At 43.6% G+C, this 72,089-nt stretch overlaps 1 protein-coding gene across 1 annotated transcript; it reads right to left on the reverse strand.

The window, feature by feature from the left end:
- Nucleotides 1-14,623: 14,623 nt before the first annotated feature.
- On the reverse strand, nucleotides 14,624-51,155 carry TESPA1 (thymocyte expressed, positive selection associated 1). Its single transcript, XM_055337224.1, has 11 exons — nucleotides 51,037-51,155; nucleotides 40,992-41,206; nucleotides 39,731-39,773; nucleotides 32,908-32,957; nucleotides 32,282-32,335; nucleotides 30,230-30,266; nucleotides 29,878-29,976; nucleotides 27,744-27,952; nucleotides 25,351-26,135; nucleotides 24,138-24,229; nucleotides 14,624-15,100 (listed from the first exon to the last, which is right to left on the reverse strand). Exons 2-10 carry the CDS (start codon nucleotides 41,152-41,154, stop codon nucleotides 24,152-24,154), a joined length of 1,518 nt encoding a protein of 505 aa, XP_055193199.1. The 5' UTR covers nucleotides 41,155-41,206; nucleotides 51,037-51,155; the 3' UTR covers nucleotides 14,624-15,100; nucleotides 24,138-24,151.
- Between the last annotated feature and the right edge of the window lie 20,934 nt (nucleotides 51,156-72,089).

Below are 72,089 nucleotides of genomic sequence, written 5' to 3' on the forward strand. Positions count from 1 at the left end.
CATCACACTTGCTGGATGTTGACTTTGCACATTGGCAACTATTTGTTGAAAAACCTGTTCAAGTTTCTTGGACACACTGTGCTAATTTTTATCTGGCATTACTGTCCATCTGTTCAGCACCACTGTCCAAAATTCAACACAGAGACTTACAGCCTTTGATGAGAAGAGCAGATTCTGGGGTGATATTAATTTACACTAAAACGCCCAGAACACATATTTCAACAGGAAATCTATACCGCATCAATCCCTGACTCTAGCACAGTTTCATTGTAAGTATAGACAACAGATAGACTTTAGAAATCCACATGAATTGGCTTCATATGCTTCATCATTTACCTTTCCTGGGACATAATATCCCCTTTGTAGTACTCTGGAGGGGAATGCATAACCCGAATCTACTTTGTGAAAATTTTTAAAAATTCAAAGTATGAGATTTTTTTTCAAAAACGGCACTGGGTGTTATTCTGTATGTTGGCAAATTGAACACCAATAAAAAATAAATTTATTATTTAAAAAAACAGTTAAAGGAAATGTATTCTTCAAATGATCAACGTCATGAATCATTTTTTAAAATTTGAATGCTATTTGCCAACATATGATATAACACCAGTGCTCATCCAGTCCAGTGCCGGCCTCAGTGCCCATCACACAGTTGCCCCAACCCCCGCCACCTCCCTTTCCACCACCGCTTGTTCATTTCCCAGAGTTAAGAGTCTCTCATGTTCTGTCATCTACACTATTTTTTCCACTCATTTTCTCTCCTTTCCCCTTTAATCCCTTTCACTATTTCTTATATTCCTCATATGAGTGAAGCCATATGATGATTGTCCTTCTCTGATTGACTTACTTCACTCAGCGTAATACCCTACAGTTCCCTCCATATCGAAGCGAATGGTGGGTATTTGTCTCTTCTGATGGCTGAGTAATACTCCATTGTATACATAGACCACATCTTCTCTATCCATTCATCTGTCGATGGACACCAAGGCTTCTTCCACAGCTTGGCTATTGTGGACGTTGCTGCTGTGAACATTGGGGTACTATCTTAAAATTTTTCATCAAAGGAGTGAGAGGAATGAATTTGGCATAAAGATTTCGAGAGCTGGGCTGTCATTACACAACTGACCACTCGAGAGAGATGCTTGATAACATTGGTGGTCAAACAGTGGCCCACAAGGGTGGATTCATTCATAATTACAGAATCCTCTGCTTTTGTCTTCCTCCACCACAGTTGAAGAGTAACCACAGCTCATTGCTAGTTACCTGTTATCAGTTGTGGGGGTTATTTTTTTTAACAAAATTTTCCTGGTCTCAGAAATCAAACCCTGATCCTCACTGATAGTATTTTTAGCTGACTTAATTCTTTCCACTTACGCCCTGACTCTTCAACCACCTACCAGTTTGTGGTTGTGGAAGGCCAGGTAAGGCACAGCTTGTCGGCAATCATCATGAACACTTTGGATTTTGCTGAAAGATTTTTAAGCCATAGAGGATTGAGATAGGAGGAGCGACATGACACGATTAACATTCTCACATGATTGTTATGGCTAGTTTTGTGTGGACGGAATATGAAGAGACAGTATGTGTGCAAAGAAGAGCACAGAGAGCTATTTCAGGCCACCTAGGGTGATGACCGGGTCCAGGAGAACATGGAAGTGATGAGAAGTCGTCTGTGTCTGAATGTATTTTCAGGATGGAGCTTAAGGGTACCTGACAGGTTGGATATGGGTTGTGAAAGAAAAGAAGAGTCAGGCGTAATCTAGAGGTTTGTATGGGAGCGACTGGAACAACAATGGATACATTAATGAAGGTTGGCTGTCTTCACAGAGCCATATGTAGATACACATACTCTAGGTGGAAGGTGAGGTAGGCAGTAGAATGGCCTCCAGGACGGCCTCAGGTCCCAATCCCCAGGACTGTAAATATGATAACACCCTGACGAATATGCTGTTCTATGGCAAAAGGGAGATTCCAGTAAGGAGGGTTAGTATGTTGACCTTCATTGGGAGAGTCTCCCGGATTATCAGACTGAGCCCAATGGGATCACGTGAGCCCCTGAAAGCAAAAGAGGAAGGCAAGGTGGATGACAGAAATAGGTGAGGCACATAAAAGGTTCCAGTGGCCTTTGCAGCTTTGACAGTGAAGGGGAATCACCTGAGCAGGAAGTGAATTCTTCCAGCCCCTGAAGGAGGTTGCAGGTAGATTGTTCCCAGAGTCTCCAGAAAGGAGCATAATTGCTCCTGCCTCGGTGTCTGCCTTGTTAGGCCCTAGTCAGAGAATCCACTGAGCCAAGCTGTGTCCCACATTTGCATGCAGGGAAATTGTGAGATGCGTATTGTTTTCAAATGTTAACTTTGTGGGGGTTTGTGACAGCAGCCGTAGGAAAGGATCACGGGAGGAACAAGCGAGTCTTCCAAACAAGCCTTAGCAATGAGTCCTTTTGGCCTCTGTGGTTTTCCCCAGGCCGTTTTATTGCCTCTTTCGGGCTCTGTTTGCTTCCCACTTCCCACTTACTGCCTACACACCTGGGGAACCTGACCTATTCACAAGGAAGATTATTCTGTTCTGACCGCAGGTAAGTCGTTTGAAGTTGGTCCAGTCAACCTGTTGGCAGCGTGTCCATCAGCCCCTTGCCCTGAGCTGACTGCTTCACTGTGCCTTCCTCGTGCTACTCAGGGTCTCCCTTCAGGGCAGGTGACGGTCACGCTCCTGCGTAGTGCTTGATCCTCAGTGTGGTCCGTTTCAGCCTTCCTGTAGGAATCTGTTGGTCCCTTTGGAACATTATTTCTGCCAACCCCTACGATTCAGTCTTTCACCTTAATGCCTGCTCAGTACCAGCGTGTGGGGTTAGACACTGACACACTTCCTTGATCCCTGCAGTGACGCCCCTTGGCCATGTCTTCTCTCGTTGAAGTCCTGCCTTCATGGTTTCAGGCATAGTCACTGACAAAGATGAAAAAGATCTCTTGGACTCAGTTCTTCGGCTGATGGAATTCTTCTATAGAGTTTTGAGATGGAGCTATCCAGGCTTTGCCTGAAAATCTCCAGCGTGGCATGACAGCGAAGACGTACTTCACCTTAGGAGGCTTCCTAGTGCGGTGCACACTTTCTAACATGAGCCCCAGTGACCCATACTCTTGTGTAATCCCGTCCCTTTGAGTGGACGGCACGTGGGACCTGACTGTAACTAACAGAGCATGGGAGGGATCATGTGATGTTACTGCCTCGATTGTGCTTTGCTCTTGGATTGAAGGGAGAGATTCTCCTGCTGGCTCCGAGGAAGCAAACACTGATGTTACTTGGTGCTGACGGAGAGAACGATGAGGCATGGAACTGCAGTTGACCCCTAGGACCTGGTGTGGCCTCCGCCAACCGTCATACAAGCTGCGCTCTCAGTCATACAAACTCAAGGAAGTGAATTCCGTCAACAAACATGTGACGTTGGAATAAGATCCAGAACCTCAGATTAAACAAACCTTGCCTGCCACCTTCTTGGCCACCTTGTGAGACCCTGCGGAGAAGACCCATTTTGTTAGTGCCGGAACCCCTCAGTCTGGAACCTGTGAGACAATGAGTGTGTATTGTTTTAAGCCACACGACATTTGTGGTATCTGTTATGCAGCAATGGAGAACTAATAAGACTGATTTTAGACTCCTAGTGTGTTCAGACATAAGGTCACTTGAGTACCTGTGACTAGAGCTTTGCTAGCTTTGGAATAATATTGCCTTTTTCATCTGAGTATGATGAATGTTGCCCACTATCACATTTTTTATTGAATATTGTGCTGAACATCCAAGCCAGTTCAATAAAGCAGGAAAAGAGGAAGAAGGAGCAGCAGGTTTGGAAAGGAAGAATAAAGTTAGTATCATTTATTAAAGAACATATGGTATATAGAGAAAATTGGAGATTATTAGTTGGGATTACTAACAAAATGTAGTAAGATAACTGAGTATGAAGTCGGTGTACTAAAGCATTTTTCTTTGTTGTGTTTTTGCTTTACCAGAAGTAAAGCAATAAAAATTAATTTAAAAAAAAGATATTGTTACAAATTCAAATGGATGAAATAGCTCGGAACATATCTAATCAAACTTTTGCAAAACTCGCCCCTAAGAAACAGTGAATATTATTGACATAAGTTAAAGAAAAACTTAAATCAGAGGAACATATCATGCCTGTGGACTCATAAATTTGAAGAAGTCAATTATTTTCAAATTGATATATGTTTTGAGAACAACTTAATAAGAAATCCCATTAGGTATTTTTTATAGAAATTGACAAGTTCATCTTAAAATTTACATGTGTAGACAAAGAAAACCTGGAGGAATAAGAAAGTCGCAAAATTTACAAGATTTATGACCAGATATGAAGACCTATTGTCAAGTTTATCAAAAGACAAGACGTAACGCTAACTGATTATGTGAAAAATATGGGAACCCTCTTATAGCATAAGCAAATGAAAATTGATCAGCCACCATCTAAAACTGTATAGAGTTTTCTCAAATTATTAAAAATATTACTACCTTAATATCCAGCGAATTCACTTCTGGGTATTTATTAGAGGGGAAAAAAATCACTCTCTTGAAAAGAGTTTTGTACTGCCACATTCACTAGAGCGAATAGGTGAGAAATGGAAGCAACCTAAGTGTCCATTGAGAAATAAATGGATTTTCAAAAATATTTTTAAAAAGATTTTATTTATTCATGAGACACAGAGAGAGGCAGAGACCCAGGCAGAGGGAGAAGCAGGCTCCATGCAGGGAGCCCAATGTGGGACTCAGTCCCGGGAACCTGGGGTCATTACCTGAGCCAAAGGCAGATCCTCAATCACTGAGCCACCCAAGTGTCCCAACAAATAAATGGGTTAAGAAAATGTAATAAATATACAAATATTATTCGGTCATAAAAGAGAAGCAAATCCTGCTATTTTTTGACAACACGTATGGACCTTGACAGAATTGTGCTAAACGACATAATTCAGACAGAGAAAGATGAATACTGAATGATCTCACTTACATGTGTTACCAAAAAAATTGAAATACTGAACCCACAGATACAGAGAGTAGATTCGTGTATACATTATTGGTGTATAGGAATGCAAGAGACCTCTGTGTGTCGTTTTGTATCCTGTGATTTTGCTGAATTCCTGTATCAATTCTAGCAACTTTTGGGAGGAGTCTTAGAGGTTTTCTAGATAGAGTTAAGTATCGTGTCTTCTGTGAAGAGTGGAAGCTTCACTTCTTCTTTGCTTGTTTGGATACTTTCTATTTTTGTTGCCTGATTGCTGAGGCTAGGACTTCTACTATTGTGTTGGACAGCCATGGTGGCAGTGGACATCCCTGTCGTGTTCCTGACCTTAGGGGTAAAGCTCTCAGATTTCTCCCCTGAGGATGACATGAGCTGTATAGGTCATTTGTATATGACCTTCATGATGCTGAGGTATGTTCCCTCTATCCTTACTTTGTTGAGTGTTTTTATCAAGAAGAGAAGTTGCCTTTTGTCAAATGCTTTTCCTGCATCTATTGAGAGTGTCATATGGTTCTTATCATTTCTTTTATTAACGTGGTGTATCACTTTAATTGATTGGAAAATATTGCACCACACTTGCAGCCCAGGAGAAAAATCCCACTTAGTCATGGTGAATAATCCTTTTAATGGACTGTTGAATCCAATTAGCCAGTGTCTTATTGAGAATTTTTGCATCCGTGTTCATCAGGCATATTGGTCTGTAATTTTCCTCTTCAGTGGTGTCTTAGTCTGGTTTGGGGATCAAAATGATGCTGATATCATAGAATGAGTTTGGAAGGTTTCCTTCTATTTCTATTATTCAGAAAAGTTTTAGGTAAACAGGTATTAGTTGTTCAAGTGTTTGGTAAAATTCCTCCGGTAAGCCATCTAGCTCTGGACTCTTTTTTGTTGTTGTTGTTGGAGGAGTTTTGATGACTGATTTAATTTCCTTGCTGGTTATGGGTCTGTTCACATTTTCTATTTCTTCCTGTTTCAGTTTTGGTAGTTCATATGTTTCAAGGAATTTGTCCATATCTTCAAGATTGCCTAATTTGTTGCCATTTCATTGATCATAATATTCCCTTTTTTAAAAAAAATTTTATTTGATTTATTAAGTTTTTATTTAAATTCCAGTTAAGATACAGTGCAATATTAGTTTCAGGTGTAGAATTTATTTTATTAAGCTTTCAATTTTATTTTATTTTTTTATAAATTTATTTTTTATTGGAGTTCAATTTGCCAACATGTAGCATAACACCCAGTGCTCATCCCATCCAGTGCCCACCTCAGTGCCCATCACCCAGTCACCCCCACCCCCTGCCCATCTCCCCTTCCACGACCCTTAGTTCGTTTCCCAGAGTTAGGAGTCTGTCATGGTTTCTCTCCCTTTCTGATATTTCCCACTCATTTTTTCTCCTTTCCCCTTTATTCCCTTTCACCCTTTTTTATATTCCCCAAATGAATGAAACCATATGTTTGTCCTTCTCCGATTGACTTACTTCTCTCAGCATAATACCTTCCAGTTCCATCCACGTTGAAGCAAATGGTGGGTATTTGTCGTTTCTAATGGCTGAGGAATATTCCATTGTATACATAAACCACATCTTCTTTATCCATTCATCTTTCGATGGACACCGAGGCTCCTTCCACAGTTTGGCTATTGTGGACATTGCTGCTAGAAACATCGGGGTGCAGGTGTCCTGTCGTTTCACTGCATCTGTACCTTTGGGGTAAATCCCCAGTACTGCAATTGCTGGGTCATAGGGCAGATCTATTTTTAACTCTTTGAGGAACCTCCACACAGTTTTCCAGAGCAGCTGCACCAGTTCACATTCCCCACCAACAGCAGCAAAGGAAAAAGTGGTGCAATTATGCGATCCATTTAACTCATAAACATAGAACCCTAAGTAACTAGGGCCAGCCGTTCATCGGATCCTTGATTGGGTAGTCCTGGAATCAGACATGTTCCTGTAGAAAGAATTTTAAGTGATGCTGTCTATGCACCTATCAAGAATAAAGAAAAGCGATTGTATCCAACAACGGCAGGGAAAATCCTTCGGCAATTCTAATCCACTTTGGCTTTTCAGCGATATATACATCTAAAGCAATAGCAGACTAGAACTGAACTCTTGTCTATACTGTAAAATAACAATTGTGCAATTACAGGAATTCTGGTGATGATATTAAAAGTGAAATAACCAAAACACACATACAGAAGGCCCCGTTTTATCAACTGGTGTGAGAAGAAATTTTAATAAGAGAGAACCTATAACTTCTTTCTGGAAATGTTTCCCCACCAAATAAGGGCTTTCCCCCTATTATTTAAGGAGCCAGATGAATTAGAAGCCGTAGAAAGAGGCAGCTGTAGAATTTGATCTTCCAAGTACCCCATTTACCTTTATAGAACTTAATCATAATACTGTCAAATTGCCATGATCTCACTAAAGGATTTCTATTGCTGTCAGTTACAACCCCAAATGCATTTTTATTCTTTCTACTGGGTGCATTGTCTGTTTTCTTTATAAATGCAGTACAATAAACAAATTATTTAATAACCTAAAAAAAAAAAGGAGTTCCCCTTTCTCCACATCCTCTCCAACATTTGTGGTTTCCTGCCCTGTTAATTTTCCCCATTCTCCCTGGTGTGAGGTGGGATCTCATTGTGGTTTGGGTTTGTATTTCCCTGATGGCAAGTGATGCAGAGCGTTTTCTCATGTGCATGTTGGCCATGTCTATGTCTTCCTCTGTGAGATTTCTGTTCACGTCTTTTACCATTTCATGATTGGAGTGCTTGTTTCTTTGCTGTAAAAAAAAGACAACCTACAGAATGGGAGAAGATATTTGCAAATGACGTATCAGATAAAGGGCTAGTTTCCATGATCATAATATTCCCTTATACTTGTTTGTATTTCTTTGGTGTTTGTAATCTCTCCTCTTTCGCTCATGATTTTATTAATTTGGGCCCTTTCTCTTTTCTTTTTGATAAGGCTAGTCAGGGGCTTAACAACCATGTTAATTCTTTCAAAGAACCAGTTCCTAAATTTGTTGATCTGTTCATTTTTTTAAAAAAAATTTATGGGATCCCTGGGTGGCGCAGCGGTTTGGCGCCTGCCTTTGGCCCAGGGCGCGATCCTGGAGACCCGGGATCGGATCCCACGTCAGGCTCCCGGTGCATGGAGCTTGCTTCTCCCTCTGCCTGTGTCTCTGCCTCTCTCTCTCTCTCTGTATGACTATCGTAAATAAATAAATAAAAAAATTATATTATTACTTTCTGTTCTAATCTTTTTATTTTCCTTTTCCTGCTGAATTTAGGCTTTGTTTGCATTTTTTCCCAGTCTCTTTAGGTATAAAGTTGAGACTTTTCTACATACCAAAGTTTTAAACTGTTGTGATTTCATTTTCATTTGCTTCCATGCATTTTTAAATTCTTCTTTAATTTCTGGTTGACCTATTCATTTTTTAGTAGGATGATATTTAACTTCCACATATTTGTGGTCCTTCCAAATTTTTCCTCATGGTTGACTTCAAGTTTCATAGCATTATGGTCTGAAAATATGCCTGGTATAATCTCAGTGTTTTTGTATCAGTTGAGACCTGATTTGTGACCCAGTATGTGATCTGTTCTGAAGAAGGTTCCCTGAGCATTTGGAAAGAAGGAATATTATGCTGCTTGAGGATGAAATGCTCTACATGTATCTGTGAAGTCCAGCTGGTCCAGGGTGCCATTCAAAGTCCTTATTTCCTTGTTGATCTCCTGCTTAGATTATCTGTCCATTGCTGTGAGTGGGATATTAAAGTCTCCTGTTATTATTGTATTTTTTATCAATGAGTTTCTTTAACTTTTTAATTAATTGACTTACATAATTGGCTACTCCCAAGTTAGGAGCATAAATATTTACAATTGTTAGATCTTGTTGGATAGACCCTGTTATTGTGATATAGTGTTCTTCTTCATCTCTTATTACAGTCTTTGGTTTAAAAATCTAATTTGTCTGATATAAGGATGACTACTCCAGCTTTCCTTCCCATTAGCATAATAAATGGCTCTCCACCCCTCACTTTCAATCTGGAGGTGTCTTTGGGTCTAAAATGAGTCTCTTGTAAGCAAGAGACATATTGATGGGTATTTTTTTTATAAATCTATTCTGATACCCTATGTCTTTTGATTGGGGCATTTAGTCCATTTACATTCAGAATAATTATTGACAGATGTGAATTTAGTGCCTTTGTATTACCTGTACAGTTGCTGTTCCTGTAGATTATCTGTTCCTTTCTAGTGTTTGTTATTTTTGGTTCCTTTTTCCACAAAAAGGGTCCCCTTTAATATTTCATGCAAGGCTGGTTTAGTGCTTATGAAGGCCTTTAGTTAGTTGTTTTTTTGGTGTTTTGTTTTGTTTTGTTTTGTCTTGGAAACTCTATCTCTCCTTCTATTTTGAATGAGAGCCTTGCTGAATAAAGTGTTGGTTGCATATTTTTCCCATTTAGCGTGTTGAATATATCATGCCCATTCTTTCTGGGCTGCCAGGTCTATGTGAACAGGTTGGTTGATGTGTCTACCTTTATAGTTTAAGGACATTTTCTCTGGAGTTGCTTTCAGAATTCTCTATCTTTGTAGTTTGCAACTTTCACTATGATATGCCATGGTATTGACCTGTTCTTTTGATTTGGGGTAGGGGGGCAGTTCTCTGTGTCTTTTGGATTTGAATGCCTGGTTTCCCCCCCAGATTAGGGAAGTTTTCAGCTATAATTTTCTCAAATAGATGTTACACTTTTCTGTTTTTATTCTTCAGGAACTTCTGATACACATATTATTTTGCTTTATGGAATCGTTGAGTTCCCTAAGTCTACCTTCATGGTCTAATAGTTTTCTTTCCTTCTTTTTTTCAGCTTTATTATTATCCATAATTTTATCTTCCATATCACCTATGCTCTCTTCTGTTTCTTCAATTCCTCTAGTGATTATATCCAGTCTGTTTGCATCTCTGGTTTAGTATTTTTTATTTCAGCCTGACTAGCTTCTAGGTCTTTAACTCTTCAGCAACGGTTTCTCTGGTGCCTTCTATGCTTTTTTCAAGTCCAGTTAGTAATCTTATACAGTTGATCTAAATTTTTGTTCAGGTTTATTTCTTATATCTGCTTTGAGCAAGTGCCTGGCTATAATATCTTCCTGACCTTTCTTCAGGGGAGCATTCCTCCATCTTGCGATTTTGGCTGAGTTTCTATCTTTTGTGTGTTATGGAAGCCTATTATGTTTCCTGCACCTCAGAGTAATTCTATATTAAAAAGAGGTCATACACTGTCCAGGGCCTGGCACTTCTTGAAGAACTTGAAGAATTTCTGGTGTATTTTCTGTGCACCCCGCTATGACCTTTTGGCTGCTCTTTCCCACTGGCCTGTCTTCAGCAGAGTTCCTCCTTGCTTGCAGTAGGGGGGTGTTTGGACCTTTATCTAGATATGCTTTGATTTGTTTGTTGAAAGTAAGAGAAAGAAAAGAAGGACAAACATTAATTATATGGTCTCATTCATTTGGGGAATATAAAAAATAGTGAAAGGGAATAAAGGAGAAAGGAGAAAAAATAAGTGGGAAATATCAGAAAGGGAGACAGAACATGAAAGACTCCTAACTCTGGGAAATGAACTAGGGGTGGTGGAGGGGGAGGTGGGGGGGTGGGGGTGACTGGGTGGCGGACACTGAGGGGGGCACTTGACGGGATGAGCACTGGGTGTTATTGTGTATGTTTGGAAATTGAACACTAATAAAAAATAAATTTATTAAAAAAAGAAAGAAAGAAGAGAGAGAGAGAAAGAAAAGAAAAAAAAAGTCTGATCCAAAAATAAGAGAAAAGGAAAGAAAACAAACAGATTAAAAAAAAAGACACACACACACACACACACACAAAGCAAAACTATAAGCCTAAAAAAATTAAGAAAGAAACTATAGGCCAGACTCTAAAGAAAAAGAGAGGGAAAATAATAAACAAAAAGAAACGACAAAAAGAAGACTGCTCCAAAAAAAGAGGAAAGGAAATGGAAAAAAACAAAACAAAAATATATAATTCTGATTCAAAATAAAAGAAGAAAGAAGAAAGAGAAAGAAAGAAAGAAAGAAAGAAAGAAAGAAAGAAAGAAAGAAAGAAGGAAGGAAGGAAGGAAGGAAGGAAGGAAGGAAAAGAAAATATAAAAGGAAAAAACCCACAACCACCTGGTCCTATTTCCACCAGAACTGAAGGGGATGCTATGGGACACACTGAATGGCCAGTAAACTTGGTGAATAAAGAAGCTTGCCTGTGTTGCTCCTCTGGGGGGAGGCCTGCTGTGCTGCCTCGGGATCCCTCCTGCTGCAGTAATTAAAAAAAAAAAAAGAAAGAAAGAAAGAAAGAAGAAAGAAGCATTTACCATGCACAAAGGGCAGGGTGCCGGTGTTGCTCTCTGATGTCCAGCAGTGTTCCTAGCCTGCGTCCAATGAGATCTCACTCCCTGGGCAGGGGAATCTCACACCTCCCTCGGTTCAGGAAGCCCTCTCGGAAGTGAGGCCCTTCAGGGGGTCAGAGCCCGGTCTCCAGTCTCCAGTTATCTCTGGTGAGGCTGGGATTCAAAGCTCCACATCTTAAAGGAGCTGCCACCACTTGGATGCGCTCCCTCCTCAGGATTAGAGGCTCCCTGCACTCTGACTAGTGCTCTTTGTCCCAGAAAACCAGGCCCCTGGCTGGGTAGTGTGCAGATTCTATGCTCTGACAACACAAAAACCAGTGACCTGGTGACCCCTCCTCAGCACACGTCTTAGTCCCCCCCTGATGAAAGGCCTTTTTCTGGCGCCTGCAGGGCCTTTCGTCCTTGGAGAGGATATATACCCTCTTCCAAATGTACTCCGGGAAGGGGACCTCCCAGGGCGACCCCCGAGACCCCTGCACCTCTTTGTGCCCACTCTCCATCCGGAGCCTTCCTTCTCTCCAGGAGCAAACCATAAAGCTCCGCTCTTCCAGCAGCTCAGAGTTTGAGCTACAACGTCTTCAGGAAAAAGAGGAAATAAACAGATTATATAAATAAACCTAGAATGTTAAATAGTATAATTCTGTGGAGAAAAATGATAGCAGGGAAGGGGGCATGGCTCTGGGAGCTTTACTAAGATTACGGTGCCTGTGCCCCCTGCGCCCCCTGCGCCTGCCTAACCGCCAACCCAGTACGCTTCCAATCCATTTTTCCTAAAGTGGGCGCCTGCCCTGCCACCCACTCGGTCCTCACATCCACATGGGAGAGGCGGGAATAGCAGATTGGCCTTGGGACTGTGAGCAATGGTGTTGCTGCGATGGGTCTGGAGCCCTGTCCCGTCACGGGGATGCAGGGATGCAGGATGGGGGGATATGGGGATGTGGGGATGCGGGATGGGGGGATGCGAAGATGCAGGGATGCAGAGATGCAGGGATGCGGGGATGGGGGATGCGGGGTTGCAGTAGATGTGGGGATGCAGTGATGTGGGGATGCGGGGATGCAGGGATGTGGGGATGCAGGGATGCGGGATGGGGGATGCTGGGATGCAGGGATGAGCTGATGAGGTGATGAGGTGATGCGGGATGCAGGATGTGGGATGCAGGGTGAGGGGATGCAGGGATGCGGGGATGTGGGGATGCAGGGATGCGGAGATGCGGGGATGTGGGGATGCAGGGATGCAGGGATGCGGGATGTGGGGATGCGGGATGGGAGGATGCGGGGATGCTGAGATGAGGGGATGTGGGGATGTGGGGATGCTGGGATGCAGGGATGCGGTGATGAGGTGATGCGGGATGCAGGATGTGGGATGCAGGATGAGGGGATGCGGGATGCGGGGATGAGGGGATGAGGGGATGGGGGATGCGGGTATGCGGGCTTGGCGCCTGGTACCTGGGTCGGGAGCAGGAGGACTGCAGCGCGGCAGGTGCTGGAGAGAGCCAGGCCGAGAGAGGAGCAGGGGTGCCTCTGTTCCCCAGACCAGTAATGAGTGTTCCCCAAAGGGTTCTGGTTACTGGCCAAGGTCCTTGGGAACCCGCCCAGGCAGGGGCCAGGAGGCAAATGCATTGTTTTCTTCTCTCCTCAGTGACGGTCTATGTGGATCCAGGAGACATGGACCTGAGGACGTTGTCCTGCCCGTATCCTGCCCCAGGGGGCGAGCGCACCTCCAGCCACACACACTTTGCACAGGTCTTCAGTTCCCCCGTAAGGAACCTGGCAACGCTGAGCGTGGGGGCTGCCCCTTCCTGCCACGCCAACCCAACTCCTCCATGAGACGGGTTCAGATATATTGTTGCTCAGGCTCTTTCACATGAGATAATGTCAGATTCGTGTTCTCTCTCATGGCCGAGATGGCCTCAACGTTCACTTCAGCTGGACCACGGTTTGCACAGGTTCCCCCCAACCCCCAGCGACGCTAGGCCCCGACCTCTGTTTTCTTACAGCTTTTAATTTAAAAAGCACGTACTATAAATCCTTCTTCAGACCCTTTGAGCTACCAATCTTCTCCCAGCCTCATCCCAATTCTACAACCCGGGCAAGCGTTTCTCTAGGAACTGAGAATCATCTCTCCGAAATGTAATCAAAGAAGATAGGCCTTTATCTCCCAAGTTCAGTGGAAGGGAAGGAGCCTACCTTAAGCTGGGCCCTTAGCTCCTAGTCTTACAAAATGGCCAGAAAGTGGGGTTCCTGGGGTAGGGGGTGCTCAGGGGGTGGAGGGTCTGCCTTCAGCCCAGGTCGTGGTCGCGGGGTCCTGGGATCCAGCCCTCCCTGCAGGGCTGCCTCTGCCTGCTGCTCGGCCTACTTGTTTGCTCTCTCTGTCAAACACATAAATTCTTAAAAAAAAAAAAAAAAAAAAGAAAGAAAGAAAGAAAAATATGCCAGGAAGCTTACTTTTCCTCTAGATAAGGCCAGTCAGCAAACACAGGGGGTCTAAGAGCTCCCCAGCCCAGCCCCTAAACTCTCTAGTTCCTTCTTCGTCCCAAGCTGGACAACCAGACTTGGTCAACGCTCCGTGCTTTCTCCCCTCCGGTTGGCGATATTATTGGAATAAAATCAACCTCTGCGTGCTCATCCTATCTGGTAGATGATTTTTTTCTTTGACACTAGTGGTTATGCTTTCCCTCAAATCCCTCTCTTCTGGTCTTTGCTATCTTGCAACTTATTAGGCAGCTGAGTAATACATTACTGGAAGTGTGTGTGCGTGTGAGACCTCTCCTAGTCTACAAAAAACTTAGAACGGGTCTAAGATGCTCTGTACACGTGCTGCCTGGTACAGTATCGTAGGTGCTCAAGGCCTGTTTGCCAACAAAATATTTTCCCTATGACCCAAACCACAACTGCTATTTATTTTAAAACACGCCAACGTTTTTTTTTTGTTTGTTTGTTTTTAAGTTTATTTGTATTTTGTTTTCTGCCAGCAGAAAATACTGATTTCTTTTTGCAACGGCCAAGAGGAGGAACCCTGATCCCCACTCATCTTTTTTTTTCTTCTATGAAGATGCAAAATTTGACATCGAGGGAGAAATTTGGGATAAGGGAGAGGCTTCCAGAAAAACAGGACTCTGGTGTTGTGGGAGACTTTCTGGAATTTAATTCGAGACGCGGAGGATACGTAGAGGCTCCTGGGAGCCCCAGTGCCAGGTACACCAAGGTTTCAGAGCCTGAAGGTGGGATTTCTCCTTCCTCATTTAGCTTAAGTCCAAGAATATTCCAGTAGCAATATTGTTCCTTGTTCTCCGAAGTTGACCATCGTTAAATCCTCTAACTGCCCTACGCAGTATCAGAGCTTGGGAGAAAATTGTGTCTAGTTCACCACGGTCCACCTTGTGTATGCTAATACCCACATGGTAGAGAAACCAATGCACAGAAGAATGAAGGGACGTGCCTCGGGTCTTTCCCTGGGCATGCAGTTTACCGCAGGCTCAGGGCAGAGATTCCAGGTCTGTCCGGCCGGTCTTTCTTCCCATGCACCTGCTGCCTTTCTCCTACCGTGTTCAGGGGTTTGTGGGGCCGGGGAGCAGGAGCTGGGTCTTGGGGGCAATGGGACGTGGGCATTGGGCTCTTCTCTGAAGCCACTGCTCTCAGAGCACGTATGGTGGCGTGGAAAGCCTGTAATGGGAATAAAAAGAAACATATCATCCATTTTCGAGACAACTCTGGGTACTGGGGTTGGTAGAGGCGTCCCTGCCCCACCTGTTGAAATGTCTCTCGCTAGTGCAAGCCACACTCAGGGGGATTAGCAGCAGCTGGAGCAGCTGGAGCAGCAGCAGCAGCAACAGAAACCCTCATGTGACTGTTTCTGTTCTGCCCGCCGTGAAGTGCGGACCCTGCCTGGAAGGGTTCACTTCTTATCCTTTTATCCTTAGAAAGCAATACTTCTATCCTTATTCGTTTATGTGGATCACTGAACACTGCTGGAGAAAATGATTATTTTTAGACAGATTGTATTTATTTCTTCATTTGAGAGGGAGAGGGAGACAGGGAGCAAGCACACGCGTGAGCCAGGGAAGGAGCAGAGGGAGAGGGAGAAGCAGGCTCCACGCTGAGCAGGGCCCGACCCGAGGCCCCGACATCATGACCCGGGCCGAAGGCAGACACTTAACCAACGGAGCCACCCAGGCGCCCCTGGAGAAAATTATTAAATCCTACTAATCCATATTCTGTGCCTTGAGCTGAGCCCTAATATTATACATTTATTCAACTATTAATACGTGTTTCTATAGTAAACATTTCTCATTATTTATTTTTCATAGTAACAACCTCAGACCTTTACTGTTGTCTTCAAATTCCCTGTCTCACACTGTTTAGGGGTGACCCTTTTTTTTTTTTTTTTTTAGGAAAAAGAGAGAGACCGATAGGCAGAAATGTCTTTTTTTTTTTTTTTTTTTTTTTTTTTTTTAGGCAGAAATGTCTTGACTTCTCCGGGTGACCAATGTAACTGTGTTCACGCTTGTCCTTTTTCCTTTCCTCTAATCTCAGATAAAGATTTGTATGTATGCTTCACGGCTAGACCCTCCAAAAGCACTTTATGTATATATATATTTTTTCCTTTTTTTTTCTTTTTATTGTAACAGCCTTATTGAGCTATAATTTACATACCATCAAATTCACCTTTAAAATCCCTTAAAAAGTGTACGATTGTTTTTAGTAGATTCGTGGAATTATGCAGCCATCAACTCCAGAATATTTTTATCACCCCAAAAAGAAACCTCTTACCTATTAGGAGGGCACATGATATAATGAGCCCTGGGTATTATAGAAAACTAATGAATCAGTGACTTTCTGTATATTTTTAAATTAAGTCTTTAAAAGTGATTGGATCTCAACTCATTCCAATTTTCCAATGACCTCACAGCATCATTCTCTCTTCCTTCCTGAACCATGACCTCCCCCACCCTATGGGTTCCTCCCCTTCAGCAAATATATATGCTTAAACCTTTCCCATCCTAGAAAAAACCAGAACACTCTTTAGAGTCTCTTGATTCCTTTATCTACTTTATTTGCGTAACTTCTTAGTTTTCACGTTAATATTTTAAATCCCTGTCATATAAATAGAAATGTTCTTATTGATATTTCTTTCTTTTTTTATGAATTTATTTTTTTATTGGTGTTCAATTTGCCAACATATAGAATAACACTGAGGTGGGAACTTGGCGGGATGAGCACTGGGTGTTATTCTTATTGATATTTCTAATCATTGTGTAGTTGCAAATCCAGTGATATCCGTGCATTCTCCTTCCTGCTGGATATTTTATGACGTTTGTTACTGGAGAATATACCCTCCTTCTTGAACCATATCTCACTTGGCTTCTATTTGAAACTTTCTTTTTCCAACCCCTATAGCTACTCTTTTGTGAACATCTTGTACTTGATTGATTTTTAAATATTGCTCTTTCTAAGGTTTCCTTTTACACTTGAACTTCTGTCTCTGCATACTTTCCCTAAGTGAACTGCTATTTCTCGTGTCTTCACCTGTTATAAGGAAGCCTGGAATTCCAACAAACTCTGTCCTTAAGCTCGTATACCCAGCTGCCTCAGGGACTTCTCTATTCTTAGTATCTCAGAACCGCCTCCAACTCATCATATCTCAATCTCAACTCATCCGATTATTCTAGACTTGAAAATAGACAAACAAGATTACCATATTTTGGTAACTGGGAGCAGTGCGAGAGTTTCTCTTTCCAAGGCTATTTTACTACTTTGTTGGGCAGGGGTCACCTCACAAATTTACGTTGAGTAGAGATGCAAGTACTTTATTTCTGGTGTAAACGATCATCTCAGAGATGAGCGTCGATGGTGTTGCTGCTGGTGACTAGTTTTGTAGCTGACTCAGGTGTCTGTTGATAACTAACTTCTCAAATACGCTTTGGACCAATTCAAATACATTATGGAGTTCTTTTTTTTTTTAAGATTTTATTTATTTATTCACAAAAGACACACAGAGAGAGAGAGAGGCAGAGACACAGGCAGAGGGAGAAGCAGGCTCCATGCAGGGAGCCCGACGTGGGACTCGATCCCGGGTCTCCAGGATCACGCCCTGGGCCGAAGGCAGGCTCTAAACCGCTGCGCCATCCAGGGATCCCCCATTATTGGAATTCTTATTAATTGATGAGTTGAATAAAATCTTTGAATATGTTTGTCTTATATTAACACAAGTCATTATTTTGCCTTTTTGAAAATTATACTTTAAAATATTTGCCTTTAACTTGCTATTTCTACTGTATGTTGTTCTTAATAAAAGGACTCAATATTCACTTAGTCATTCAAGAAGAAACCTGGAAATTTCCCCATTTTTTTTTTTTCTTTTCCTCCCTCCACCCCTCAAACATAAGTCTGATCAATCCTTGATTTAGCCATTGGGCACATTAAATATCTCAGGGTGTCACGCTTCCTCTCCATTCCTAGTATGCTCGTCTTATTTCTGGTGGTCACATTTCTCCTTTGTCTTTTGTGGTAAGCTTTTAGATGATTTTTTCTTTCTGCACTGGTTCCTTATTCCATCCATTTCCCATATTTACACCAGAATGAGCTTTCTAAAAGATAAATCTAATCATATAACTTCTTTTGTACATTTCTAAGTGGCTCTTTACCTTTCTAGACTAAATCAAAACACTTAAAATAACATTGAAGACTTTTGTTTCGTATCTAATTTCTTTTTTTTAAACTTTTACTCCTGTATGCCTTTTTTTATATAAATTTATTTTTTATTGGTGTTCAATTTGCCAACATATAGAATAACACCCAGTGCTCATATCTAATCTCTATTTATCTTTCCTATTCTTAATTTTTATCTCCCACATATCCGCTTTCTCCCAAACGGCACAAGGTGTAGTTTCTGAAGGTTTTATGATATTCCATTTCTCTCTGCCTTTGAACATGCTTATCTCTACTGCCTTTAGTATATCAGTATCTTATTGCTTCTTCTTCTACTTTGCCCCACCATTCTTCCCCTGTTTGACTTTTACTCATGTGTCCAGATTCATCTGGACATGTCATACTCTGGTAAGTCCATTTTTCTATGTCCCTGTGGCATGTTAAGTTCCACTAAGTACCAACAGACAGCTTTGAATTACCTGCTATTTGGGACCGTTTAAGACTAGTTCCCTTCTTTATCCTATGCTCTGCACCAGCCTCCCCACATAATCCTGGCTGTCCTCCCCCTGCACTGCCACCAGCAGAGTTGTCCATAAAATCCAACTCCTACCTCTAGATATGATCACTTTGCAAATAGGATATATGTTAGCCTGTGCCACCTCAGATCTGGCAAAAGAAACAAACAGCATCAAAAAGCGAAGAAACCAACAATCCAATCATGAAATGGGCAGAAGTTCATGAAATGAACAGAAATCTCACAGAGGAAGACATAGACGTGGCCAACACGCACAGGAGAAAATGCTCCACATCACTGGCCATCAGGGAAATACAAATCAAACCCACAATGAGATCCCACCTCACACCAGTGAGAATGGGGAAAATTAACAAGGCAGGAAACCACAAATGTTGGAGAGGATGCGGAGAAAAGGGAACCCTCCTGCACTGTGGGTGTGAATGTGACCTGGTGCAGCCACTCTGGAAAACTGTGTGGAGGTTCCTCAGAGTTAAAAATAGACCTGCCCTACGACCCAGCAATTGCACTGTTAGGGATTTACCCCAAAGATCCAGATGCAGTGAAACGTCGGGACACCTGCACCCCGATGTTTATAGCAACAATGTCCACAATAGCCAAACTGTGGAAGGAGCCTCGGTGTCCATCGAAAGATGAATGGATGAAGAAGCTGTGGTCTATGTATACAATGGAATATCACTCAGCCATTAGAAACGACAAATACCCACCATTTGCTTCAACATGGAGGGAACTGGAGGGTATTATGCTGAGTGAAATGAGTCAATCGGAGAAGGACAAACATTGTATGGTCTCATTCATTTGGGGAATATAAAAAATAGTGAAAGGGAATAAAGGAGAAAGGAGAAAAAATAAGTGGGAAATATCAGAAAGGGAGACAGAACATGGAAGATTCCTAACTCTGGGAAATGAACTAGGGGTGGTGGAAGGGGAGGACGGCGGGGGGTTGGGGTGACTGGGGTGACGGGCACTGAGGGGGGCACTTGACGGGATGAGCACTGGGTGTTATGCTGTATGTTGGCAAATTGAACTCCAATAAAAAATAAAAATAAAAAAACCTTGGCCCTGCCTCTTATAAATTTGATAAAGGTCAAACAGCTTCAATTTCAGCAATGGGACACTAATAGAACGGGCTCTGCATTTGACATTGTTGAGTGTGGTACAAATTATGAGGAATGATGAGGATTTGGGAGGAAGATTAAGACTTCTTCTCTGGCAGAGACTAAATGAGAGGGTGGAAGGGAAGAAAACTGATAGCCGGGGAGGAGATCCTCTTTTAATGGAAGGTCCCCTTGGGGTAACTACAGAAAAGCACTTACCTTATGTAAATTAGATAGAAAGGAAAAGGAACAGCCTTTTAGAAGATGAAGATCTTTGAGGTTTTGGGTGATAAGCACAGCAGAGCTGGATTTCAACTCCCTTTGTTTCTTTGAGTCTCTTTGTGCAACGGTGAGGACTATACAGCTGGACCCCATGGCCGGCTGGGTGCTGCTACCCCTTCCAACCCTTGCTGACACCCCTCTCATGCCTGATGACAAGTAGTAGGTGAACACTTGGGGCTTGATACACAGCTTCTGGGAGATCATTAATCCCTGGAGGTAATTACAGACCCTGGAGGAGGACTTCTCTCTCATTCGATCTGAGGAACTGGCCCAGCTCACTCTGCCTTTGATGGTAGTGAGTGACTTTCCCCTTTTCCATATTTATCACATAGTGTTTAATCTTGGTAGTCCTCAGGTGCTTTCACAGGGATCCCCCCATTCTGTGATGTCTTAAAGGATGAAACAGGAGTGGATCAAGAGAGATAATTCATAGCTTTGCAAGAAAAGATAATTAAAGGAGTGTATGGAAGATTTGGGACCCACGGTGACCCCCTGATTCAGTCAAAGACTGTGTCAGTGAAGAAGAGATCTCTTAGTCTTCTAGTGAATCACAGAAGGGAAATCCGCAAAATCATTTCCTCATGAGAGTTACTGTCTTTCATCCAATCTGATAAATCATCTTTTGTAAGGCTCAATTTTCTTACATTTCACTAAGGAGGGGAAAAAAATAGAGACATTGGGTGATATTGCCAATTGTTAGAGATATTAAAATGTGGAAAATTGCACGCTTTAGAAAAAGTGAGGTACAGCATTTCTAACCGCAACGTCTTGTGCTGTAATGAGGCCTCCTGACCCTGGCAGAAGGTGGAATCTAGCTCCTTATCCAAAATGTGTAGCTCCTAGCAATACTTTCTCCCTGGAAATTTCTGTTCTAATCTTTCCATACACTGAAGGACCCAGTTTCCTTTGGCGGACATCTTGGCATTATCTTGTGCGAGGCTGACATCTGCTGGACAAGTAACACTCGAGTGACGCTTTGCATTTTAGAGTAAATGAAGTTATTGGCAAAGAAACCTAACTGTGGAGCATATACTCCACATTTTCTATTTTAAATTGGTAAGCCTACCAGTTAATTTCCTTTTCAAATTCCTATGCCGTGGCTGAGTCTGGATGAGCTGTAGCATGAAAGCTTACCCTCAACGCATCTTTGACATATGAGGGTAAAGCCCTTTGATTGAAGCAGTTATTCTCAACCCGCATGATTCAGTGGAGTCCATGTGATTGTGCTGGACTGTTTATAAGATGGCAGGACAACCTTCCCACTCCACATGCCTTTTTGCAATAGGGCCTTGCCATGCTTGTTAAGGAGTAGTCTGTTTTCCTTCCCTTGGAGCCTCTGTTGGCCTTGTGATTTGATTTAACCAGGAATGTAGTAGAGGGGACATGGTGAAACTTGCAACACACCCACAAAAAGAAGCGGTGCAATTTCAGTTTTAGCTGAACATCCACATAAGAAAGACAACCCATCAGCTAGCCTGCCAAAGAATAACTCAGCACACGGACAGCGTGCCCCCTGACGGTCAACACCAAGGTCCCAGACATCTGGGGGAGCCCATTTTTGACCTTTCAGTCCAGGCCAGCCAAATAGCCAAAAGCCGTTGCGTAACTGAGCCCAAGTGAGACAAGCAGAAGAACCTTCTCATAAACCCACAAAATAGTGACAAAAACGAAACAACTTTTTCTTTAAACCACTGCATTTTGGGTGGTTTGCTGTGCAGCAATACGAAAGTTTTAAGAGAAGAATAACAAATGATGGGGATCCCTGGGTGGCTCAGCGGTTGAGCGTCTGCCTTGGGCCCAGGGCGTGACCACCTTCAGGGTGCAATCCTGGAGTCTCGGGATCGAGTCCCACGTCAGGCTCCAGGCATGGAGCCTGCTTCTATCATAAATAAATAAATAAATAAATAAATAAATAAATAAATAAATCTTTAAAAAAACCAAATAAATAAATCTTAAAAAAAAAATGATGCCCAAGCCCAAACCCTAGAGATTTGCATTTAAATCTATAGGTTGAAGTCTAGGAAATAGCAACTAAAAAAACTTGTAGGATTGAGAATCACTGTTCTAAATATTTTATGCCCATGATTACTTTTTCTAAAGTCAGCAGCAGCTGCGGCAACATCATTGTTACTATGATGATATGTTATATTACTCTGACACATTCCCTGTAAGGTGTTAAACTCTACATAAATGCCTAGTCCATATATATGATATAATTATATAATGATTACATGTATAAGATAAATAACCGCTGAGCCACCCGGGCTGCCCGATTCCTATCCTAAACTTTACCCAACTGTATAAAAGATATTGCTGCCTTCTGATATTTAGCTTTTTTGTAAGTGACTACTGGATACATATAATTTAAATACCTGGAGATGAAAGTAATGAGTAAAAGAGAAAGAAGAGAGGGGTCCCTGGGTGGCTCAGCTGTTTAGCACCAGGGCGTGACCCTGGGGTCCCGGGATCGAGTCCCATCTTGGGCTCCCCGTAGGGAGCCTGCTTCTCCCTCTGCCTGTGTCTCTGCCTCTCTCTTTCTCTGTGTGTCTCTCATGAAAAAATAAATAAATAAAACCTTTAAAAAGAAAAGAAGGATCCCTGGGTGGCGCAGCAGTTTGGCGCCTGCCTTTGGCCCAGGGCGCGATCCTGGAGACCCGGGATCGAATCCCACATCGGGCTCCCGGTGCATGGAGCCTGCTTCTCCCTCTCCCTCTCCCTCTGCCTATGTCTCTGCCTCTCTCTCTCTCTCTCTCTCTCTCTCTCTCTCTCTCTCTGTGACTATCATAAATAAAATTTAAAAAAATAAAAATAAAAATTGTTTAATAAATAAATAAATAAATAAATAAATAAATAAATAAATAAATAGAAAGAAGAGTGACTAGGGCCCTAAAATCACTGAGAATGAAGATTAAAAGAGTTAGAATTGTAAAGATCTTTGAGATTCTGGAAAAGCAACACTGCAGCTTTAGAGTATTCACCCAAAATAACTATCGGTCCAGGAAGTATGGTAAACTAAGACATTTGAAATTGAGGGAACTCTAAGCAAGACTCATTGACTTGATTGAAGAAGGATATCAATTTCTACTATCTTGGAAAAAAGCATTTATTTATTCATTCATTCATACATTCAATCGTTCATTCACTCCTGATGCCATCTTCTCTGTGGTACTAGGGGATAGGTGACAAAAACTACAGGAGCTGCATTTATACTTAGTTTAAATAATAAATCTTCAGCCAAAATATCCGAAGGTATAAGGGATACCTCTGATATAATGCACAAAAGTCGTATGGAAAGACATTTTAACTGCAGTAACCATTTTTGTGGTTATTCACTGTCCTTCCTTAATTAACAAGGGAAGGAGAGCGAAGGACATCAAACCCTCACTGCAGGAAGAAACTCAAAGCCTAAGGGAACATGGCTGTGAGATACCTGGGGTTTTCCCCACGTGGTGATGTAGGCTGATTAGAATGTCTCTATAAGCAGGAGCTGGGATGAAGCTCTTTACGGTTGGTTCTCGCCTGTTAAAAAACTATAGCGGTGCTTCTCAAACTTCAACATGCAAATAAATCACCTAAAGATCTTGATAAAATTGTGATACCTTAATTCGGGTGTGCGGTCTGGGATTCCGCATTTCTAACAAAATCCCAAGTGATGCTAATGCTGCTGGTCTGCAGGCTACACTCCGAATATTAAGGCAATACAGAATTTACCCTAGAACACTTCTCAGACTGTGATTGCCAGGCCAACAGCATCAGTATCACTTGGGAACTTGTTAGAAAAGCAAATTCTTGGGCCCTGTGGAGGGTTTCTCAATCAGAAACTGGGATTTGGGGCCCAGACATCTGCATTTTAACAAGCCCACCGGGTGATGCTAACGTCTGAGAACCACTAATCTAGAGAAGTATCTAACCAGCCATAATAGAAATACCTGAGGGGCTCAAAAACAAAAAAAAAAAAAATCAGGCACTGCTTTCCATGCCATATCAATTAAGTCAGAATCACAGGATGAGGGGGCACTTGGTTGTGGGTATTTAAAAAAATCTTCCTGGATAAATGCAGTATGTAGCCAGGTTTGAGAATCACTGCCTGAAGGAGGGTGGGAGGGGGAGAGAAAGAAAGGAGAGAGAGAGACCTACTTACTTTTTGAGTCTTTGTTAGCAGAAGTCTGGTGCAGGTGGAGGTGTCTGGGAGCATCGGGCCAGCAGCTCTTCCTTCTCACCGTGGCTGTGCACCTGTAACCAAGATCCCAGCAGAACTCAGGGCCAGTGGGGAAAAGTCTCAGAGGGCAGGTGGCTGTAGGGGAAAGAGGCTGAGTGTACTTGGGAGACTCGGCTTCTTCTCTTGCGGCAGGAATGTGTGGTAGTGAGGAAGTCAGGAGCTGAGGTGCAGCTCCATGCCCAGTGGTAGGTGACATGTATGTAAACAATATTATAAATCGTCTCAGCTTCTCTTGGTGGCAAGGATCTGAGATCTTTTTGTAAGAGAGCTCAGCACTTGATGGCAGTACTGCAAATAGTCCCAGACCAGAGGAATCTCGAGAGTCCACAGGATGAAGAGCGGGTGGGCCAACAGAATGGGCACACCTGGACCCTGCACTACCCCTTCTAGAACATGCTCTAGTTGCACAGGATACCCAAATACGCTGCTGAGATGCTTCTAAGTCTGCCTCAGGCAATTGCACTGCTTTTGTTTGGTGTCTTTTGTCTTAAAGGGTTAACCTCTCTACTAGTGTATGCACCCTCAGGCATGACCGATGACCAGTAGAAGGCTATTTGTGTGCGTAGAGGGTGTGTGGCTTTTGGATATGCAGGCCAGGTGCTCACACACTTCTGTGCAAAGTCCTTTATGGCTTAGGGCAGATCTGGGCGTGGGAAGAGAAGAGGACAAGCCAGAGCCGGGGAGTGGCTCTGCTCACGCTGCCATGTTCTTGCACAGAAGTCTTAAGAGTCTGAGAATATTAAATTTGAACCTGGGCTTCCATGTATTTATGGTTACATATTTATTAAGGTGGAAGAGACCATATTTTATTCAATAGCATTTCGCATGGTGTATAACCAACCTCTATTCGTACTCTTGTGTGGATCCCATAAATGACAGAGCCAGGTGTGATGAGGAACTCCAATGAAGATCAGCTCGGATGAGGAAATGGAAAAGCTCTGAAAAGCTGGATGCTATTAAGAAATCAAGTCTATTTATCTTTCTCCATCTCTACTAACCTGTTCCCAAAGGTTTCTTAATGTAATTCGAGAATTGTTATATCTGGTGAGGACCAGGGGCCTGGATTCCCTTTACCCAAAGGCAAAAATCCAGAATCTTTCTCTGCCAGTCTCTCTCTTACTCCCAACCCACTCACCTCCTCCAAGTCACAAGTGTCCTGCAGCTGCGGGGTTAGAGACCGGTACAGGGCTGGTTGCTCTTCGCTCTGCTGGTTGATGGACAGGTCCAATGACTTAACCGTCCTGCCCATGGGATTCTTTTGAAACAAGCTCTTTCTTGCTCTGCTCTTTCTTTCCCAGAAAGTCTCATCGTCGGCTCTATGGACTTCCTTATTGGTGGCCTGTAGACCCCAAAGCTCTCTCTTTACCTGTGCAGGGTCTGTGCTCCACTGTAGATCTGCTCTGGGCAGAGAATGTGTGCAACAGGTTGCCTCTGGTTTAGGATCCAGAGTCTGTGATAGTGCTTGCATTGTGGACATCCCCTCTTTCGGGCAAAGGGCACATGGACCAGAAGAAGTGGGCAGCTTTGTTTCCCTGACAAAGGGCACAAGATCTTCCTCTGAGCCTGGCCCAAATCCAGGGTCTTGCTGGAAGACCAGCTTCTCTCCTTTCACTCTGTCCATTACTTCCCATACCACTTGGTCCAAACTGTTCCTTTTGGGGATATTATGGAGTGATGACAGTCGATCTCTGGGGCTTGTATACAGGCACATCTTGGATATGGCTTTCCGGAGGCGCTCTCTGGGTGAGTGAGGTTCAGATTCTGGAGCCAGAATCCTGATAGATGGCACATCGGTTGGGTTGTAATTCCAGAACATGTGGGATGGTGTGAACTTTTGGACAGGTGTCTTAGACACATAGGAGTAGAGACAGAAGAAGGCGTCAGCAGTGACAGCCAGTGTTTGCACTTGCTTAAACCTGCCTGGACACAAAGGTTGAAGATGGTGAATCTGAGGGCCATCGGCAAATTACCTCTTGTATCTCTTCCTTCAATAGCCTTTCTAAGGCTCAAAATTCGGGAAGAAGATGTCATTTTCCCCACCAGTGTTTCTCCCATTTAGGTTCTCACACCCAGGATCCCCTTTCTTGACTCCTTGACTCCCCATCCTGAACAGACATTTTCCTTCAGTCCAAAAATTAATTCCATATGGGATGAGGAACTTTTCTACTTCTTGATTTAACATATCTTTTCGGTTGTCATTATATTCTAAACTATGGCTTCTGCTGCTGTGTGTTTTAGATGATAGACATGACCCCAAAAAGGACAAAACCAATCTCATTTTCTTAGTAACAAATCTTTAGGGTCCTAGAAGGCTTCTGAGTAATAACAAATTGAAGTAATGTCAATTACTAGCCAATGGACTAGGGTACAGAAATTTTGATGTCACTTTTTTTTTTGAAGTAAACTCTATGCCCCATGTGCTCACACTCATGACTTTATCATTCTATTAGACCTTGCATCACAAAATATGGTCCCTACTCTAAAAACATTGGCACTGCTTGGGAACTTGTTATAAATGTAGAATCTTAGACTGTATCTTGAGCATTTTAACCATATCCTTTGATAATTCATATGCACACCCATGTTTGAAAAGCACTATGATAAGTGCTTTTCATCTCTTAAAAAACTGTGAGCTTCCAAAAGGCAAGAATCATGTTTCTCTTGTCTAGTCTGTTCTTACAGAATTTAACACCTAATTTTGTACCTGGCACATAAAATGAATTCAATCAATTACACTCTAATTTTAGTGCACCTAAGAATCATCTAAAGTCGTGGAAATCCTCCAACTCAAAATCTTTGTTACGGCAGGTAGAGCTCAGGGGTGTAGTTTTGCCAAGCTTATTTTAAGTTGAATCTGATGCAAAGAATCTGAAACAAACTATCAGGAACACAATGTTGGGGATGTAGCAGACTATAGTTTGAAATGTATTCTAACATAGAGAATATTTTATTTCTCATCGAGCTAGAGAAACCCTCTCATATCTTTCCTTAGTATGGAATCAGGACAGCTTAAGTAGTTGTTTGCTGGATGTGGTCTAAGGATTACACATAAGAATCCTGTGTGCATGTTTAAAATAAATGCTTCTGAGCCTTTTCCCTCATGTAAAAAAAGTAGCCTGTGAATATGAATATTTTATAAAGTCTATGGACAATTTAATATATTTAACTTTGAGAACAGCTGCCCTAAAAGGAAATGATTTTAATACAGTGGCTGTAAGTGGGGAACATTCTGTTGTTCCAAATGAGAAATAAAAGCAGGTATAAGATTTAAAGACACTGTTCGCATTTGATTCAACTAAAGGGGAGAAGGCCTAAGAGAGCAATAGTGGTACGAGGTCTCCTGATGATTATTTCTTTAAGAGAGAGAAGCAGACATCAAAGTTCTCCATCTTTACTGAAAACAAGATGCCAGGACACAGACACAGGAGACAAAGTGTAGAGTGAAACTGACGGAGAGAAAGTAGGATCTGGAGCCACCGATCCCTGTTCGTGAATGGCAGAGAAATAGAGATCTATGGGAACACTCACTGGCCAGCATGAGGCAAGGGTCCTCCATCTCAATCCTCCGCACCTGGGCCTTCAGGAAGAGCTGGAAATCAATGCCTTTGGCCTGAGAGGGGGTGGTGAAAAATCGGGCAGGAATCCGCGAAGTATCCTTGTGGTCCTCTTGGCCAAAGCCCAGACTGAAGAGGACATCCTCTGCGTCTTCTTGCACCTTGTCCAGAATCTCAGAGATGCTGAGAGAGAGAGAGAGAGAGAGAGAGAGAGAGAGAGAGAGAGAGAGAGATCATCCAGAGGATTTAGTAAAATTGTCTGGAGACTGAACTACCTTTCTGATCTACCTTCCATGCTGACTTGGAGAAAAGCTTTCACTTCTGTGAACCCACATTTTCATGTCTGAAACATGGGAATTACGGTCCAGACCTGGTTTAGAAATTGAATTAGAGTCTATCATACTATTTTAATTTTTCTAAAAATTGAGTTTATTTACTTGAGAGAGAGACAGAGACCGAGCAAGCAAGAGCACAAGGAGGAAGAGGGTTGGAGGGAGAGGGAGAAGCAGACTCTCCCTGAGAAGAGAGCCTCATGCAGGGCTGGATCCCAGGACCCAAGGATCATGACCTGAGCAGAAGGCAGACGCTTACCCAACTGAGCCCTCCAGGCGCCCCTATCGGAATACTTTCCACATCATTACTGATGAATGAAAATTTGCTATGAGAGGGATATAAAAAATCAAAATCATTCTAGATTTAAAGAAATCTTGTGGTTCTATTATTAACTTATTGCTTCCCACCTGCACACACCATGGTTTGGCTGGCTTTTGTCCCTGCCTAATGGTTGTGTGGGACAACTAGGTAGGAAGTGTGTAAGAAACACAAAACTCTTTATTTTTACCCTGAGAGTAAAAATTAACCAATGTAGGTATGTTCAAAACCTAATTTTGAGGGAATCCCTGGGAGGCTCAGTGGTTTAGCGTCTGCCTTTGGTCCGGGGCTTGGTCCTGGGGTCCCGGGATGGAGTCCCATGTCAGGCTCCCTGTATGGAGCCTGCTTCTCCCTTGGCCTGTGTCTTTGCCTCTCTCTCTGTGTCTCTCATGAATAAATAAATAAAATCTTAAAAAAAAAAACCCTGATTTTGAGGGGCAGACCCCTTTGTAGCACTGTTTTCAGGACAGCAGCCTTGCACTACAGATCACTCTCTTGGTATTGCTCTCACGTGTATCTACATCCAAATCTGTGTACCACCAAGCTGGGTGACATGAGAGCTCAATAACTACCCACTCCATATAAATAAGTCATATAAATAAGTCATGGGGATGAGAGGTACAGGATAGGAGATATAGTCAGTAATACTGTAACAACATTGTATGGTGACAGATGGTGACTACCCTTATCGCTGTGACCATAGCATAATGTGTACAGTTGTCCAATCACTATGTTGTACCCTTGAAAGGAGTGAAACATGGCATGTCAAGTATGCTTCAATGAAAACGCGCAGATATCTGAGCCTCATCTCCAGAGATTCTGACTTAATTGAAGTGGGATGTGGCCAGGGCTGTGGCTCAGTGAGGACAAACCACTATAGATAGCTACATGGCTGATAAATCTGAGAACTAGGTCTCAAATTCACACTTTGACACCAAATTCCAACACTTTTTTTTATTATACTGCCTTAGTTTTCATCACTTTCCACCTTCCTTTAAACTTGTGTGTGCCTTTTGTTCACCCTGATTATTAAGCTCCTAAGGGCAAGCACTTTGCTTCATCTTTTCAATTTCCATGTAGTCATTACCTGGCCGGCATTTGGGGACAGAGAATTGCCTGAGTGAATTAGACAATCAATCAATCAATCAATCAAAACATATATTGTTCGTTTATTGAGTAATTGAGTACTTCCCATAAGTCCAGGAACTGTGGTGACACCCATGCTACACCTCCTGGTGTACAAGGTCACCTCTATGTTACAGAGCATCCAGCTCGGAGCAGTAAGTCCTTCTGCATCTCCCAGTGTTCTTGAAGCAAACAGTCATACTTCTCAAGTATGTGAGTGGATAAAACCCCCAGTAAGTTATCCCAGAAGAATTGGGTAATTGTTCTTGGTTCCATTCTCTTCTGCCTCTCATCTTCCCCACTCTTACACCCCTACCAAACCCAGCACCTACCTTGAACTAGTCTTGTTGGTCCCACCAGTCATGCTGCTGGAAGCCAAACTGCAGCCAAGATTGAGTAGCTGGCAGGGCCGGGCTGTCTCCAGGAAGCTCCTACAGGGATCAGAGTTGATGTCATAGTAAGCTTGTGAGCATTCTGTGCCTGGGATCCAAGACATTGTCTTCTGGGTACCTTCTACCATCTACCGGGAAAACTCAGTCTAGGGCCTCATTCCCGGTTGGAAAATCTCACTTTCCCTTGTGACTCTTGAGCTCTTTATCTTTCATCTCTTTGACTCTGATGCCTACACCAGTTCAGTAGCTCCTGAAGAAGACACCAGGCAATCTGTGTAAACCTAACGCTTACCTGGAGAAGACTTTGCCATTGGCGGCCAGTAGGGTGGCTGGACAAGGAAGAGAAAGGCAAAGAGAAAGTTAGAAGGGGAAATGGAAATCATCTCAGCTGCCTCTCTGGATGTAAAACTCAGCCCCCCCCTCACTGCAGTCTGCCACCACTACAGGCTAGCTGAACCCCATGAGCTCTCTGCTCTTTGTGGGAGTATCTGCAGTTCACCCAACGTCCATCTAGAAGGGGCAGGTACAGCAGGGAACAAGAGGCCCTGAGCCTCTGAACTTATAAACTGTGTCAGGTGTTGAGGCGAGAGTTTCTCTGTCCTGAGGAGGAGGACATCATTCAGCCCTCTAGGCTGGAGTTCCCGCCTCACAGCGTAAGCCTCCACAGGTCCCGGGAGACACTGGTCCATTGCTATATCTCCATCCTTCATTCAAGCTCTTCTCTTCTTGCAGTGTGGTCTCCTGTTTACGCCCAGTGTTCAAGCTGCTTTGGGCTTCCGATACAGACAACAGCTTCAGAGATGTCTGGGCAGCCAATGTCGTGGTGATTTTCTTTCTTTCTTTCTTTCTTTCTTTCTTTCTTTCTTTCTTTCTTTCTTTCTTTCTTCTTTCTTTCTTTCTTTCTTTCTTTTATGACAAAGATTCTTTACTGGAGCATAACCTAGGTGTCAGCTTGGAGATCAAGTTAAATTTTATGTGTGATACAATCAGTACTCTGATTAAAATGATTTCAATGGCTACTTGGTGACGTTTGGATAAGGATCAAAATATTATATCCCACGGGGCCCTGTGGTCAGACAGGAAGCTGAACATTTGCAGCCAGCCTCAGTTCCTTTTATTTTTTAAAATAAAAATGAATAAAATTTTTCAATTTAAAAAATGAATTGGCAACAAAAAAAACCCCAAAACACAAATTATATATATATGATATATATTTTAATATCACTATTTTATATTTTTATTTTTATTATATTTTAATATTATTATTTATTTTATATAAATAATATATATATATTTTAATTGGAGTTGGTGATTTTCTATATTGTCTTCCCAGGGGCCAGATGAGAGCCCTAATGATGGACTGGTGGATGTCACATCAGGCTGGTGAGGAAGTGTTCCTGGGCTCAAGAAGCTTTATGGGCTCTACGTTAGATCATGATGAGGCTGCTCATTCCCTACAGGTATGACTGCGGGGAATGGGTTGCTTCTTTCTATGGTTCTTCCCTTCCTTTTTATTTTATTTTATTTTATTTTATTTTATTATTTTATTTTATTTTATGTATTTTTATTATTTTTTTAATAATGAATTTATTTTTTATTGGTGTTCAATTTGCCAACATACAGAATAACACCCGGTGCTCATCTCACCAAGTGCCCACCTCAGTGCCCGCCACCCAGTCACCCCCACCCCCCGCCCTCCTCCCCTTCCACCACCCCTAGTTCGTTTCCTGGAGTTAGGAGTCTTCCATGTTCTGTCTCCCTTTCTGATATTTCCCACTTATTTTTTTCTCCTTTCCCCTTTATTCCCTTTCACTATTATTTATACTCCCCAAATGAATGAGACCATATAATGTTTGTCCTTCTCCGATTGACTTACTTCACTCAGCATAATACCCTCCAGTTCCATCCACGTCAAAGCAAATGGTGGGTATTTGTCGTTTCTATTTTTTTTAATAATAAATTTATTTTTTATTGGTGTTCAATTTACCAACATACAGAATAACACCCAGTGCTCATCCCATCAAGTGCCCCCCACAGTGCCTGTCACCCACTCACCCCCACCCCCCGCCCTCCTCCCCTTCCACCACCCCTAGTTCGTTTCCCAGAGTTAGGAGTCTTTATGTTCTGTCTCCCTTTCTGATACTTCCCACACATTTCTTCTCCCTTCCCTTATATTCCTTTTCACTATTATTTATATTCCCCAAATGAATGAGAACATATAATGTTTGTCCTTCTCCGATTGACTATTTGTCGTTTCTAATGATTCTTCCCTTCCATTCTATCCCTAGTCAATCTCATGCGTAGCCTCTTCCTTGATTCTGACATCAGAGGGCTGGCCACCTACCCTCTGCTCCTAGGGTCAAGTCATCTTCAAAGCTGGTTCCATGGCTGAGGCATCCTGTCAAATAAGGCAAACAAAGCTCACAGAAAATAGGCTTGTATACACACACGGACACACACACATCTGCATATATGCATACCTGCCACCACGTAACCGCATCAGGCATCACGATTGCAAACCCTCCCCCCAGCTATACACATACGACCTCAGAAGCCACATTCGTATTTTGATTTAGAGAGACATAAACAGTCACCTGTCATTAACCTGCACCCTGTATCACATAGCCATGTACACAATCCTCTGTCGAATAGTGGGCACGTGGGGGTGTGCACTCCCATACATCTTACAGAGCTGTTTTCCCATAGCACTGGCTGTTGGCTGAGCAATCACTAACAGAAGATAATCTTTGAGTATTAGTCAGCCTGTCAGCTCTGAGCCGACATTTACTCTATCTTTTGGACCTCCCGGACTGCCTTGTGACCAATGGTTATTTTGCAGGCAGTTAAAAGGCAGCCCACATTTTTATGCGTGTACATAAACACGCAAGCACTCACACACACACACACTTACACAGAGCCGTGTCACTGTCCAGATAGAACAACAGATGAAATAACAGAGCCTGTACTCACCATTGTAGCCTGACTGTCCTGTTTCCTCAAAAAACCCTTCTTCAGAGTATCTGAGGATCAAAAATAATCTTATGGGTTGAAATCACAACATTTTCCAAGGGGCCTTTCCTCAAATATGTTCCACAAGTCCACATGAATTTCCAACGAAATTCAGCAGTGTTTAATTGCTTTTATGTTGAGGAAATCTAAGAGTCGTTATTTGACAAATTCATAGAAGTAGTCAGGGGAAGTGGGCCTGAAGTGCACTGTATCTTGGGCTGCATTGTGCCGTGTTCTGTGTATAACCCGTAGACTGTGCTGCCATCGTACTGATCACACTGTCCGCAGTCAGCGTAGCCAGCACCAAGCCTGCAGCTGGTGCAGTAAAATAGGAAAGAAGGAACATAGAAACAACACCAGAGAAATACATCTATATAAGCAAGGGCTTGAGTGACATCACAGATACAGATATTGATATTTTCAATTTTCTGGAGGTCAGCTTCTTCTCTGAGCCATGTACTTGCTGATGGTCACGTCTCCCAGGGAGCAGCAGAAACTGCATCTGGGATAGAGATTTTAACTTTGCATTTGAAGATAGATAGGGTCTTATCAAAATTTTACAATCTCAGGGATCCCTGGGTGGCTCAGCGGTTAAGCATCCGCCTTTGGCCCAGGACGTAGTCCTGGAGTCCCGGGATCGAGTCCCACGTCGGGCTCCCTGCATGGAGCCTGCTCCTCCCTCTGCCTGTGTCTCTGCCTCTCTCTGTGTGTCTCTCATGAATAAATAAATAAAATCTGCGTCTAAAACAGGTGAGCGAAGCAATCTATGGAAAGTGTTGAGCTGGGACCAGAGCTCTTGGCTGACACTCCTGCTTCCTGGCTGCTGTACACAGGGGAACTTGGATCCCTCGCTGGGAGCATTATCTAAGTCTGTTTCAAGGACTAATGCGTTGTGTGGGTTTTATAGAGTTTGTTTTCCTGAAAAATTTTAAAAGGGAAGTTGCACACGATGCTTTGAATCTAATCTCAGTATGTAATCATTCGATGAAATGTTTAATGATGGCAATGAGTTTACTAATCGAACATCTGTAGATCAAGCTGTGTTTAAGTTTTACAAAATAAATCACTGCATATGTAGACATCTTTTATTGCTACCTTCCTTTTAATAGTGAAAAATCAACCATGCTTTCCAAACTGAATTTTTATGTCTTTTGTGAAAAAAAAATGTGCATCACTGAATTTCACATGATAAAATGTGAAATGATACTCAAGCTAATTGAGAATGAGTAACTAATAAGATAACTAAAACTACAAATATGTGCTTCTTTCCTCTAATGGATAATTACATAAAAAATGTATTTTAATATAATGTCACAAACAAAAATATTAGTCTATATACTATTACAAATATCAGTATAAATTCATATTTTACTATTTACTACTAAAAATACCATAATTTATATTGCCAACGATGAGAATACTGAGCTTTAGTCTTGCATTTAATGCTTGGGCTGCAGCTACACAGTAATGCGAGCACCAAAGCCTACTTTTATTATAGCTACAACTAAAATACACTACGATTCCACTGTCTATACTCAATGGAAATGCCTATATGTGTTCACCAAAAGAAATAATATTCATTATAACCCAGAACTGAGAGATATAAAATCTCATTGTAAAATGGATAAATTGTATGATAAATATACAATTTATTCTTCACAATAATAAAAAAAGAATGGCTCATTGTGGTATGCAAAAAAAAAGGACAAACATCACAAATATTCTGAGTAAAAGAAACAGACATAGAACACTACATATTGGAAAAGGTACCAACCTCCAGTTATGAAATAAGTCACAAGGATGAAAAGTACAGCATTGGAAATATAGTCGATAATATTGTAATGACTTTATACGGTGCCAGATAGTGACCACACTCATCATGGTGAGCATTTCATAACGTATAGAATTGTTGAATCACTATAATCTACACCTGAAACTAATATAATTGTGTATGTCAAGTATACTGCAATAAAAAAAATACAGTGGTACATATTGTGTAATTCTATTTATATCAAGTTTAAAAGGTGCAAAATTTATCTGTGATTCTATAAGTTAGGTTATTGGTTACCCTTGGAAGCAGGGTCGTGAATGGATGGAGACCTTCCAGGAGGAGGCTTCTGGAATGCTGGTAATGTTCTGCTTCAGGTGTCATTGGTGTGTTCTCTTTGAAAAAACTCACTGGGCTATATATTTAATACTTGTTGATATTATTATTTATATATTATTATATTATATATTTTTATGTATTATATATATTATTTATATATTATTTTATAATTTTATATATTTTATAATATATCATATATATTATATATAAATATACGTATATATTATATATTTATAAATATATTTATATAAATATAAAATACATATATAAATATAAAAAATAAATATAATTTATAAATATATTTATAATATTTATAAAATATAATATTATAAATATATTTATAATATTTCTTTTTTTTTAATTTTTATTTATGATAGTCACACAGAGAGAGAGAGAGGCAGAGACATAGGAAGAGGGAGAAGCAGGCTCCATGCACCGGGAGCCCGACGTGGGATTCGATCCCGGGTCTCCAGGATCGCGCCCTGGGCCAAAGGCAGGCGCTAAACCACTGTGCCACCCAGGGATCCCTATAATATTTCTAATATAAATATATATTATATATTTATATATTCTTTTCAGTAAATATTTTATTTTTCAATATAACTTATATGGCTATTATTTCAACAGCTCTGTTGAGGTATAACCGACTTACAAAGAACTGTACATCGTTAGTATATACCATTTAAAGAGTTTGGACACACGCAAACACCCACAGTACCATCACCAATTATGGTAACAGGCATATCCAACATCTCCCAGGATATCCTTGCTTCCCTTTGACTTTTTCTTTCCAGAAGTAAGAACGTTTAACACGAGCTACCATCAACCAATTTTGAAGTGCGCAGTACTGCATTGCTAACCATAGGCACTATGTTGCACAGATCTCTAAAACTTACTCATCTGGCGTAACCGAAACTAATGCCCGTTGAGTTGCACTACATTATATTAAAAAGAAAAATGCTACGACAGGTGTGCTATACTTCCATAAAATTTACATTAAAAAATACCACTGATGGGGCACCTGGGTGGCTCAGTAGGTTAAGTGTCTGCTTCTTGGTGTTGGCTCAGGTCATGATCTCGGGGTTGTGGGATAGAGCCCCATGTCCAGCACCATGCTCAGTGGGTAGCCTGCTTGAGATTCTCCGTTTCCCTCTCTCTTTGCCCCTCCTGCTCATTCTTCCTCTTTCTAGCTCTCTAAAGTAAACAGATAAATCTTAAAAAAATAATAATAAATAAAGGAGTCTTTATGTTCTGTCTCCCTTTCTGATATTTCCCACACATTTCTTCTCCCTTCCCTTACATTCCCCTTCACTATTATTTATATTCCCCAAATGAATGAGAACATACACTGTTTGTCCTTCTCCGATTGACTTACTTCACTCAGCATAAAGGAAAGGTTCCTTTTGAAATTTAAAAAGAACATAGCTCTGATAAAATTTCTGGTTCGTCTAAGCAGACTCAGTGCTCTTCAGTCGATACAAGTTTGTGTTGGATGCTCATCCTACACTTCTCTTCTCTAGTTGTGCCCTGGCAGGCGTGTGCATATTCTCTATATGAGGACGAGCCCAGGATGAGCTGTGCGCATGTGGAATCTACCATGGAAGCAGGGACATGCACCTGGATCTACTGATTGAGCTGAAGTTGACTTAAAATTCCATGCCATCACCCAAGTCCCAGGCCTTTCATGGGTTATTTTTTTTAAAGATTTATTTATTTATTTATGATAGTCACAGAGAGAGAGAGAGAGAGAGAGAGAGAGAGAGAGAGAGGCAGAGACATAGGCAGAGGGAGAAGCAGGCTCCATGCACCGGGAGCCCGACGTGGGATTCGATCCCGGGTCTCCAGGATCGCGCCCTGGGCCAAAGGCAGGCGCCAAACCGCTGAGCCACCCAGGGATCCCCCTTTTCATGGGTTATTACTTAGGACATAAAATCGATGACTAGGGACTAGATCTACAGCTGCTCCTCTCCCTCCGTCTTCCACTGAGATGTACCTTAGCATCATTTCAAGTCTGAGATAGAAGAGCCGAGGCACCACTCCTCCTGTATACCCGATTCATTAACAAAAGTGGGAAAGAGGATCAGATTGGGAGACAGATGTGACTATTTTTAACTTCTTCCAGCAATTTCCATAGACTTTGCCTACAGAGATTTAAGCTTAAGCCCACACAGATAACCTCTGAGCTCCTAACCCCTATCTCCAATGATTCACAAGCAACACATTCATGTCTTAGAAAACCCGAGAGCCTTGGGAGGAGGAAAAAAAAGAACAGGCATGGTTTGTAAAAATCTACATGATCTGGACCTGCCACTGACAGGTCTGCCACTGGATTCAATACACTGAGAGACACTAACGCTATATTACTCAGGAAGTTGGTGGGCTTTCTTGGAGAGCTCAGCAGAAAACAAAACTGTCTTGCTACTGGAGGTGTTTGGCCTGGAAAGAAGACGGAAACTATATAGTCTTAGAGTAAAATTTGAAAAGTGCCTCCCAGGCACCTGCCCACAGAGTGGACAGATGTCCGGTGAATGCAGGACATTCACCCTGTTTATCCTCTTTCCTCTGCGGCCTTGACAGCCTAAGAATTGAACACCCTGGGGACTCACAATGGCATATCTGGAATGCCTTTTCCTCCTTTTTTTTTTTTCCACTATTATCACAATCGAGTGTTCTCTCACTACCATCAACAACCATCATCCTTTAATTTTTCTAATTTCCCCGTATAACTAAAAAGTATTGCGTATATATTAGGGAGGATTAGAAAATAGAAAAAAAATTGGAGATATTTTATGAATCTAATAATTTCCCCTGCAGAGACAAATGTGTGTTAAGAGACTTTCCTGTGGGCTTTCCAAAGTGTAAATACTAAAATTTTTTCAACACATAGAAAGGTAGAGAAAATATGACAAATACTCTAGTACTTGCTGCTTTATTTTCATACATGTAAGCATTTTGTCATATTCATTTCTGATCTCTGTTAATGAAAATATAAGTATAATATTAAAAATATAACTAAAGTCTCATTTTTATGCCCATTGCTTCTTACTTTTTCCCTTCCCAGAGGTAACCACTATCCAAGAGTTGGTGCGTATCACTTCTGGACATACTTTTCTGAGAAATAGTGAAGTGTAGACAGACAGATGCTAAGTATATAGGCAGACCTAATTTGTGAAATTTTAAAGTAGCACAAAGCCCGTCCTTTATAAACCTCACTGCTCACATTTTACTACAGAGCCCAAAGCGCTTGGGCATATATTATATCATTTAAGTCTCATAAGAAAACTTGAGACTTTATTATTCTGAGTCTCCACTTTATAGGGGAGGAGCCTGAGACAGAAGGAGTTTTGGTTGTTTTCTTACAGTTGGTGGCACAGATGGTTAACACAAGCGTAGGCTCAACTCTCTGAGCCTTCGGATTCACCAGGCTACATTTCCAGCACATGCTTTGGTTTAGAGTTTATCTTTGTAGAAGATAGGTGAGGAAAGGTAATTTCTGGGGTTTACAATCTTATATTACTGTATTCTTTTTAGCTGGAAGATAGTATGTTTGAAGTCAAGAGGCATATTTTACACGACGTGGCCCTCTTGTCAGTCATTTAGGCAATTAGACATCAGCAAATGCACCGTCAACAATTATTGATGTAAACGGACTCAAGAGTCGTTAATGGCATAAAGACATTAACTGAGTTGGCTGGTTCTGCAGATACCAGGTGAGTCGTTCCAAATCCTGGGGCAGTTGCAACATGCCAAAACGTGCAAACATTCTTATTACCGCCGTCCCTTCACTTCTCGAGCTGTAAGGGGCCCTTCTTGGACTTTGAGGTCAATAAATTGTGAACCAGGTTAAGGCAATAAGGACAGTATGCTTTGTAAACCCACAAAAACACAAAATAAATCCTTCCCGGCATTACCTTCTGGGGCAGAGTGGAAATAAACAACCTTAGATGATTCAGTGCTATTTATTTCCTACCAAATAATCAAGGATGGGTTTATTGCACATCCATGGGTGAGCTCAGATTAAAGGCTATGTAAAGTCTGAAGCATTCCTGGAGAGGAAAGAAGGTGCAGGCAGGAGTTACAGATTCTCAGAATTATCACACGAATGATCAGGCTTCGCCAGGGCGCTGATCTCAGAAGCTTTCCCTCTGTGTCTGGGTAGACTGAGCCTAAAATGTGCCTTGAAGAACCTGCTCCAGGTCACTGCTTTGAATGACTGGGGTAAACCCTAGCCCATCATCCTGTGTTGTGCAGTAGAAACAAACATAGTGATGACTTCCGGGGATCACAAGGACAACTAGATTTCTAACTCCTCTTTCCTTACACAGTGCAAGACTCTAGTCTGAAGGAGAAGCAATGGATTAGGGACCTGAAACTCAGCCCAGGCAGGCACCAGAGCTGCAGATTTCCATCATTCTGGGCTTTAGATCATACTCAGCCTGGATTTCCAGATACTCTTGGACTTCATCTCCGCCCAGAGTTGTACTTCATTCGTAGCCCAGTCCCCACACTCACCCCCAAACCCTTACAATCCTGCCCACCCCGACCATCTCAACGTCACCTCGAATCATTAGGCCCAACTCAACCCGGTTTCCCTGTTTCTGAGTTCTCAAGAGTCAGAGCCCGCAAGCACATCCAGATGTCTACCTCATTCGCTGCCATGGCCTCTTCAGCACTTACCCGCAATCCTGCAGCCAATCTTCAATCTTATTGATTGGATTCCCTGGAAATGTCAGAGGTCAGATCATCATGAGAGCTGAAGGCGGTCCCTTCCTCCCTGCAACTCACCTCGTTCTGCAAGTTCATCATCATGTGAGCCATGTCATGACCCTTTCCCCCCATAAAAATTTTCTTTAAGACATGAGAGGAATATACCCGAGTATAAAAATAGTGGATGCTTCTTCTCTCTCTGTCTAACCCCCTCTTGCTCCCAGAACCTGGAATGTGCCCTGGATAACAGGTTCACTACTCCCTTTTCCCCAAGGTTTGGGTACAGGGGTGGGTTCTTCTCCTTAAAATATAATAAAAAATATTCACTCATATTCACTCCTGTTGAGGATCCTTGAATATGGGGTCAAAGATGAAGTGAAATTGGAAAAAAAAAACAACTTTCCTTTATCCTCATAAACTTAGCTATGTCTTCAGATCTTTTTGCAGGTATTATTGCTTCAGTCATTGCTATGCAGAAGAATGATTCAACAAGGAGAATCCTGTTGACTAGGACAGAGTGGAAATGACTGAATAAAGTTTATATTTCACTTCAAAATATATATATATATATAATAAAAAATAAATAAAAAGAAAAAAAAACCCCAAAACCTCACGATCTTGTGTTTGTGCTTCTGTTTTTTTTTTGCCAGATAAGCAAGAATTTATTTACATATTTATATAAGAGGTTTATTTATTTATGTGAGGTTTTCTTTTTTCTAACTCTTATGTCTGCAGTCTCATTTGAACCTCAAAGAAGCTCTGAAAGACATGTAGGAAAAGTACTACTACTACTCCAGGTACCACCACTTCAACTAGACCAATATGTCTGAGAGGTAAGTGATTTGCCAAAAGTCACGCGGCTCGCTAGCAGCAGGCTTGCAGCCAGAGTCCAGGCATCCAAATCGAGCATCACTTTGTTGCACAGACCAAATAAAAACACCCAAAGCATTCAAGACAACCCTGACCTCAGGCCCTTACAGTTTCTTGGGATGATGCACAAATGTCCTTTCTTTTCCCTGATTGTATGCCTCCCTCTCTCTCCCATAATTCATATTTTGTATTACATTATTCTTCTTCCTTTAAATTCATTAAACCCATCCACATGAGCCTCCCTGAAGTCCTAACCCCAACAAGGGACCTCCGCCCACACTCTGCAGACCTGTGCCTGCTGGCACGTCTCCCCGGGCCCAGGGCGATGTGGAAGTCTGTCTGTTGTCTAACTGCCTCTTACCTTCCTGGAAAACATCATCCAGGCTGGAAGGCTCAGGATCTGAGACATCTTGCAGGGCGGCCGCAGCCTCCTCTTCCAGGACCTGGGTCTGCCAGTGGCGGCTCTGCCGCAGCCAGGCCCGCCGTTTCTCCCAGGACGTGGGGCTCAGCACAGAGCTCTCCATGGCTCCAGTTCAGACTTCAGGGCCTCCTGCCCCAATAATGCCGTTCTGAGCACTGAAACACAGGGACAACTCCCTCATTCTCAGTTCAGAAACCACCCCAGCGGTGCCCCCCACATTTTCCCAGCTCTGCATGAAGGAGCATGAAGCGTGATCCCTGTGCTCATTCAGGAAGGGGGACCAGCTGTCCAGCCCTTCCTCTGTCTGCTCCCCACCCCCCGCCTCCACCCCCCAAAATGCTCTGAAATATATCAGGGCTACGTCTTTCAAATCAGCAAATCTTGGAACTTCAAACATGTTATGATTTAAGGGACACTAAGAAAGTTCTTCTAACTTAAAGAATTCCTACTTCTTACGGTAGCTGGCATATGGTCATCCAGACTCTTCCACTAAAATTAGAGTATCTTTACACCTGCAATTGATAAAATTCACTGTATTTGGTCTTCATGTAGATGTATGAAGAATTTCCAGATCTCAAAGTTCAAACCACTTTTCTAAGGTGCAATAGCCAGGATGTCACTCCAACTACAGTCATTCTGAGTTCGTTGTTTGTTTCGCTCCGTTTCCTGTTTTATATATGAGGGGTCCACATAAGATTTCTCTTGGAAAAGAAAAATCCCGTAATACAAACAGCAGAGAGATGTTGCCTTACGCAATTAGCAGTCATGACCTTCAGATCATTCCTTTCTAATTTGTCAGCTTGGGTTGAGCAACTTGGGTTTCTCCACAGCTAGGAGTTGACGCCTCAGTTCATCGATGCATTTGTGTCTCATGTGACACTGCCCACTCAACATCTCTGTGTTCTTCCAAAAGATACATCCTGATGGCCACTTACTCCAAGAGGAAGAAAGAGGGGAGGAACCACTCAGGTGTCTGAATAGAGCTTGAAAACCCTTGAGGCTAATGTACATTCGTTGACTTATGCTCTGTCCTCCGGCCTCTTCCCTGCTTGCCCCCCTCAACCCACTACAGTGAACAAGTAGATGCTGGATGAGTAACTCCTCACGATCTTATCCTTCGACTCCCTGGAGCTCCCAGAAACAGCTCCATCTTTATAGCTGTGCTTCTAATTGTTGGAGTAGGGGGAAAAAAAGAGGAAAAACAAAACAAAACAAAACAAAACAAAAAAAAACAAGAACGGCAGTTTCTGGAGACTTCCATTCTTCGAAGACCTAAACACAAAACCATTAGGGAGGCGTTCAACAATATAGGCCCTTAAAAGAGCTATTTTTGAAAAGAGCATCCTGAACATAAAGTGCATTCCTAGGGAAATCGCATTGTTTTGGATGCCTCTGCTTGCTATATTTGACAAAACATATCCAGAGAACAGTATTACATGGTAACTGTTGTCAGATCTAGTCTTTCGCTTTAGGTCCAGCCCACCTCTATTCTTCTCCAAGGAGAGACCGCAGTTGGTACTTGGAGGAGACGTTGTTAACCCTGAGCACTTGGCTCTCTGTCCACTGCCTGGGTCTTTGGGGGGAAATTAAATGAATAAATTAAGCTTGAGACACAGGGAAACCACAAAGAGGGGGCGCAGAGAAAACTCATCCTTTAGTCAGAGGTCTTGTGAGGTGATAAAGACAGGATGGAACTGCCACTAGAAGGAACTTAAGAAAGAGTCTAAAAAGCCTTGATCGGGGTTTATTTCCCTGTTCTGCACCTTCCAGATATTGAGTAGGTTGGCGTCAGTTGGCCCAGAGTAGAAAACGTCAAAGGCCGAGTCGCCTTGTGTTTCATTCTCAGAGTAAGTGGCCCTCACCTAAATCACAAGAACTCTTGAGCTTACAAATAACTTTTTTTTTTTTGGCAAATGAGGGGAATTTAAAAGGCAGTCAATCCCTTTCTCTGGTTTCAGTTGCTCAGCTGGGGACATTATGCCCTAAAATTGGATGCTTCTGGTACTATAAACTCCTGGGTGCACCATTTCATAGCTGAACGCCCACAGTGCCCAGCGCAGGTGCCGGAATCTCGCTTGTTGAGATGGTAGATAGAGTCTCAACATCCTCTGTGATACAAATCTGTTCTACATTCCTCCCACATCTTTGAAAATATAGTAAGTGCTTATAGGCCAATTTCCCTTTTGCCCCTTGAAAATGCTTATCTCTTTTTAAACCCTATGCTTTTCTCATGTTCTTTTTCCTCTCAATCTTCCTGTCTCTCTGCCTTTGACACACTTTACTTGCAAAGCTCAGCTTCTTCTTTTTTTTTTTTTTTGCCCAGCTTTTAACCAAATTTCTTCATGAAGTCGGGCCTGGCTTCTACAGCTGACGTGGCCACTTTCACCAACCGCCTTCTCTGCCTGATTTTTTTTTTCTTCTTAGTCCTTATCACTCATATACTTTGTATTTTATTTTTTTTAAAATTTTTTTTAAATTTTTTATTTATTTATGATAGTCACACACAGAGAGAGAGAGAGAGGCAGAGACACAGGCAGAGGGAGAAGCAGGCTCCATGCACCAGGAGCCCGATGTGGGATTCGATCCCGGGTCTCCAGGATCGGGCCCTGGGCCAAAGGCAGGCGCCAAACTGCTGCGCCACCCAGGGATCCCTATACTTTGTATTTTAATGATTAATCTAATTTATTGCTTGCTCTTCTAATTGGAATAACAGCTCCACGAGGACAGAAGTTTTATCTGCATTGTTTGCTGAGGTATCCCTAATGCCTAAAACGGAAACAAATTCATTGTGGTTGCTTAGTAAATCAGATTCTCCAAACAAATGAATATTCAGGAGATGACTACTCCACAAAGGAGCCATTGCCTTGTAGGAGCTCAGATGCGTCATAGACACATCTGTAGGGAGATCAACTGTCAAGACTGTTAACAATCTGTGTGTGTTACTAAGCATGTAACAGTGTTTTGGGCCGTGAGTTAGTGAGAAGAGATGAATTTGAGGGTTATTCTAAGATTTATTTCTGATCTAGGTGTTCCTATATTGATGACCAGATGTTGTATTTTCTTAACTATTCCCATTTGCTGTTCTGTCCTAGGCACAAAGGTTTTACTCAATGTAAGTACCTAAAGGAAAAAGGCTATGGAAAAAGAGGCCTCAGTGCTTAAAGAGTTCCAAAGAAGGGCTTATAAATAAATGGCTGTGATGGTTCTGGCGACACAAAGGTTGGCCAAGTTAAGGACTCTACTGCTCGCTGAGAATGGCAGCCATTTGGGTGAGAATGGAATAATTTCTTCCCTTGGGAACGCAACGTGGTTTCAAGTCTGAAGGAAAATATGCAGGGCACATCTAAGCTAATCTCAACTGCAGCAGACTGGACATGGGCCCAGGGAATTGAACAAGGTCATTTCCCCCCAATCTCTGCCACAGGGACCTTTCATGGGTGTTCTACAGGAATAAAATAAGCGCAGTGATATTAGGAGGGTGGGAAGAATAGAACTGTCTGGTTAGAGGTCGCAAGAGGAAGCTGTGCTGCTGAGAGATAAGAAAGCAGGTATTCTTTGTAGGCATCTGGAGGAAGCGGCAAATGATATCAGACAAGCACATCAGTGATGACAGCATTAGGAAGAATTGAAGGATGGGTGCAGGCAGCTGTCCAGGCGGCAACTTTGAAGGTCTTGGGGCTCCTTGTAATAGAGGAAAGGGCATGTCATATGCAGACATACACTTAATATGTACAATGGAGTTGGGAGCAGTGAAAAGAGGAGGAATCAGAGTAGATGTGGGCATTCTTTCAACCTTTTGGTCCAACTCATTGACTTCTGGCAAGTCAGTTAGGTTTTCTCCTTGGGCAGCAGTTTCATCCTCTTGATAGTGAATTGGTGGGAGTCAGTGCGGTACACATTTGCCTCCAACACCAACGTATCTGAAGGTATTCTAGTTGAGTTTGAAATAACTGTATGGATGATACCCTTAAAAGGAAATGCATTTGTATGGTTTTTCCCATAAGCATTAGGAGATGGTGCTATGGCCTCTTGTGTTAGTTCCCATTTGGCAGCTTCCCTTTCACAGCGACACTGATTTATGAGGTGCCTGTACTTCTAACACAGACTCAGGAAAGCGGTGAGTCTTGAAGGGGGCAGCGAGAAGGAGCCCAAATGAGTGTGATTCTGGTAAGCATTGCTCACTGGCCTCCAGCACTTTTTGAACTTTTCCTCTACTCGTTCTTTAGCTTATGCAGCTTTATCCACCTCCCTCTCTATCCAGACACATGCTATCTACACTTTGAAGGCCTATCCAAGTCATCTCTTCTCACCCCCACCTCTAGCGACAAGTACGTGTGCCCATACCACATGCAGCAAGGGGGAAGTAGTCGCTGGTCTCAGCATCATACCCCACTTCTTGTGACCCCCTCCCCCAGGCCCCGTCTCAGGACCCAGAAGGGTACCCGCAGCGGGAGGGGCCCAGCAAATGCTGTGTCTGCACAGGAGCAAGAAAAACTATCTTCATTCAGTACGTGCCATGGGACTGGGGCCTCCCGACTTTCAATAAGGTCTCAAATCTTAATGTATATATTTGTTTTTTTATATATTTTTATTGGAGTTCGATTTGACAACATATAGCACAACACCCAGTGCTCATCCCATCAAGTGCCCCCCTTCAGTGCCCGTCACCCAGTCACCCCAACCCCCCGCCCACCTCCCCTTCCACCACCCCTTGTTCGTTTCCCAGAGTTAGGGGTCTCTCATGTTTGTCTCCCTTTCTGATATATATTTGTTTACACCTTGTAGTAAAGAGGAAAGAGGCTTGGGGCATAGTCACACTGTCTCTTACTGACAGAACACAGGGGTCCAACAAGTCTGACCAAATCTTATAAAACTCAAACTATCAAATTCTATATTTAAAAAATATTTCTCCAGAATTTCCATTTTTCTATATTTAAAGAATATTCTTCCATTCTGAGTTTCCATTCCTTGGTCAGAAGTTCCTTCTAGAATCTGATTACCATCTGATGCTGGCTTATTGTATTTGATCTATTGTATTTAATATTGTATTTAATCTACCTCCTGTGAGGAAGGAAGTCCTAGTCTGCTGGTATTTTTTTTTCTGATGTTCCTTCTAACTGCACACCCCCACAGCCCAAAAAAACTCCACATTTATTCTATTGCTATTTGCCTGAATCACTCTTTAAAAGCCTTATTTTCCCCCCTTCTGCTCTCATTTCCAGTCCTTTGTCCTTTCCTCTTCCCTACATTTCTCTAGAGGTTCACTCCCCAAATATTTCTCTACAATCTGTTCAATGTTTTGGAGTCTGACTACAACAAATAGAGCAGGAGGGAATTCTCTTTGTTTTGAGGATATTATAGTTAAAAGCAGAAATTTCGGCTTACAGGATCAAAGTAGACAAAAGAAGGTTCAGGAATCAAGAGATTTGAAAGGAGTATCTTCTAACAAAAACCATCAGCACAAGCGGCAAGCAGGAGAAAAACCTTTACGGGCCTGTCATTATTACTGCATTGAGTACCCCATGTACCTCCAGGGTGTTTTCTAAGAGATGGAGTTAGGGATTCCCCATATATTAATATGGGCCAAAGTAATAGGTGCTAATAACTGGGATATACACAGCACCTTCTATTTATCCATAGAACCTTCCTATAAACCATCTCACTTAATCCTGACAATCACCTTTGAACTAACTATTGTTATGTGAAGCTCAGGGACATATGCGACCCATCCCGGGTCATATATTTAGGATATTGTAATGTTGAGAATTAAACTCAGGTTGATCTGACTCAAGTTGTATGATTTTTCCATGAATTATGGAACAAGAAAATGACCTAATATCTCCACCCAAGGATCAGTGGTACATGTAATGTAGGATGAAAGAAAGAAGAAACTATTTCAGTAAATTCTCCATTTCACATGCTATGCAAACTCTCCACGTTATAGCCTTCTATCAAAGAGGCAGCATAAACCAAAATTAATCTATCCTTGGCTTTGTGACAATCTGAGTGAAGGAAGTGTTGCTTTCTTTGGTTATTAGCATAGTTTTCCTTCCTAACTCCAACTAGACTATGAAGCAGTTTTGCCTTTGTCAGGCTTACAAGAATGGCTTAGCAGCAAGGGTCCAATTAGGTTCTGGTCGAGAGGAAAAAGTCAGTCTGCCTAGAATCGCATCTACTTCTCTCAGATTGTTGTGATTCAGGTCACAGAACATTTGGTTGTGTTCTATGCTATTGTGCCATTCAGAATGATGGTTCTAGGGCAGCACAGACAAATCAGAGTTGACACCAGTGATAGCCCCGTAGCCGGGTTCTACAAGTATATGGCATTGGGTAGTTGGGTTGGTCATGGGCACTCAGTGGGCTTGGGGCAATTGATATTTACCATAATTTGGTATGGAAATATTTTAATAAATCGTTATGGGTCTACCAATTTGTACCTGCCAAGTATCAGCTCTGCTTATAGGTATCTCATGGGGATCTTTTCAAGAGGTCCAGAAAGGATGGCCAACTCTTGAAAAGGAAAACTATAAAAAGAACAAGGGCCTGGAATTAGAGTTAGCCTTGTTTGGAATCACAGTTCTATCTACTTTCTGCTTATGTGTCCTTGGTAAAATCACCTGTCCCTTCTAAATCTAAGTTTCTTCATATCTAAAACACGTAACATGCAATTTGTTGGGCTATTAGGGCTAATATCAGGTGATGTGTGTTAAGTCCCTGATATATAAAGGAAGTGCTTGATAAATGATAGCAGTTATTATTATTAATCCTCCCTCAGTCTAAACCATTCACTAAAATCAGAACATTTTCAGGAATAAGAGGGAAGATGGAGTGAGATGCAGGATATGGCAGCTGGTGTAAAATCCAGATGGGAAAGAGAGATGGTGTTGAGCAGAGATGAAACACAGTTAAGTAGCTCCTTCCTTCTTACTTCATGCCTAAAGGGACCCGAGAGAGCATCTAATCCCAGTCATTCATTTCAAAAAAGAGAAGGGGTGGGGATGGGAGAGAGAGATAGAGAGACAGAGAGAGAGGTTGGGAGGGAGAGAGAGAGGGGAAGTAAGAAGGAGGCTTATCTGAAATCACATGGAATATTTTTTTTTAATTTATTTATGATAGTCACAGAGAGAGAGAGAGAGAGAGAGAGAGAGAGAGAGAGAGGCAGAGACACAGGCAGAGGGAGAAGCAGGCTCCATGCACTGGGAGCCCGATGTGGGATTCGATCCCGGGTCTCCAGGACTGCGCCCTGGGCCAAAGGCAGGCGCCAAACCGCTGCGCCACCCAGGGATCCCAATCACATGGAATATTAAGGTTATAAGTGGGACTGAAACTCACAAGTTCTAAGCCCCAGGTCTGTGCTTCTTCCTTTACATCACACGACCTTCCTCATGGCGCCCTGGTTTCCACTCGGGACCTCCTCCCAGGAACAGGTATCAGGCCTCTCTTCTTTTCTGTCCTTATTGTGCCTACACCCAAGCAGAGCCTATAAACTGGGACTAAGAGTGAAAACAAGCGTGGGAGGAGAGAAGGACACAGAGTTTCCATGATGGGGCCCACGAGACGTGCATCTTATCCGCATTTACAGCCAAGATAGACACACAGCACCACTGTGGGAAGGGCTGTGGGAAATCCCAGGACAGCCATTCCGCTCTAGATAGGACAAACCACCTCAAGCCAGGTTGGCTGCACCCCCTTCCACATGCCCCCGACCTGTAATATGCTCTCACGTTCCTCCATAGATAGGAAATACATTCCTAATTTCTAGTTCTCTTCCATGTCGCTGCAGTTGGGAAGACCTTCAGAGCAAAAATTCCCCCGAGGGTAGCATTTGAATATTCTGAGACATCTATGGTCTAAAGCAGCAACTCAATCTATTTCAGGGAAATATAATATTTTTTGATAAATAATATGAAGAAAAATTCCAAGGAATGAATAGAACTATTTTTACCCTCTTTCTCCCCCAGATAATTTCAGCTGAACAAATACTGGAAGAAGACGTCTAAAACCTCTTCCTCTCTCTTTCCCTTTCTTCCCTATGCCCATCTCCATGGTGTGAATGAGTTTTATGGAAGGCTCATAAAGTGCCATGGGAGACATTCAAGTTATACATTTGGAAAAGGGTAATCCTGTGCTCTCAGTGCTGAAAGAAACTAAATTTTTCACCTGGATGGGCTATAAAGCAGCTGGACTAAGAAACATCCATCCATCTGTGGCCTGGTTTGCAGATGGCTTGGGCTGGAGATACGAGTGAGGGTGAGCGGAGTTCTCAGTTCTGTGAATCCATGTCTTCCATTTTTCAGTCCTTTTTCCATGGTAATATGGCACTTTCCCTTATGTGTTCATTTTAATTTTTCTCCCCCCCCCCACAGTTATCTACACTCTCTCTTCTCAGAATCTGTGTTTAAGTCCTTTCCGCACTGAGCTTGGGTATGGGCAGGGCTCAAAGCGTACAGAACACTTGTCAATGATCAAGTAGCATTAAGTGTCTGATCTTTTTCCATTGCTGTAGCCCATAGTGGACCCATGATTCATGATCTAAGCTGGGACCAAACTTCCTCTCCATTCTCTATTAGAATACAAGTCATAAACCCTAACTAAAAAGAAGGACTAAAAAGGACTGTGTTGATTCCCATGGCCACTACGTAATGCCTAACCCTAGGGCTCCGTCCTCGTTTCAGGGGACTGGGAGACTTATGAGAAGGGGCTGCTAGTAGGGCTGTCAAGAGTTTCTAAACTCCCTGGGATGCCCTTGAATAAGAAATACTTTGTTAGATCTGTTTCTGTCCCTCTTGTTATATCTTCCGCTTGTTCTCTCTGATAATATCCTAGTAGCGAGAGATAATAAACCTGGCTTCCCCTCCTCCTAGTAATGCTTCCTGTTCTGGGAGAATCACACCAGATTTCACCTCCAATCACTCAAGCCCAACAACTGTTAAGTCTGCAGCTTAGACACACAGGTTGAAGGCCTCCAGCCTCCAACTTCCAACCTCCCATCCTCAGCACTGCTATTGCCTGTCTGGGCAGCCATTTGTGACCGAGTCACTAGTACTTATAAGTCCTCATGATCTTATCAAACCATTTCTGTGGGGTTCTTTTATCTTCTCATTGTTCTGCGTAGGCACCTGCCTCCTCTCCACCCACTGGAAAGCTCTGTAGCACAGCAGGGGCCTGGGAAAACCCCAGTGTAGAGGATCTTTCCACTCCTCCACCTTCTCCAAAAGTCATGTAGGTGGTAACAAGCTCAGCCTGGCTACCGCTAAGTCAAGGGATGTTGGAGGAGCACAGACCCACCCCACGTGAGTCGATACAAGTCATTAAGTGATCGACACATCCGTGTATCCACCTCTGAGATGTCCAGCCTGAAAAACAACCCCGACAGCTGGTTACCTCTCTTGAGCTGTGCAGTTAAGCAGGCCTGGCATTGTCCAATCGTGTGACCTCCCCCTCACATCTACTCCCAATATGTCTGGCTGTAGCTCATCTCCTCACCAGCCTTCTTCTGCAGCTTTGGAGAAAAGTAGTCACACTCACACAAAACAGCATCGATTTAGGCTAGGTAATTTCCACTAGTTCACAGTTAGGAGCACTAGAATGGGACCCGCAGTGACGTGAGAAATGTATCTCCTTGAGGACCTTTCGAAGTTGGAATCAGATTGAAATTCCAACACAAGGGAGTACAGCAAGATGCGGAGAGGAGCTTCCCACGTGAGAAAGGTGAAAAGTTTCTAAATATTAATTCAGGCCATCAAAGAACCCATGTTTTGTGGCCCTATATAAAATATCTGTCCAGTAAATGGGAAGAAATAAAATAATAATAATAAAATCTTAAAAAGATAAAGGGACCTTTTTGTTCTGAGAAGCACGGTGATGGATTTTTTAAGATCGGAGTCAGGGATGTGGGAGATTTTCTCCTGATTTTTCCCTTTTCCTCCCAGCTCCACCCCAAATCGGTATAGTCTTAAAATGGAGGTGGAAATCATATACTTACCTGCCCGCAGGTAGAGAGCAGAGTTTGAGGGTGAGCTGAGGTCAGCAAAGCCGGGCCAAGCCCTTCCCAGGTATCGGGATCTGAGTGAGGACAGTGGCAAAGTATCATATTGCATGTTGTACCTTTCTCTCTGTCCTCATTCAACTGCTGTTGCCCGCTCAGAAAGGGGAAGCGGAAATGAGAAAACACACACACACACACACACACACACACACACACACACAGTCGTAGTCCCCGCCTCCCACCCCAGCCACATCCTCTGCTCTAGCTCCGGAGACAGAAGAACAAAAGATCTGAAGTCACTGAGCTCACCACTAAGGAGCCCTTCCTGTCAGAGGCCTGCCTGGGTCTTTATCAAACAAGAGATCGTTTCCTATTAAGGGAAGGGCACAGCCCGTCTGACGATGCGTGATGTGATGCGTGTGTAGGAGTCTTCCTACCCTGTTACTGGAATCTCACCGCTCTGAGAAAGCTTCCTGTCCCCAGGAGGAGGAGGGGTGTCGACAAGTCATCTCACATTTATCTCAGAGAAAGTGCCCGTGGCTCTAGCACACGCTTGAGGCAGCTCTAAGCCAAAATGGATCAGTTTGCATAACTCTTTCACACTCTGGTAAATTCTCTACAAGCCTGTTCTCAAATCCTGCTGTGCCACTGTGGGCGACCTCTTTCGGGGTTGACTTATCAGCCCTTGTTTTAATGTTCAAACCACTTTGGAGTTTTTCTAAATAAATAAATAGATGGATAGATCATTGCTTTCCCGAGGAATTTTTAAAGCTGAATTTATTTTACTTTTTTTATTTTTATGAATTTATTTTTTATTGGTGTTCAATTTGCCAACACATAGAATCACACCCAGTGCTCATCCCGCCAAGTGCCCCCCTCAGTGCCCGTCACCCAGTCACCCCCACCCCCCGCCCTCCTCCCCTTCCATCACCCCTAGTTCATTTCCCGGATTTAGGAGTCTCTCATGTTCTGTCTCCCTCTTTGATATTTCCCACTCATTTTTTCTCCTTTCCCCTTTATTCCCTTTCACCATTTTTTATATTCCCCAAATGAATGAGACCATATAATATTTGTCGTTCTCCGATTGACTTATTTCACTCAGCATCATACCCTCCAGTTTCATCCATGTCCAAGCAAATGGTGGGTATTCGTCGTATCTAATGGCTGAGGAATATTCCATTGTACACATAGGCCGCATCTTTTTTATCCATCATCTGTCGATGGTCACCGAGGCTCCTTCCACAGTTTGGCTACTGTGGACATGGCTGCTAGAAACATCGGGGTGCAGGTGTCCCGGCGTTTCCCTGCATCTGCATCTTTGGGGTAAATCCCCAGCAGTGCAATTGCTGGGTCGTAGGGCAGATCTACTTTTAACTTAAAGCTGAATTTTTAAGACTCTGTCACAGCCTGGAGATGTCTCCCGTTTATTGGCTTTCAGTTCCAAGACGCTTTCTTAAACTCTGAAAGTTTGTCCCCCTCCCCCCGCCCCAGTCCTCCCCTGTCCCCCGGCCAGCGTTCAGCATCCATGGCCAGCTGTTTCCCATTCCTCCCGCATCTGCCAGGACGGCTTCCTCTCTTTCCGTCTGAGGTCTGCCATTGCAGCTGTCTCCCGGACCTCTTTGCCAGTCCTACTCTGTTTCCTTCCTTGTAGGAATATTTGTATTTGCAAATATTTATCACAATATTTGCGTACAGGGCACACCTCTAATGTGCTGACCGAGACTGATTCCCGCACACCCGTTCTTTTCTCTCTAATTTTATGGCTGTAACTACAGTTGGGCCCCTTTTTATCGTGTTCCCAAATTCCGTCCCCGGTTGACAACGGGACGACTTCGTTGGCGACCCACGGCATGGCTATGGTGTGGTGGAAAGCTGCCCAAGTGAAATTGCTGCTTCGCAAAACAAGTGCTCTCACCATTGCTTTCTTCAAGGACAATAAAAGTTATAATTCCCTTTGTTTCTCTTTCAAATATGGACACGCACACACCGTTTATTTACACGTAGGGATGATAATGTCTAGCATGTTTCCCAGGACATAGTAGGTGCTTTTTTTGAGAATTCCTTCAACGTCAACAAGTCAAAAAAAAAAAAAAAACCCAAAACTCAGCATTCTCTTGATCTCTTGATCAGTATTCTTTTTCTGTACAAATTCACTATAAAAACTAAACTAGTAGGGGCACCTAGTGGCTCTGTTGGTTAAGCTTCTGACTCTCGATTCAGGCTCAGGTCATGATCTCTGGATCATGAGACCGAGTCCCGTGTTGGGCTCCCCACTGAGCATAGAGCCTGCTTAAGATCCTCTCTCTCCTTCTGTCCCCTCCTACTCCCTGACGCCCTCTCTTCTCTCTCTCTCTCTCTCTCAAAACAAACAACACAAAACAACAAAACCAGTGGAGCTCTAAAAATTCTTTTTAGCCCTAAGCTTCTGAAACGCAGAATTTTCCTTAACAGTTGAGGTATGGAGAGTAGGACCTCTACAGGCAGTCTGTAAATGCGGAAAGACGTCTTAATTTTCAGAGTGACAGTCAAGCTGCTCCTGGTATTTAGTGCCTGAGGGTCAAAGACGCTAAATGTCTTTGAAGGGTACAGGACTTTTCATAGGAATGATTAATAGTCTTGGACAAAATGCCAGCCACCATGTTGACAAAGAGTAGACCTTGACATCAGGCTCTACCCTAGGTGGCTGTGTAGTCCTGTGCCCAGGACGTAAGATCTCTGCGCCTCAACTTCCTTGTCTGCACAATGGGGACAATGTCCTTAAAGGAGAGGCTGCAAAGCTATAGGAATAAAGGGATGTAAAGTATTTACTCACCACAAATGCTCAACAAATTGCAGCTACTTTTTATGGCTCTTTCATACTGTTCTCAACTTATCCAGCATGCTACGTACCTGTATACACCAGAGTCACTTCGGTCTTTAAGTTAGTCCTTCCTCAAGCAAATTTCTGGAGATTTTTGTTGTTGTTGTTGTTGTTAATTAAAAAAAGAAAATTGCTCTTTGAGTGAGATATTTTTTTTAAAGATTTTATGTATTTATTCATGATAGACAGAGAGAGAGAGAGAGGCAGAGATACAGGCAGAGGGAGAAGCAGGCTCCATGCAGGGAGCCGGACGTGGGACTCGATCCCAGGACCCCAGGGTCACACTCTGGGCTGAAGGCGGCGCTGAACCACTGAGCCACCCAGGGTGACCTTTGGGTGAGATTTTTTAAAATGTTTTCTTCTTTACCAGCAGTGGCAGGAAGACATGAATGAAGCCCTAGGAGCTTCCTAGGAGGAGAAGGAAATGTGCATATTCTGGATTGGTCGTCTTTCTCTGTTGTTGAGTTATTTCCCTGCCCCACAATCTGTCTCTTTCTCTGTCTCTTTACCTCTCTCTCTCTCTCTCTCTCTCTCTCTTGCAATCTCTCTCATCTACTCTTCCTAATGTTTGAAACCATTAAGTGCCTCTATATCCCTGACACTGTAAAATGCTCTGATCATATGTCACACATGCATCCTGAAAACCAGTTGCCCTTTTGGTGCTAGATGTAGTCCAGGATTTCAGATTTTTTTTTAATGAAATTTTGCTCCTTTCCCCTCCGTGGGTTAAAAATAAAGACCCTTATACTAAATGAGGCAACGAGTTAGGTGCCCACTGCCTCTGTGGCTCAGCAGTGTGGTGCCTCGTGTCATGGCCAGGTTGTCCCTCTGGGCATCCTCCCTTGGGCATTAAGGAATCTCAGTGCAAATGCTGAACTGGGGGTAGAAGGGACCCTCCACCTTAACACTAACTGTATGGTCATTACTTAATTTCAAGGACACCGGTTTCCTCTTCTGAAACATAGAAACATTTTCTAAGACTCTCTCGCCTCTAGGAACTTACGATCTCTACATGTACTGTTGTGCGTTTCTCTCATGTGAGTGCATGTGGAAAATGGAACTGTTAAGCCCGCAGACCTTTGCTCAGAAACCATCATACAGGTAATAGAGAATGCACTAGAAAACACCTCTTGTCCATGGCAAAGCCAAGTGAAAACTACTCGAGAATCCTCCAGACAGGTAGCCTGATGGCTGGTAGGTCAGAGCGCCCATGCATCCCTCCAAGAGCTGAGCTGGAGTTGGGTGTGGGCTCTGGAGCCGCAGGACGGGGCGCTCGGCTGGCAGCCTGCCCAGACAGATGGGGGCCGAAGCCAGAACAGCTGCTCCGAGAGGCCATCCTGCGGCAGAGATGCTGCGGCTCCCAGCCCTGCTCAGCGCCCCTCCGCCCAGGCCCGGATGCAAGTGATGTGCTTTCATGTCAGTTCTCAGCTTTTCTCCTTTTTCAGAGGCGAGGCTTTGCAAACACCCGCTCTTCACCGTGTCCTGCTCCTTCACCTTGCTGGGAGCTCGAGCGAGCGTGTCTCCTGCTCATACCAATGGCTCAAGAGTAGGGAGCACAGGTAGAGTCTTGGGGACAAGGCTGTGGTTCAACCAATGGAGGATTTTCTAGACTTTTTCCAGACAGAAAAGGGTCCACCAAGGTCATCTTTTCCTTCTCTTTGCTTCTATGTTCTGGGAGCTCAGGAGACGATCGGATTTGCTCACTTTCCTAAGACAACCGCTGAGTCACTCAACTCAATCTTGGGAAAGTCCTTTTTATCCGTCTTGTTCTGGCTTCTCTGTTTGCAAAAGTCCTGCCGTCTGGGGAGAAATCCGTCACAGGCCTCCGCAGACGGTATTCCTTCAGAGATCTGGAGTTAGAATTCTATTCAAACTGTATTTTAGGGATCCCTGGGTGGCTCAGCGGTTTGGAACCTGCCTTTGGCCCAGGGCGCGATCCTGGAGTCCCGGGATCGAATCCCACATCGGGCTTCCGGTGCATGGAGCCTGCTTCTCCCTCTGCCTGTGTCTCTGCCTCTCTCTCTCTCTCTCTCTCTCTCTCTCTATGTCTATCATAAATAAATAAATAAATCTTTTTTTAAAAAACTGTATTTTATTGGGTACTGCCAGAAAGAAGCCAGACCCAAGGGGATGTGAAGAAAGATAATATAAAAAGATGCTTTAGTCTTGTATCAAAAACCTCCTAGAGGGCTTACTTTCCAGTCTGATTAGACAATTTAAGGAAACACGATCAATAAAAGATGAACCTGATTCTAAGGCACAACTTCTCGAAGTTGTTAATAAGCTGATGGGAATGCAACGCTCCTAGAAGGAGAGAGTTTGTAGTTCCCAAACATAGTAGTCTATTTTTATTTTTATTATTATTATTTTTTTGAGGATCATTCCAAGGAAATTACTTCTAGGAAAGTTGTCCTCCACTAAAGCCACTATAGTTGTGTCTTCTCTAGATTAAATAATGACACTCGCGTCTTCCATCACATTCAGATGGTTTGAGCATAAGAGGGTTTGTCTTGTGAGTTATGTTCTTTCTTCTGATCAATTTGTTTAATTTGGGAGCACGGGGCCTCCCTGGGGTCTCAGGTGTGACTCGCATCGTGATTGCTTAGGGCTTGACCAGCCCATTGAGGAAGACAGAGCCTGGGGCCCATAGGATGGAGCGTAAGTGCAGTGGAGGAGGAAGGAGCTGGGGATGTAGGCGGATGAGAGTCAGAGTTCTTCTGCGGCTAGATCAGCCCCCTGGACTTGAGGAACAGGAAACGTAGAATAATTTTCATCTTGGTCTCCTTGTCTAGAAGAAAAGAGGGCTTCTAGTAGGGTTCGTCTTTCTATCAGGTAAAAGGTACAAAGTTAACACTCATGACAATGCCATCACTGGTGGCAGGAAAAGAGAGAGGGGATGAGAGCTAGTAATCTAATTTTTTTTTTAGTTAAAAAGCATTTAAGGGGGGTCCCTGGGTGGCTCAATGGTTTGGCGCTTGCCTTTGGCCCAGGGTGTGATCCCTGAGTCCCAGGATCGAGTTCCACGTTGGACTCCCTGCATGGATCCTGCTTCTCCCTCTGCCTGTGTCTCTGCCTCTCTCTCTCTCTCTCTCTCTCTCTCTCTCTCATAAATAAATAAATAAAATCTTAAAAAAAAAGCATTTAAGGGAGCACCTGCATGGCTCAGTCAGCTGAGCATCCAACTCTTTTTTTTTTTTAAAGATTTTATTTATTTATTCATGATAGTCACAGAGAGAGAGAGAGAGAGGCAGAGACACAGGCAGAGGGAGAAGCAGGCTCCATGCAGGGAGCCCGACGTGGGATTCGATCCCGGGTCTCCAGGATCGTGCCCCAGGCCAAAGGCAGGCGCTAAACCGCTGCGCCACCCAGGGATCCCTGAGCATCCAACTCTTGACTTCAGCTCAGGTCCTGGTCATAATCTTGGGGTTGTGAGTCCCATGCCAGGCTCTGCACTGAATATGGAGCCTACTTCAGATTCTCTCCCTCCTTCTCCCTCTGCCCCTCTGCTCTCTCTCTAAATAATAAGTAAATATAGTTGCCCCACCCAAAAAGCATTTAAAAGAGGGTTAAATCTTGGAGGAATTATGGCATAAGGGCCAGGAGGTTAGTGACCTTGAGGATTTGAGGAATTTTTAAAAGTTTTGGGGTCCAGCACTCTATTATCTTTAAAGGGATAGGCATTAAGGGACATAACAGCAGGTAGAAATTGGGCGCTGCTGTAGGTTTGGTGTAAGGGAAAAAATGTAGGGTGAGTATGGGGTCAAGTGTCAAGGTAGAGCCTGAACACTTGGGTTACAGTGAGATGGGGCAGGGGGTTAATAGATTGGAGGGAGAGTGGCTCTTTTCTAGGCCCAGGGAAGCCCTGAGACTCTGAGGTCATCCCACCAAAGTCAGACTGTTCCCCACTCACAGTGGACTAGAACCTGTGGGCAGGGCGGGGGTTGTGGAGCGGTGGTCTCCAGTGACGGACTGGAGAAGGACAGACCAGGATTTATGGGAAAATGTTATAATGCTGCATGAGTGTTGTATCAGTTAATCAGAGGAAGTGGGATAACCGTCATCTGCCCTCCAGAGGGGGAGCTGCAGGAGGGGAAACGGTGTGGGTGTGGAGCCCAGCCCTGGGGCTGCGCCGGAGCCTTGGGGCCAAGGAGACATCTCTTCGTGAGGGTTAGAGAAGAGGAGGAAGGGGTGGGGAAGAAGAAGGAAGAGGCGCTGCACCAGACGGAAGCGCAGACAGAGTGTCTGAAAGCAAGAGATTCACACACAAGAGAGAGTGAAGCATAACCACCCCCGTGCTCCGGTCCCCTCATCGGAGGGAAGAGGGCACGCTCCCCAAGGGGCAGCCCCTGCCACCGCCATCCTCGTCCTCCCTGCTGCTCTGGGGTCTCCACCTGCCCTTACCCCCCGGGAGCTCACAGCCTGCAGCCTGCCTGACGCTAGAAGGAAATGAGAGGATCCGCGTGAAAAAGTCAGACCACTCACGCGTCCTGTGATCACCTAGGGTAGCTTTAGCCACACTCATAAGGACTTGTTTCTTCTGACCTACATTTGCTAACGGAGTGAGGAGTCACAAATTCCATCTTCTAGGCTTTGCTCTGCACCTGTCCTGGATTTCACATTCCCTAACTATTGGGTGATAAAATGGAAACGAGTGGTCTGTAGGATTCCGTGTACTAGTCTACGTTCCTGATTGTAATAGCTACCGTTTAGAGGGTGGATATTCTGTGAAAAACAATGAATATATCTTAACCGTAGAGTTACGGAACTCTACGGTTCCGTGCAGTTCTGTGGATCGGAACGATCCACAAAGTGGATTTTTATGACCCACAGACGGAGTGAATGAGACCAAGCCCAATCTGCGTCCTGGCTTCCCTGTTCTGCAGACTGGCCCCCAGAGTATGTTGCTAACGACCACCAGGTGGTGGCCTAGACCCAGCCTCTGAATTCGGTGTGTGGTTTCCTGGGTGGAATCTGAGACCAGCCCGCTCTGCTCAGGAGGTTGACCTCACCCAGGCTTAGGGGGAGACCCAGCAGAGGGCGTGGATTCAGGGGCTAACGAGGGTTTCTTCCTTAACACTGGATAATTTTTATTAGGGATGCCCCGTGTTGAAAAGGATTTCAAAAGTTCATAGAAAGGAGTCTGTGCTCGCAGAGACCCGAGTGAGCCTGAATACCAAGGAGGGAAATACAGGGTTTGTCTGGGAAAAATCCAGCAGCTCCATGTGGCTAACTGTGAGTTATAAGACGAAGAATGAGGGGAACATAAGGCTGTTCAGATAGTTTGAGGTTAGATCTAAGAAATCCTTGAATGTTGCATTTCAGGGTTTGAATTTTGTTTGATTTTTGTGAATTTCTCTTTTGAAATCATCTCAAACTTAAACAGGACCTGTCCCTTGGATTGACAAGTGTTAATCTTTTGCTTTATCGCGCGGCCTTTCCTCCCTGCACCTTTTGAGGGTAATTTGCGGATGCTACGACCCTGTACTCTTACCTAAAAGCCATGATTTTCACGACCACGGTGCAAAGATCCAGACAAGGAAATTGAAGATCGATACAATACTATTATCCAATCTACAGACTTAATAATTCTGATGTCATTTTTCCCAGTCATGTGTGGGATCACGAAGTACCCGCCGTTTGTTATGTCTCTTGTCTCCAAGCTGGAACCGTTGTTGAGGGTTCCTTCCTCTTCCGCGGCGTTGGCCTTTAAAGACTCCAGCCCTTCAATTTTGTGGGCTGTCTCTCACTTTGGTTTGCCTGCAGTTTCCTGTGACTAAATCTGGGTTAGATGATTTTGTCAGGATTCTGCATGTGCCTCTGTACCCCGGTTGCCTCCCTTCAGTGAGCATGTCGTATCAGTTTTCCCTTTATTTGTGTTGTTGCTTGTTGTAAAATTGTGGTTCTTAAGACTTACGGGGTACTTCTGAAGATCGTAGGCCTGTGTAAATACCCTAATCCTTATCGAGCTTTCAACTCGCACCTGCTCGCTTTCGCATTTCATTCTCTTAGTGGTGGAGAGTGAAAAACAAATCAAAACTAGATCAAGTGGGGCAGGATGTAATCAGAGGCACGCCGAGAAATCGCATTCTGGAAACTATGTGCACGTGTGTTTGTGTGTGTGTGTGTGTCATTTCACGGTCTGTAACTCCCGAGCTATGTCCTCCTTCGGCCTGGAGCTCTGGTTGTGGAGGCCCAACCGGCTTTCAGGAAACTTTTCACACTTGATGAGTCCTGTCCTACACATAACAATCTTGGTAGATTGGTTGGTTTTTTTAAGATTTTTATTTATTTTTTTTTATTTATTTATTTATGAGAGACACACAGAAAGAGAGAGAGAGAGGCAGAGACCCAGGCAGAGGGAGAAGCAGGCTCCATGCAGGGAGCCTGATGTGGGACTCGATCCCAGGACCCTGGGGTCATGCCCTGAGCCAAGGGCAGGCACTCAACCCCTGAGCCACCCAGGTGCCCCACAATCTTGGTAGATTAAGGGCAAAACAGACACCTTTCTTCCAGGCCAATGCAACCGGGCTCAGAGTTGTGTCTTGGTTGTATTTGCTCCCTCAGGGGGAACCTTTATTTAGGATCCAGCCAGCACAGCCACAGTGCAGGGGCCTGCAGCCCTGGGTGGGCTTTGGGACACACTTTCACCAGCCACATCTTCTAGGTGCTTCACTCTCTATCCCTGCCCTGAATCTCCCGGCAGTCCTTCAAGGCTGTCCCCCAACGTACAGGTGGAAACGAGCTCCAGCCATCTCACAGGAGGCCAAGATGCCATGACTGGTCTGTGCGACTCTGAAACCTGTGTCCTTGCTGCTGCTCTCCAGCCCCAGTCACTGTGGTGCCCTTACTAAGAGCAACCCTCCTCATTGCCTCAGTAACTGGCATGATCAGTTCTTCAGACATTTTCCGCTTATTCTCACCAGTTTGTGGGAAACACAGAACAGATGCCATTTGTCTCATTTGGTAGATGAAGACAGTGCCCACACAGCCACGGGCAAACCCAAGCATTTTTGAGGTTCAGCCAAAAGCTCTTTCCAATTATAGGATGCACCCGCTTCAGAGCAGGCCGGGGAGGATCTCGGAGAGTGCCGAGAGGACATAGGGAATAAAAGCTCTGTGAGTGGAGGGTGTCGGGGGGTAGGGAGACCCAGGAAGTCAGGAGGCTTCTCCTGCTTTCCTAGATGTGGAGCGTGGAGCTGCCCAACGGCGCCCACAGGCTTCGGGATGCAGGACACACCTGCGCCCTTTCTGGCTCCTTTTGCCAGAGCCCCGGAGATTGGCAGGGACCCTAGAGAAGCCCGACTCCTGGGTATAGGGCAGATGCTGAGCAGCTGAGCAAGCAGGACAGGCGGCAGGAGGGTCCGTCCCCTCTAGCTACCTCCGTTATCCTGAGGCCAGCACAGCCTCCCTCCTTTCGTCCTTTGGGAGGAGGAAGCTGGCTTCTCTCCCTTCTTACTCTCAGGGGCTCTCCTGGCCCCAGACAGAGGTGTTTCAGCCCGGGAAACAGTGAGCTGAAAGGGTGGTGGATTGTGTCTGTGTCTTTATAAGACAAGAGGACCCCAGGATGGTTTTGCAGGTCCTTGGAGGTGAGAGGAAAAGGCCAAAAGAGCCACAAGAAAAGTTAACTCTGAGATAAAGAGCAAGATGCCTCATCAGCTGTGTCCTCCCAGGCCATCAGATGACAGGCTGCAACATGACCCGTACTGGCTGAGGCCTGACGCTAAGGAGGGTTTCTGTGGATCCTTGAATTTTCACGTTACTCCACGGGGTGGGTAAACCTCAAGGCTCTGTGTCGGGCACAGAGGGAAGGGGCCAATGACACCTGATGGAGAGTGTGGCTTGCAGGGAGACGGCGATGAAGGGGGGGGCCATCTGCACTTGAACCCCTGCTCTGCCGTCAGCCAGACGTTTGCACTGGGAAGTGGTATAGCCTGCAAGACTTTGTCTTCTCACGTGGAGTGGGGTGGTGGTAAGAGTGCCTCCCTCCAGGTGCCGTAGGGGTGAAGCAGGCGGGCATGTCACCCAGACACACTAAGCGAGCAGAGAACTGTGCGGTTGTTACCAAGCTTCCTAGTTCCAGTGAGAAAAGCATTGGGTTGAGGGTGAAGGAAACTGGCTTCTAGTTCTGTTTCTTTCTTTCTTTCTTTTTTTAAAAAGGATTTTATTTATTCACTGAGAGAGAGAGAGAGAGAAACAGCAGGAGGAGGGGCAGACGGAGAGGAGAAGAGTCCGAAGCAGACTCCGTGCTCCCAGCATGGACGGTGTCCCACGGCTCTGAGATCACGGCCTGAGCTGAAATCAAGAGTCAGAGACCCACTGACTGACCACCCAGGTGCCCCTAGTTCTCTTTCTTTAATGTATCTGGTTCTTTTTTTTTTTAATTTTTATTTATTTATGATAGTCAGAGAGAGAGAGAGAGAGGGGCAGAGACACAGGCAGAGGGAGAAGCAGGCTCCATGCTGGGAGCCTGACGTGGGATTCGATCCCGGGTCTCCAGGATCGCGCCCTGGGCCAAAGGCAGGCGCCAAACCACTGCGCCACCCAGGGATCCCAATGTATCTGGTTCTAATGCTGGCAAATCACTTCCTCTTCGCCCTTCAAGTCCTCTATGCAGAAAGGCAGTATGGTGTGAGACCCAAGTTCCATCTACAATTGTGATACGAACTCACAGCTGAGGCTGTTAGTCTGTTGCTGGTCAGCAGCATCTCGTCTGGGGTCAGACAGGCCTGATTTCAACCATCCCTTCAGCGTTTCAGTGACTGTGGGCATCCCATCTGGCTTCTCTGAGCCTCAGTTTCCTCAAGTGTTAGGTGGGGATTATGATACCAAATACCTTGTCCCGCTTCATGACGTCTACTTAATAAAGTGCTTAGCCCAGAGCCCAGCACAAAGTTAACTCCCTAGAAGTACAATCAACAGCTGGTGGCTTTTCGGTATGAATTAAATCCTTAAAAAAGTATTCTTTTAATCACATTTCTCTTGCCAAAGGCAAAAGGGAGATAATGAGTGTGCAGATGTAAAATGCTTATTCTGCTTTCCCCATTTAGAATGACCTACTGAAAAAACATCTAAGATTTGTCTGGAATTCAGCCGTAACCTGCTCCAGCACCGCCCCGCCCGCCCCCCCCCCCCCCAAGGTAACCTAGAAGGCCATCCATCAAGCCTGAGTCTCACCTTTGTCATGCAGAGTGGACTAGCCCCTAGCTACAAAGCCCTGCCCCCTGAACACACCAACACACGCACACATCCCACACACCACACACATAATTTCTCAAAAGCCAAATTAAAGTGGCCATCCATCCACTGACAGAAGCCTATTTCCTACTCCCTTCTCCCAGGGGAACGCTCACACCCCCCCCCCCTGACATCGCCCTCCCACCCCACCCCCACCCTGGACACTAGCACAAACTGGTCACCGTCCCACCTCTCCTCCCCTTCTCTATTGCTCTGTAATTATATTCTCCGCCTCCCAGTGTCATGCTAATATAGGCTCCTGGCACAGCTGCCCAGATTAAATTAGAGCCCAAACCAGCAGGCTGACTAATTATATTTTCTGGCTTGGAATTCTCTTCCCCCACCTTTGGGGTACGAGGCCAGTAAAGAGTAAATGAGCACTGCCAATATTTGCTGAGGATATTTGACTCCTCTTGCCTGGGTGGTTTTGTCCTCCCCAACCAATCTGGGCCCCTTGAATTAGATTAGACTAGAATGAGAGAAGAGAGTTTTACTCAAAGGACCTTCCTAAATCCCATCCACTCTGCTGCCCGGCTCTGCTGTGCCTGGCCACCAACATGAGGCCAAGGGAGGAAGAATGGCATGGAACTCTTTCCCAAGAATGAGATTCCTCTGTTATCTCCACTGGTCCTTCCATCCTTCTCAACTCCAAGATCTCTCCTGCAAATATTCATTGCCCCTTGTCCTACCATATTGTCGCTGAATTCTTTGAATCCTGTTGTGTGTGGAAAAGAATGCTACTCCCTTTATCGAGTCCTGTTTCATAACCTCTCTCCAATGCTTATCTCCCTTTATTCGTGCCTGCAACATAATAAATGTGATTTGCCTAGCACACAGCTTACCTGGCCTTCGTGTCTTCATTCCATTGACATGTCTCTTAGTGAGATGGATGTTAAAGAAGTAAAGACATAATTTCTGCTTTCAAGAAGACGCAGGCCTCATGATTGGCCTAAATATATGTACACGAGCAGATAGGTCTTTCAAGAGGTCTATACTGGGTACAGTGCTGGTGCAAGAGGCTTAGGATAGGAACCAGAAAAGGCATTATTTAAGACTCAAGGGAAGCTTTGGAAAATAGCTCAGAAACTATGACAAAATGGGGATTCTGGGAAGAGGGGTCAGAGCCCTAGAGGCAAGAAGATACAGCAGTTTGGTGACCTGCAAGCATACGGGATAAGACAAAAAGGATTAGCCAGGAAAATGAGTCTTGGGGAGTAGAGGAATGTTTTATTTTTGGATCTTTCTGGGCCTCAAATTCATGTCTTCTTCACTCGGGGAAAACAACCCTGTTTCTCAAAGACCTGAGCTGCTCTAGTTAGGGTTGTATTAATTTTCCTCTTCGAATTTTCTTGCTGTAATCCCTCCCACATGTAACTATCCCATTCTTGACTGCTATCTCTTTTGGCAGTGCATTGAAGCAAGAAGTTGAGATTTCCAAAGATTTGAATGGAAAAATGCTGGCTGTAGAGTTGCTGAAAAAAGAAAAAAAGGAAAAGAAAAGAAGAGAAAAAAAGAAAAGAAAAGAAAAAAAAGAAAAGAAAAGAAAAGAAAGAAAAAATAAAAGAAAAGAAAAGAAAAGAAAGAAAAGACCTTAGCCCGAATCTCCATGTCTTCTCATATAGTCACCAATCCCCTTTTTCTGTTCATTCATTTACACGCTGAATCAGCACGTAGGTTTTCAGTCCTTTTCTGTATCAAGAAATATTATAGAGATGGTCAAGCACAGATAAGTAAGAGAGTTCTTCCCTTGAGGAATTCAGTCTAGAGGAAGATAAACTCATATGTAGATAATTAAAAAGAGGGTATTGCAAAAGCATGGAGGAAGAACACTGTATCTGTTTTCTAGGGCTGCCGCAAACAAGTACCAAGAACTGGGTGGCTTAATAGAACAGATATTTCTTGTCATACAGTTGCAAAGGCCAGAAGTCCTATTACTATCAAGATGTTGTTCAGAACATGCTCCCCCAGAAGCCAGAAGGGGAATTGTTTTTTCTTCTTCTTACTTTTTGGTGATTTGCTAGCGATCTTTTGCATTTCTTGGCCTGACTTGGAATGTATCACTTCCATCCTCTGTGTTCATGACATTCTCCCTACGTGTCTCTGTCTTCAGATGGTCTTTCTTATAAGGACACCAGTCATATGGCAGTATGGACAAGTGGACACCACCCACTTCCAGGATGACCTCGTTTTGACTAATTACTTATTCTCTAAGAAGATCACATTCTAAGGTACTAGGGGTCAAGATGACAATGCATCTGTTTTTGGAGGGAACACAGTCAGCTTCCATCAAGTACCTAACTCTACCTAGGTGTATCAAGAAGTTTCCTAGAGGCAGGGGGTCTTCATTCCAGAAAATCAAATAAGAATCAGCCAAAAGTGTGGTTTGGGGGAGGATACTCTTTTGGAAGAAGTAATATTGGAAGATGCATGAAGCCATGGAAAGGGCATGAACAGACCAAGGAAGTGTGAAGAAGTTCCTGCAGCTGCACAATGGAATATTGAGACACAAAGGAGTGCATGATGGGCATGAGAAGTGTGCTTGGATCACAAAGTGATGGGCACTAAGGTGTCTATATCCTGGTGCCAAGAAGATGCTCTTACTTACGGACTTGGACTTACTGCTCTCATCACAGAAAAATGGAAGCTGGAACTGCTAGTAAGTGGGATATGGGAAAAAGGAAGTGATGCCTGGCTCTTTCTCGGTAGAAGAGCCATGCATCAGAAGAAATGGCCCTCCAATGAGCACTGGGTGTTATTCTATATGTTGGAAAATTGAATACCAATAAGAAATAAATTTATAAAAAAAAAAAAAAGAAAAGAAATGGCCCTCCTCCTGCCTTCCTAGAGGCATGGGCACCATCTTTCTGGACCTCCCAATGAACTATCAATCCCACAGAAAAGAGACACTGTCCTATTCATCACCGTGTTCCCAGCTGTTTGCACAGCAGCTGGTAGAGCATGCATGCTGGATTCAGATGAGTTGAATGAATGCGTAGACAGAAAGGTACATTAAGTGCATCCAAACTCTGAGCAGGCCTTGTTGGCCAAGTAACGCACCTTGGCTCACACCATTTACTGCTCCTGGTGTCCACTTCACTCGTCTCTGCTTCCTTTAAAGTTGCTTCAGGGAGGGTTTTGTGGATTATAAGGGAAGATTCACGGAAATCTTTCAAGATCCAAGCTTACTAACAGGCTATGTGGGAAAGTAGGGTAGCATGAAAACACATGGCAGCGGCCCAGTTATTCTGAGTCCCAGGAAGGCCAGAAGGCTGATATACAGGGAGGGAGACTGATACTCAATTTAGGACAAAGTTGAGGTCTCTTACCTCACCTTCTTCTGTGTGAACCTGAGTTTGCACCTCCCGGGAGAAGATCTGGTTACGTCTTCTCACCAACATCTGAAATGAAGTTTTCCTACTGGAGTGTGGCTCCAGGCCCCTTCATAGGGGATCGGCCTCTCTCACATACTACCTACCTAAAGTCTGCCTCTGACCACTGGTCCAATCAGCTCCATTGTTGGGTTTTAATTTTTAGGTAAAACCTGAATTATAACTTTAGGGAGGATGAACTGCTCTTCTCAGAAAGGTGCAGGAGCCAAGCAGACACTTGCTTTTAAGACTCTTGCTTAGACTAAGCAATTGGCTGTATCAGAGTGATCTGGGTCTGAAATCCCGCAGCCCTTGAGGAGTCTGCTTCCTCAGCATGCACCTTGTACGGGCTTCTCCACATTTTATATGCTGCCTTTCATACTTTTTCTCACACATGAGCCTTAGTTATCTCCCCAACCATTCTGGGCAATCAAGGAATTATGGACGTTTCAGGCAGGTAAATGTGGGCTTGAGTCCTATTGTGACACCAGGTTTGGTTATTTACTTTTGTCTTCAGTCTTTATCTGCAAAAGAGAAAATAACATTTCTTCACAATTTCTTTTGAATATTATGTCAATCAGGGTTCTCCAGAAAAAAAAACAACAATAGGAGATCTATCTACCTATCATCTATCTATCATCTATCTCTATCATCTATCTATCTATCTATCTATCTATCATCTATCTATCATGTATCATAGGAATTGGCTCATTTCACCTTCTATTCCACACCTTATTTCCCTATTTTAAGCCCTCTGCTTTCTCCTTTTTGCATTCTAAACTAATTTGCTGGATGGATTCTTTTACACTTGACTCCAATATTTTCTCCTGGGATGCACAGGTACACTTTGTAACTCATTTAATTCAATTGCTTATATACTGTTTTAAGCATTTTAAAGTCATACGCTCCTTGAGGCCTGTGACAAAATATTTGTTTTGAGTAAAGAATTAACAGGAATCTGTCACTGGCAAAGAGAAATAGTATTTCTGTCCTAGCAGGAGGGATCTGGCCAGGTTGAAACCAAGGTTGAACATTCTGACTTTAACCATCAGGAGATTATTCCTGAGAAGCAATTGTGAAATTAAATTTTCTAGTTTCTATTGAAGCATAAATAATATTGTGTAATTGGAAAGAAACTTGTCAGTTCCAGTCTCCACTAGTGCCTGGAACAGTGTCTGGCAATCATATGGGCTTAGTAGAAATTTATGGAAGGATGTCACCAGCCGTGCAGAATTCTTGAGATAACGTCTCATAGTTCGAGTCCGACAAATGTAGTAACTGTGCCGTGTTGCGTGCTGCAGGGATTTCAGTGAAAACTAAGACGCGTTTTGACGTGAGGAGAGCATGAATTCTGTAGGAGAAGTGAATAAACAGCACGGACTGCGATAACGCAGCATATCCTGATGAGTGTTATGGTAGAGATAGAAAGGTGCTTCTTTCGCCTACTGGAAGGGCAGGCTGGTTCTGTCTTGGAAGGAAAACCATCGAGGAGGTGGCATACACTAGAACAGTGAGTGAGCTTTTAACAAGTAGAGACCAAAAACTACTTATTGGGAGGCAGAAAAATCTAACCTGAATTTTATATATATATTATATATATAATATTATATATATATATAATATATTTTATTATAATTTGGGGTATGATAGGGTGAGAAGAGAAGAAGTGGAAGCACAGGAAGGTCAGGGTCTTTGAGGAATAGCAGAGAGGCCAGTGATCCTGGAGCAGAGCAGACAAAAAAAAAAAAAGAAGAAGAGGATCAGGGATCAGGTCATAGAGGCTGTAGGACAAGGAGGAGGGAAGAGTGAGTAGAGAGTAGAGAGATGTCTCTGAACCATTAGTTGGTGATGTCAAGTTGCAGTCGCATACATGGGTCTGGAGTCCAGGGGTGGCCCGAACTGGGGATACATGCTCGTGCACCATCACTTGTTGCAAAGAGGGCTTGAGAGTATTATCACGTAGAGTGAGACGGAGGACGTTAGTATTAACCGTCAGAAGAGTAAGCTCAGTACAGAAAGCGTTGAGGTCTCAAAATCCGTGCTCTGAACCATGTTGGATTGCTTTCAAATGACCTTATGTTCTCTGTGCCCTAATGGTGTGGAATATATTTCAAGAAACTGCAGGGGGCACCTGGGTAGCTCAGCCAGTTGGGCCACCAACTCTTAGTTTGGGCTCAGGTCATGATCTCATGGGTTGTGATGTCAAGCCCCGCCTTGGACTCCATGCTCAATGTGGGTCTGCTTGAGCTTCTCTCCCTCTCCCTCTGTCCCTCCCACCTGCATGCACATGTGCTCTCTCCCCCATATAAATGAAACTTAAAAAAAGAAAAACCTGCAGAGATAAATCATTAGATTTATACATTTGACCAATCATTTATTTTAAAATTGTAAAACATACTTTATTTAACTATAAAAATAAAACAAAAATCAAGAATAGCTTGCTGCTTAAGTGATACCGATTGTTAAAAATCTTTTGTATTTCTTTCTTGCTTTTTTTTTCTTTGAATATTCAAAAGTACTGGATTCCTCAAAACTTCTACTAATATAAATTGCTTATAAGACAAAGTTTAGTTTCTTACTTTCCACAGCAAGGGAGATCACTGTCTTGTCAGAATCCCAAGGGTGTTTTTTTGTTTGTTTTTGTTTTTTGTTTTTTGTGTTTTTTTTTTTTTGAGTCAAAAGGGGATCAGGATATTTATAAGATGAAAGTGTAGTTTAAGAAGGTTTTTCCAATGTGAGGAGTAAAGATAATTGTATAAAGATAATAGAATAACTTAGGATTGAGAAAGAAAGCAAGGCAAGGATTATGATATGAGAATTTTAAAGTCTTCATGATAAACAGTCATTGGATATATTTTCATTCAATGCTTATTTAATTTTTTTTTTTTGGAAAAATTCCTGAAATAAACAGTAAAGTTATTTGAAAGCTTTTTTCTCCTGGGAAAGAACTTCTAGGACAGGGAATTCAGGTTAGTGTAGACAGCAAGCTGCATCAGTGTAGAAAAGGTACAATTCTTAATATACAGTGTAGGTAATTGAGACCACGTTGTATACAAAATTTTATATCTTATGTTCTTTTTATTTATTTACTTTGTGCCATTTTTCTTTTTTTAAATTTTTATTTATTTATGATAGTCACACAGAGACAGAGAGAGGCAGAGACATAGGCAGAGGGAGAAGCAGGCTCCATGCACCGGGAGCCCGACGTGGGATTCGATCCCGGGTCTCCAGGATCGTGCCCTGGGCCAAAGGCAGGCGCCAAACCGCTGCGCCACCCAGGGATCCCTGTGCCATTTTTCTAGGTCTTAGAAATCTGTTGTAAACACCCAGGAAAAGCAGCAAAGTTTTATCTCACAGACTCACCTAACCTGAATGAACTACTCCATCGAGCCCATTTTAGTCATTTCCTATGTTAGCTCCCCTAAATAATGCAGGGATGAATTCACTTACAAATGAGGCTATTTCTATTTGGGATTGTTTTTTCTATCTAGATTAGTTGAGGTGGAATTATGGAACCAAAGGATTTAGTCACTTCTTAACACTAAAGTTGCTATAAGTGGGCAGCCCGGGTGGCTCAGCGGTTTAGCGCTGCCTTCAGCCCAGGGTGTGATCCCAGGTCTCGGGATCGAGTCCCACGTCGGGCTCCCTGCATGGAGCCTGCTTCTCCCTCTGCCTGTGTCTCTGCCTCTCTCTCTCTCTCTCTCTCTCTGTGTGTGTCTCTCATGAATAAATAAATAAAATCTTAAAAAAACAAAGTTGCTGTAAGTGGTTTTGGTTTGGTTCCACTTGTTTCCAGACAAGCTCCAGTCACTGAGACCAGCCCTCTCAGTGGTGACCTCATTCAAGCCACTCACCCTATGGGCATTTTACCTTTTCTTCTTTCTTCTTCTTCTTCTTCTTCTTCTTCTTCTTCTTCTTCTTCTTCTTCTTCTTCTTCTTCTTCTTTCTTCTTCTTCTTTTCTTTTTCTTCTTTCTCCTCCTCCTCCTCCTCCTCCTTCTTCTTTCTTCTTCTTCTTCTTCTTCTTCTTCTTCTTCTTCTTCTCCTTCTCCTTCTCCTTCTCCTTCTTCTTCTTCTTTCTTCCCATTCACAAAAGAATTCCAACTTTCTGCCCAAGGAGTTAAAACTAACTTTAGTTTAGCAGATATTGAGAACTCTCTGCAAATAGGAGCTTGCTTTTATTCTTGATGGCTCCAGACTGTCAGAATCTTAAAAGCTAGCACTACCGTGCAATGCATCTCCCAGAAAACAAGTTGCTGAATTAGGAACCCAGCCAAAAATCTGTGGATTTTCCTTAGTGCTCACAAGCAAAACAAAACACAGAGACAAAACACCCTAGGGTTTCCACCTTAAATAAACTCCCGCAAGTTTCCTTATACATAGTATACAAAATAGATTGCTGGGGTGCTTTTAAAAAATGCACATGAATACCCAGCTCCCACTTGGTGCTGAGTTAATGGGAGTATGTCTGTCTCAAGGCACAGCTCAAGTTCCACATCCTCCTGGAACCATTCCCTGAGCCAGGAGGTATCGTCTCCAAGAGTCATTGGAGCACAATTTCCACTCATCATGATTTTCCTCCATTAAAGTCATGTGTATATGTGAAGAGTCTCCATCGGGCTATGAACCCTCGGCACCCGTGGTGTGTTTCCTGTTTTATTCATGTTTGTGTCTCCATCACCTCCCAGGATTCAAACAGATAGCTGTTTGTTAAATAGGATATAATTTTGGATTGTCTGCAGTTTGGGATTTTCTGCACCATTGCCCCCTATTGTCAATGTGCCTAATCCTGACTTCACTGCGAACCCAAGGTACTGTTAGACCAGCAAGTCTTAATTATATGGCATCAGGCACCTCAGCAGGGGAGAGGGCGCCCAGCAACTTGGCTGGACTGTACTTTCTCTCTCACTTCTGCGGCTTCGAAGGCCTTCCTTGCAGGCCTGGCAGGCATCATGTTGAGTGAAGGCCAGGGAAAGCAGGGGAAAGCAAACCAACAAGTGAGGGCTGGGGTGGGAAGAAGTGGGGTCCGGGAAGTTTGCCTGAATCCTCCACAGCTCTCCTAGAAACTGCCCAGGGAAGGGAAGGGGCGGGAGGGGCGATGGCTCGCGGCCAGGGGAGGGACGGCGAAGGCTGACAGATGGAGTGCTCCCTCTGAGGGCTCTCTGAGGACCGACCGTTGCAAAGCCACACAATGTACAGAAGTAAATCAAATTGAGGAACATGTGCACTACGAGAGAAGGGGAGAGACGGGAGGGGGAAGAGGACACAGGGTGGGCGGGGGCAGAGGGAGTGGGGTAGAGACCCTCTCAGAGCCTGAAGAGGAGAAAGCCAAGCCAGTGGGGGTGAGGACAGAGCGGTACCTTGAGTCTGGCCGTGCCTGGAAGAGTCAGGAGGTGGGGGAAGCTGGCACAGGGGGGTCAGAGGGAAGTTGGAGGAGCATTTCAGTTACTCTCAGGTCCAGGCCAGACCCAATTCTCAGCACTGGCACAGGGCTGTGTGGGGGGAAGTAACACCCAGGGAAGGATTTCAGGGCGCCCTCAGGGATGGCCGGCAGCCCTCCCCACGGATCAGCACAGGAGGCGCCCCCGGC

This window comes from Nyctereutes procyonoides, unplaced genomic scaffold (assembly GCF_905146905.1).
Source record: "Nyctereutes procyonoides isolate TBG_1078 unplaced genomic scaffold, NYPRO_anot_genome, whole genome shotgun sequence".
Classification (NCBI taxonomy): Eukaryota; Metazoa; Chordata; class Mammalia; order Carnivora; family Canidae; genus Nyctereutes; species Nyctereutes procyonoides.

What these genes read in the sequence shown, in the direction of transcription:
- TESPA1 (XM_055337224.1), bottom strand. Translation starts at nt 41,154, where the DNA reads ATGGAGAGCTCTGTGCTGAGCCCCACGTCCTGGGAGAAACGGCGGGCC. An exon ending in GGATGATGTTTTCCAGGAAG is followed by an intron (nt 39,774 to 40,991) that starts GTAAGAGGCAGT and finishes TGACATTTCCAG; the next exon opens with GGAATCCAATCAATAAGATT. An exon ending in CTTGACCCTAGGAGCAGAGG is followed by an intron (nt 30,267 to 32,281) that starts GTAGGTGGCCAG and finishes TTCCTTGTCCAG; the next exon opens with CCACCCTACTGGCCGCCAAT.